At 36.4% G+C, this 72,089-nt stretch overlaps 2 protein-coding genes and 1 long non-coding RNA gene across 12 annotated transcripts; 1 reads left to right on the top strand and 2 right to left on the bottom strand.

The window, feature by feature from the left end:
- Positions 1-28,201: 28,201 nt before the first annotated feature.
- On the bottom strand, positions 28,202-33,525 carry LOC113712477 (uncharacterized). Of its 5 annotated transcripts, none has more exons than XM_072066813.1 (10): positions 33,158-33,525; positions 30,422-30,648; positions 30,111-30,317; positions 29,917-30,006; positions 29,720-29,815; positions 29,337-29,642; positions 29,169-29,252; positions 28,932-29,063; positions 28,723-28,777; positions 28,202-28,458 (listed from the first exon to the last, which is right to left on the bottom strand). In XM_072066813.1, the coding sequence occupies exons 2-9, from the start codon at positions 30,461-30,463 to the stop codon at positions 28,724-28,726; spliced, it is 1,011 nt and encodes a 336-aa protein (XP_071922914.1). In that variant the 5' UTR covers positions 30,464-30,648; positions 33,158-33,525; the 3' UTR covers positions 28,202-28,458; position 28,723. The 5 variants fall into 5 exon arrangements, with proteins under 5 accessions (XP_071922914.1, XP_071922912.1, XP_071922911.1 ...); XM_072066811.1 differs by having other exon boundaries at positions 30,422-31,319; XM_072066810.1 differs by having other exon boundaries at positions 30,422-33,525.
- A 1,299-nt stretch (positions 33,526-34,824) lies between these two features.
- LOC113712476 (origin of replication complex subunit 3) lies at positions 34,825-50,880 on the bottom strand. Of its 6 annotated transcripts, none has more exons than XM_027235923.2 (18): positions 48,796-50,876; positions 48,576-48,652; positions 47,970-48,158; positions 47,685-47,871; positions 47,043-47,212; positions 46,811-46,941; positions 45,343-45,616; positions 45,162-45,239; positions 44,814-44,890; positions 44,618-44,705; positions 43,902-44,113; positions 42,860-42,929; positions 39,435-39,520; positions 38,367-38,456; positions 37,573-37,648; positions 36,212-36,339; positions 35,821-36,003; positions 34,825-35,194 (listed from the first exon to the last, which is right to left on the bottom strand). In XM_027235923.2, the coding sequence occupies exons 2-18, from the start codon at positions 48,618-48,620 to the stop codon at positions 35,089-35,091; spliced, it is 2,190 nt and encodes a 729-aa protein (XP_027091724.2). In that variant the 5' UTR covers positions 48,621-48,652; positions 48,796-50,876; the 3' UTR covers positions 34,825-35,088. The 6 variants fall into 6 exon arrangements, with proteins under 6 accessions (XP_027091724.2, XP_027091723.2, XP_027091725.2 ...); XM_027235922.2 differs by having other exon boundaries at positions 48,576-48,656; XM_027235924.2 differs by having other exon boundaries at positions 48,576-48,656; positions 48,763-50,876.
- Positions 50,881-52,880: 2,000 nt separating this feature from the next.
- Positions 52,881-55,908, top strand: LOC140015427 (uncharacterized). Its single transcript, XR_011822086.1, has 3 exons — positions 52,881-53,309; positions 54,873-54,928; positions 55,703-55,908. It is a non-coding gene; the product is annotated as an uncharacterized lncRNA (long non-coding RNA).
- The last annotated feature ends 16,181 nt before the right edge of the window (positions 55,909-72,089 follow it).

The raw sequence follows: 72,089 nt of genomic DNA on the forward strand, positions 1-72,089 counted from the left end.
CTCTTGAAATCATTCTAGCCAGACCAAGCCTGTTCATTTCCCAAAATGCGAATCTCAAATACTGAGCATCACCTCAACGCTAGAGTACTCGGGCACCAGAATCCGAAATAAGACAATTCACATCTCGAGCTGGCCAGTCCCAAGAGTAAACCATCTAAAATCGAAATTCCTACCAGACGTACCTATCTATGGTCCTCAGATACCATGAGAGAGGTTTAAGGCCTATAACATTCACAATTCATAACTAATGCTCAAATGAGCACTTAGTCCTTTATACTCATTCACCACTTAGTCCAAGCTCACTCCGCGCAGAGACCACGCGAAACAGGTTCTGATACCAACTGTGACAGCCCCACTCTCCCCTTAGGCGAACCAGAGGGTTCAGCGGACCGCCTGCCCAGCTCTCGCCGGGACTCAGTCGTTCACTCATACAAATCAGAAATAGAGCCACAAGAAAGAGCAAAACGAGGATCCAAAACTTAAAACAAAACTTATATACATTGCTATCTCAGAAAGAAGTACAACCGTCGAGAACACAAAAGTTCTCAAGTCACCATACAACCAACCCGTGCCAAGCACTAGGGCGAGAATTAAAACAAAACCAAAACTAGACCTAGCCAGTCGATACAGAGCTCTCGCCCCTGCTCGCCTTCCCCTGTTAAGGAAAACAAAACTAAAGGGATGAGCTAAAAGCTCAGTGAGGTTCCGAACATGGGATCAAGCCATATATCAAACAATAAGTCAAGAAACATTTACAACATGTACAATAAACCATACATGAAAAGGATACGTTCGTTCGTTCATTCGTTCGTTCGTTCGTTCTCTTGTCATTCCCCTTTCCTTCATTCATTTGAAAATGCATTTTTCGTTTATACATAAAACCCTCGTTCGTTCGTTCGTTTCATTCACCCTCTCCTGGACATTGGCCAGGCTCCACCAACCTACAAGGTAATACTCGAGTATACCAAACGTTCACCCAGGTCACCAAATCGCCCGATCGAGTCCGCTTCTGGCTCGAGTCGATTGGTAATAAGGGGCAGGGCCCAGTTCAGCCAAAAGGCTTATATTCATGCACAAGTAACGTTCCAATCATTGAATCTTTGAAAATTTCACATTTATTTAGGTCGGGTGCGATAAAGTACACACCCGCCCAGAAAACTCGTTTTGTAAATCATTGAAAGTACTTAACACGTTATCAAACAATAATACGAGTCATGAAGTCAAGAAAATATAGCAAACAAGGAACACTCACCGAATTATGCAAAATAACGTCCAAAATGTCCTATCGGATCTTACCCTCGATCACCGAGAAAACCTATGATTCGACGAGAAAGAATATTACAATTCATCTAGCAAAACATGTAAGTGGAATCAAGGAACTCGACTAGTTAGGAGTAAAACGGATAAAGGTGACTTTAAAGTGAAAATAAAGCCATTTGGATCTGTGGACGGAAACAACTAGGGTGTCATAAACCAAACTCAAAGGGTTATAACAGTTCCATGGAAAACACTTGAATCAAAGTCAAGTCGGAATCCAACTAGATAGGCTCAGAAATATTATTTTTCGGAATCGTGTATGTGGTTCAAAATCGATATACATTCAAGTAGGTATTATGGCCTACATGTCTTGACTGAGAAAACCTTAGGTCATACCTCGATATTTTGGTATGAAGTAGTAAATAAACATTTGAAGGTTCAAATGGAAAAGGTATCATGTTTTAAGAGGGAAAACGGGCATAGTATTTGCCAAACGAAAATATACAAGTTCAAATAGAAGCTTAGCCCTTGAGCGAAAATTTGGGCAGCACGCCCTTTGTATTTTCCTATTTCCAGCCATTTATGGCTTCATTATTTTTCACATCCAGTCCCAAAGTCCCAAAGTCACACACAAAATAAGTTCATTCAATAGCCGTTCAGTAAGCTCCAAGTAGTACAAGTACAATTCAAGCTAGGGAAAAGTACGGAAATGAAAGTTAAGCTATAAACCATAAAAATAGTTTTGACATCATTTTGCGGTTTTGGCACCATTGGCACTACAATTATCGGATGGAGGTGCAAGATACACCGTTTCGAAGGTAAGAGATAGTACTACAATGTTGAAGAAGGCTACTCAGTCCAGTTTCTAGTGCAATCAGGTCAAAATTGAAATATACGAAACCAGAATCTCACAAACAGGTTGGTTAACCGCACAATTATTAAACAGCAACAACTCAGGCTACCGAAGTCCGATTGAAGTGTATCTTATGGTGTTTCAAAGCTAAAACACAACCCTACATTTATTATAAAGTCCGCCAAGTCCAAATCATGCATTTTCATGATCAAAAATGGAAAACTACACAAAAACAGAATTCTGGGCGCGAAACAGGTTTCATGGACAGTCAAGGGTATTTCGGTCATTTCACATGTTACAGTGGTCGGATCAAGTTGAAATTTTGTAGGAAACTAATTTATACTATTGGCTACAACTTTCATGTTTTGGTCTAAATCTAATTTAATAAGGATCATGGTGAAAAGTCACGGTCAGATTGGGTGAAATGACAACCCTGTTCGCTGAACTCCTACCTAGACCAGTCTGGGTATTTCCGTCTTATCTCCGGCTACCGAGCTCGGATTGGGCTGAAAATTTACAGGCAACTAGAAAACATCATGTCTACAACTTTCATGTTTTGTACTAAGACCAATTCGGCCTCTAACCTGGTCGAACAGAAACGGACAGAACAGGGGTTAGTGAAACCCTAATCTGGAATTCATGCATTCAAGTGCTAATCTTCCACAAAACAACATCTAAAACAACTAAAAACCACTAATAAGCAATTAATTGAAATAAAGAGGATGTTCTTGGCAAAATACCTTAAAATCACAAGAAAGGTAGGAGCTTAGGCTTTGTCCTTCAAAAATCCTTCCATTCAAGTTCCTAATCTTCCTTAACTAGCACTTTGTATGGAGTAATTTGAGTTTCCAATGGTTGGAACTTAAGATTTGGCTTGGATTTGAAGTTGAAGATGAAACTTTTCCTCTCTTTCTTTCTCTCGAGTGTTCAACCAAGAAGGAAGAAGAAATGGGATATTTTCGGTCAAATTTTGGTATTTAGTAAAGGTAAGGAAGTTAAGTCAAAGTCCAACTCCAATCAGGTCGCGACACCTAGCACCTTTTAATTGTAACACTTATCCTTTTGTCTCTCCATCATTAACCATCTAAGCAATCTCTAATTATCTCTTAACATCTAGCAAATTAATCCCAGTACACAAAACTTAACCTAATTGGCTCAATTTTACCGAACTTACTGCACTAGCGGGTCCCACGCCCGGTATACGCTCCAAAAATCTCATGAACTAAATTATACTAGACAAATAATTTAAAAACCCTATTTGTTCATAAAAATTATCTAGAAAATTTTCCAAATAAAGAAAAGGTATAAGAAGCGTGCAAATAAATAAAATAAAGCCTAGAAAATAAGAACTTTGACGGGTTCTCACACTCTCTCCCCCTTAAGAAATTTCGCCCTCGAAATTTTTACCTTCATTTGCCTCAGACGAGTCCGGAACTGTTCGGGTGCCTAACGCATAAGCTTTTGCTGGCCCACTAGTTCGGTTCCCTCTTTCATTTGCTTGTTTTGTTTTAGCTCCCTCCAGTTACGGAATACTACCTCCGCGTGACTGTTTCCTCGGACAGTTGCTAACGTGGTGCTCACCACTCCCACAAATCAAGTACTTCCGCCCCTTCTGCCAACAATCGTTCTCGGTATGATTGGCATTTCCACAATAACCACAAGTCAAGTAGGAAGCCCACTTTCGGCTTTCTGGAAAAGTCTCCCCATATCCGGTTTGGCTTCCTTTAGTAGACCTTTCATTTCCCGCCCCTACTGTCCATGACGGGTAGGACAAAAAGTTCACTTTCTGCATTTTAGAAGGTGCTATTGATTCACTAGGAGGTTCTTCAATCACACTACCAACTGCACCTCTTTTCAGAGTTTGGGAGGCTTTTACTTGTGTCTTTGCATTCTCGATTCGTTGAGCCTTCTCAAGGGCCTCCGTAAAAGTATTCACTTGCGCCGCGGCTAACGTCTCTTGGATGTCCAAATTCAGTCCCTGTATAAACCGTCTTACTCTTCGCCATTCAGTGGCTACCAGTTCAGAAGTAAACTTGGATAATCTTGTAAATTTTGTTTCATATTCAGCCACACTTAACGTTCCCTGGCGTAACCCAATAAACCCCTACTCCCTCCTTTTTTGGACTAAAGGTGGGAGGTACTTCTCGTTAAATTCTTTTATGAAGTTCGCCCATGTCCAGATAGTCTGTTCTCTTTCCCACTTTGCTCTAATTACGTTCCACCATGATCGGGCCGGTCCCTCAAATTCAAATACTGCAAAGTTCACTTGCTTTTGCTCAGTGTAATTTAGGGCTGTGAAGATATTAACCATGGTTTCTATCCATTGTTCAGCCACGTCCGGATCGGGCCCTCCAAGGAATTTTGGCGGAGCAAACTTCAGGAACCTTTCAAGAGCCTTGTCCTCGCCCATCACAGGGTTCCGATTTTAGATTACGGGTATTTGGCCTTGTTGATCCACCAGTCTTGCCAAGATATCCGTCATCTGTTGCATTGCCGTTGCCATTTGGTCTCCAGTCGCAGCTCTTGATCCCTGCCCTTGCTCGGCTGACGTTTCCCTTTCTCCTCTTGATTCCGGGGTCCGCTCAGTTCTCCGGCCTCGACCACGTCCACGACTACGTCTCCCGTCCATAGATATGTTTTTCCCTCTCTCTTTTCTTTTCTTTTCCCCCAAAAGGTATTTTAGTGAATAAACACAGTAAATTAACTAAGCACCAATTCCAGCATACCAAATACACAAGTAAACATATACGCACATAACACGCCATATCAAGGAGGCAGATAATCAAATACACAAATACATATCACAAATACATATCAAATTTGACAGATAATCATATCAAGTTTGACAGATAATCATATACACGAATTCACATGCTAACGTCATGTAGTAGCCATATATGGGTGCATCCAAAGAAAAGGGATACGTTGTCCCACACCCTGTTAACCCTGTCCGTCTCTCACGTCACTTTCTATCCAACTAGATGTCCATTGGCCTCTTGAAATCATTCTAGCCAGACCAAGCCTGTTCATTTCCCAAAATGCGAATCTCAAATACTGAGCATCACCTCAACGCTAGAGTACTCGGGCACCAGAATCCGAAATAAGACAATTCACATCTCGACCTGGCCAGTCCCAAGAGTAAACCATCTAAAATCGAAATTCCTACCAGACGTACCTATCTATGGTCCTCAGATACCATGAGAGAGGTTTAAGGCCTATAACATTCACAATTCATAACTAATGCTCAAATGAGCACTTAGTCCTTTATACTCATTCACCACTTAGTCCAAGCTCACTCCGCGCAGAGACCACGCGAAACAGGTTCTGATACCAACTGTGACAGCCCCACTTTCCCCTTAGGCGAACCAGAGGGTTCAGCGGACCGCCTGCCCAGCTCTCGCCGGGACTCAGTCGTTCACTCACACAAATCAGAAATAGAACCACAAGAAAGAGCAAAACGAGGATCCAAAACTTAAAACAAAACTTATATACATTGCTATCTCAGAAAGAAGTACAACCGTCGAGAATACAAAAGTTCTCAAGTCACCATACAACCAGCCCGTGCCAAGCACTAGGGCGAGAACCAAAACAAAACCAAAACTAGACCTAGCCAGTCGATACAGAGCTCTCGCCCCTGCTCGCCTTCCCCTATTAAGGAAAACAAACTAAAGGGATGAGCTAAAAGGTCAGTGAGGTTCCGAACATGGGATCAAGCCATAAATCAAATAATAAGTCAAGAAACATTTACAACATGTACAATAAACCATACATGAAAAGGATAGGTTCGTTCGTTCATTCGTTCGTTCGTTCGTTCTCCTGTCATTCCCCTTTCCTTCATTCATTTGAAAATGCATTTTTCGTTTATACATAAAACCCTTGTTCGTTCGTTCGTTCGTTCATTTCATTCACCCTCTCCTAGACATTGGCCAGGCTCCACCAACCTCCACCAACCTACAAGGTAATACTCGAGTATACCAAACGTTCACCCAGGTCACCAAATCGCCCGATCGAGTCCGCTTCTGGCTCGAGTCGATCGATAACAAGGGGCAGGACCCAGTTCAGCCAAAAGGCTTACATTCATGCACAAGTAACGTTCCAATCATTGAATCTTTGAAAATTTCACATTTATTTAGGTCAGGTACGATAAAGTACACACCCACCCAGAAAACTCGATTTGGAAATCATTGAAAGCACTTAACACGTTATCAAACAATAATACGAGTCATGAAGTCAAGAAAATATAGCAAACAAGGAACACTCACCGAATTATGCAAAATAACGTCCAAAATGTCCTATCAGATCTTACCCTCGATCACCGAGAAAACCTATGATTCGACGAGAAAGAATATTACAATTCATCTAGCAAAACAAGTAAGTGGAATCAAGGAACTCGACTAGTTAGGAGTAAAACGGATAAAGGTGACTTTAAAGTGAAAATAAAGCCATTTGGATCTGTGGACGGAAACAACTAGGGTGTCATAAACCAAACTCAAAGGGTTATAACAGTTCCAATGGAAAACACTTGAATCAAAGTCAAGTCGGAATCCAACTAGATAGGCTCAGAAATATTATTTTTCGGAATCGTGTATGTGGTTCAAAATCGATATACATTCAAGTAGGTATTATGGCCTACATGTCTTGACTGAGAAAACCTTAGGTCATACCTCGATATTTTGGTATGAAGTAGTAAATAAACATTTGAAGGTTCAAATGGAAAAGGTATCATGTTTTAAGAGGGAAAACGGGCATAGTATTTGCCAAACGAAAATATACAAGTTCAAATAAAAGCTTAGCCCTTGAGCGAAAATTTGGGCAGCACACCCTTTGTATTTTCCTATTTCCAGCCATTTATGGCTTCATTATTTTTCTCATCCAGTCCCAAAGTCCCAAAGTCACACACAAAATAAGTTCATTCAATAGCCGTTCAGTAAGCTCCAAGTAGTACAAGTACAATTCAAGCTAGGGAAAAGTACGGAAATGAAAGTTAAGCTATAAACCATAAAAATAGTTTTGACATCATTTTGCGGTTTTGGCACCATTGGCACTACAATTATCGGATGGAGGTGCAAGATACACCGTTTCGAAGGTAAGAGATAGTACTACAATGTTGAAGAAGGCTACTCAGTCCAGTTTCTAGTGCAATCAGGTCAAAATTGAAATATACGAAACCAGAATCTCACAAACAGGTTGGTTAACCGCACAATTATTAAACAGCAACAACTCAGGCTACCGAAGTCCGATTGAAGTGTATCTTATGGTGTTTCAAAGCTAAAACACAACCCTACATTTATTATAAAGACCTCCAAGTCCAAATCATGCATTTTCATGATCAAAAATGGAAAACTACACAAAAACAGAATTCTGGGCGCGAAACAGGTTTCATGGACAGTCAAGGGTATTTCGGTCATTTCACATGTTACAGTGGTCGGATCAAGTTGAAATTTTGTAGGAAACTAATTTATACTATTGGCTACAACTTTCATGTTTTGGTCTAAATCTAATTTAATAAGGATCATGGTGAAAAGTCACGGTCAGATTGGGTGAAATGACAACCCTGTTCGCTGAACTCCTACCTAGACCAGTCTGGGTATTTCCGTCTTATCTCCGGCTACCGAGCTCGGATTGGGCTGAAAATTTACAGGCAACTAGAAAACATCATGTCTACAACTTTCATGTTTTGTACTAAGACCAATTCGGCCTCTAACCTGGTCGAACAGAAACGGACAGAACAGGGGTTAGTGAAACCCTAATCTGGAATTCATGCATTCAAGTGCTAATCTTCCACAAAACAACATCTAAAACAACTAAAAACCACTAATAAGCAATTAATTGAAATAAAGAGGATGTTCTTGGCAAAATACCTTAAAATCACAAGAAAGGTAGGAGCTTAGGCTTTGTCCTTCAAAAATCCTTCCATTCAAGTTCCTAATCTTCCTTAACTAGCACTTTGTATGGAGTAATTTGAGTTTCCAATGGTTGGAACTTAAAATTTGGCTTGGATTTGAAGTTGAAGATGAAACTTTTCCTCTCTTTCTTTCTCTCAAGTGTTCAGCCAAGAAGGAAGAAGAAATGGGATATTTTTGGTCAAATTTTGGTATTTAGTAAAGGTAAGAAAGTTAAGTCAAAGTCCAACTCCAATCAGGTCGCGACACCTAGCACCTTTTAATTGTACACTTATCCTTTTGTCTCTCCATCATTAACCATCTAAGCAACCACTAATTATCTCTTAACATCTAGCAAATTAATCCCAGTACACAAAACTTAACCTAATTGGCCCAATTTTACCGAACTTACTGCACTAGTGGGTCCCACGCCCGGTATACGCTCCAAAAATCTCATGAACTAAATTATACTAGACAAATAATTTAAAAACCCTATTTGTTCATAAAAATTATCTAGAAAATTTTCCAAATAAAGAAAAGGCATAAGAAGCGTGCAAATAAATAAAATAAAGCCTAGAAAATAAGAACTTTGACGGGTTCTCACAATGGCCACATCATTACTAGCAGCATTGTAGACTCAAATAGTATGGATTTTCTACTCAATTCCCCACTCCTTCGTACATTTGAAGAGGGCAGCAGAAATCTCAACTCTGCATCGAGGTGGTGGGGTATGAATGGAACTTAACACCCTTGTTTGAAGTTTCCAACTAGCATCAATCCAATGCCCGGTCACGACCATGTACTCAATCTTTCGATTCTTTGATTTCCATAAATCAGTTGTCAAGCTAACTTTTCGTACATCTCAACATGTTCTTTAGCTTCTTTTTTTTCCAATTCATACACTTGTGCACAATCCTTTTTTGCTGTCATTCGAGAGATTTTTGCCACTTCGAAAATCCAGACTTCATCATAAGGTTGAAACCCTTTTACTCCAAAATGGTGAAAGGATACTCTTGCATCAAGATCCAATGTGCAGCTGCCTCCCTCATTTTTTTCCGTGTTGAATTTCCCTGAATGCAATGGTGGTACAATTGGAAAAACTTCATCCGTTGGCTGGAAATTTAATTTTGTTTGCTGCTCGGCATTTTTCAATTTAGCTTTTCTAGCTGCACAGCTACCTAGATGCCTCCACATACTAGTTGTTTGCTTTGTTTTGCCCTGAGATATTTTTTTCGGCAATGTTTGCAAATGGCATAACAAATTGCTCTTTCTTGAAATTCGTCAAAGTCCTCCCATGTCTCTGATATTTTATTTCTTTTAGGCAAGTGAAATTGACCATCACCTTCACTTGCCGCTCCTTCTTGAGCATTCTTGTCCCCGGTAGTCGATTGTCCTGTATTGGTATTCATAGTACCACTTTCATTTCTAGGAGCAATAACTTCATTTCCTGCGTTGCCATTACTCACAAAGACAAATATTGGGCTTTCCAACATCAATGGAGTGGATGAATCGGCAATAGATACACATGGTTGTGGCATTGAGGAAACCTTGGGGAGGGGGAGCTAATCGACATGCCTTTAAAATAAAAAAATAAGTTAAATTGATGAATAATTGTAGACCTAAAAACCATATAGAAAAGCTGTTTGTTAACACTATTGACCTTTGCTAATTCTTATGAGTTATGACAAAATACTACTATACTAAGCAAAGAAACAAACTCCTGGTAAATTAAAGACGAATTGAAAAACTTTACTAGCTAAAGTTTGACTTTAACTAAGACTTATAAATTAAAGTGTGACTTTATCGCTTCAACAAAGATGCACAAAATAAATCTAAGAACTACAAGTTTGAATATATACATAATGAAAAAACGAATAGCCCAAAATGACATGAATTCCACCTTTCATCAAATTCTAGTGTTTGGTAGTGAATATTGATTAACATTAGCTAGTATTAATCTCAAATTCATCGGAGTTGTAAATCTCTCATAAAACAAAGAAAACAAATGCCTAAATTTACCAACTAAAACTGTATTTTGACCTTTTAAGGACAACAAGTAAAGATTCTTAAGCATTGTGGTGTAGCAGATTGGTTTGTATAGCGATTATGCTCAAGAATAATGACAATAGTCCTGCAATGTAAGCTTTTATTCAACCATGACTCAAATTCTCAAAAGTTGTCACTGTTTAAATTTCTTTTTCTTCGTCTTCCAAACAAGAAAGCAAGAGGGCAGCATGAATTATGTGACATTCTCAAGAAAGAAAAGTAGTAAAGCAGCTTCATTTGTTGACTTACCTACTCCAGTGGCCCTTGCTGCTACTGCGCCAACATGGGCGTCCAATGTCCGATGAATTGAGCTATATCCTCCTGCATTTTCCTAGCTCCTTATTGTGAGAGCCCGAAAATTATGTTTGTCATCTATGATTTCATCTAGAATTTGAATGTGTTGTACTTTGCATTATATTATTTAATTTCCATGTTTGCTTGTTTCATGTGATCAGATGACTTGAATGCACCCTCAATTAGTGTAGGATAAAAACCAACAGGACTTAACACCAACTAGAATGAGAAATTAGTTGGGTCATAACATGATAATAGAGAGATGTGGGGTAATTGTTAGATTAAATTCTTGATTCATGTATGAGTGACAAGTGGGTGAGTGTGTGTCAAGTATAAGATATCTTGCTCAACCACAAAACATTTTGACCAGAAATTTTCTTTAGTCTTGCTCCTTGCCACGATTTTTGACTAAGAGAAAATTTATCCATAATGGCATGCAAAAATTGACCAAATCAAAATTCATTCTTTCTTGTTTCTTTCCTTTATCTTAACCGAGAGAAAGAGAGAAAAGAGATGGAGAAGTTTCCTTGCCCTTGTCCTGTCCATGTCCAACCGAGAGAGAGAGAGAGAGAGAGTTAGGAAGAAACAAATTCCTTCTCCTCCTTTGTTTGCTAAAAATCGAGGAAAAACCACAAGATTAAACCAGGGGCCTTCTTCATTTTTCATCCATGAACATCAACCAAGAAACAAGAAAAAATTTCAACTCTTTTAGCTAAGAAAATCGAGAGAAAGAAAGCTTGAAATTTTTGCTCCATCCTTCTTGTTGCAGCCGAGAGAGAGAGAAAAAGAGTGGAGAGTTGCTAGCCTTGATTCTTCAATTTCTTGAGGAAAATAAGGTAAAAAGGGTTGTAAATCCTTCCTTCTTCCATGCCTTTTTAAGTTTAAAGGATGTAAGTTGAGTTTGGGCAGAAAAGAATGAGTTTTGGTGAAGAAAAGTTTCAATTTTCTTGCTAGAAATTCTGCTTAGCTGATGACAGCTTTATTATGGTAATTGATGACAGATTTTGTGAACTTTTTGGTGAAATGCTTGGCTGAAACAAGTACACACTAGAAACAGATTTTGTTAATTGCTTCATTTTATGTTGGATATACCATATGTGGTGTATTTGGTATTTTCAAACAAGTTAAAGCTTGGAACTTCAGGTGACAGTCACCTCTGGGCAGTTTTAGTAAAATGATCATAACTTAGTGTAAAAAAATTGAATTTGAGTACCGTCAATTGCATTTGAAACTAGACTTAGAGAGCTTTCTAACGGTATAAAATTTGAACTGTGGTTCATTTTATATACACACCAGAAAATCGGCAAAGTTGATTGAAAATTCTACCCTGCACAAGTAAAAACTGGAATATTGTAGTAGCTTTCGACTCAATTTGGACCAATTTATGAACTGAATCTCTTTGAGGTGTCTTCTAAAGATTGTTAGTACTTCGAGTCTAGTTTTTAACGGGGTAAGTTGTATGATTTTTTGACATTTATAACTCAAATTATGATTTTTCAAAGGATGATGCTTGCCGAAAACTTTCAGTTTCAAAGGTACTCGAAGGCTACGAATTTCAACTTTCCTTGATGAAAATTCATGATTTTAAACTCATGATAAATAGCTTTGATTATGATTGTATATTTGTGAGATTGATGGATTTCATTGCTAACAACTTATGCTATATGTTTCTTTCTATGTCGAATGTGAAAGATATTATGAGTTTGGTATTTTGAACAAGTGAAAAGCTGGATCTCGACAAAAATTTTAAAAGTGTTTGCTAGAAATTGTGTTTGGCTGAGGAAGAGAAAGAAAGGATTTTCGTGTCTATTTTCAAAATTTCATGGTGATCTTGGACAAATTTGTTCTATATATTGTATAAGACTTTACTCTCACATATATGTGTGATTTGTTAAGTAGAAACCAAGTGTTTTAAGTGGAAAGTAACTCACCTTTTGAACTCCTTTTCTTGATGGTACACTTCTAGTTTTGGAACTGAGAGAAGGGATGAAATTTTATCCAATTTTCTTTAAATCCCTTGGCCATAATCAATCTCTTTTGCTTCGTATACCACTGACAACTATTGATCTAACTTGCACGTGGTTTTTCCCTTGTTTCAAACACAAAAATCTTATGATCTTTTGAACAAGTTTTGAAAATTGACATGTCTCAAATGTGGTAGTTTGAAATTGTGAACTTTGGATATATTCTTTTGGTCTCAGGACTTGAAAGCAGGCAAGAACGTGAGCCCGGTACTGAAATGTGAAGTTTTCATTATATGGGTGAGTGCTCCAACTGCATGATTAAGATTATGTGATGCTTCAAGTGACTTGTTGTTGAGATTGCTAGATATCTTGACTTGATATTGAAAAAGCGAGTGTGTACTTTATCACACTCGACCTAACTTGCTTGAACTCTTGTCAACCTATTTACAAGTGAACTGATATATCTGTGCATGACTTGAAAGTCGGTTAGAGATGTTATCTCATCGACTATACTTGTGATTGGGGTCCCAAACCCCATCAGCTGGTTGGTCAAATTAAGCCAACAAGGGCTTGGTCGAGATGACCGACGAACCATGGGTCTTGTATCTTGTTACTGGCCTTGGTATACTCGAGTAGTATTTGGTGGTTGTACCTAATATTTAATCTTTTGAATGTATGTGAGTTGAATTGTGGGTTGGAAGTATTTTGTATTTGAAGGACATTAATACATTATGGAACTAGTTGTTACTCGCTTTTCCTTGGTTTGTAAGCAATGTATTTTGGAGGACCTCAAGGTTATTATTTTTGAAACCCTTGAAGTACTTCTTGTTATTGGCTTGTGGATTATAGTGAGTCCTGATGAGAGTTGGGCAGGCGGTCCACTAAACCCTTTGGTTCACCTTAAGGAGAGGGGGGGTCGTCACACTTATTACTTCCCCAATCACAAGACAACAACCCAGCTCTCCTCTGTGCTCCGAAATACCTTCACAATTGTCACCCTCAATTTTGGTGTTAGGGTTTTAGGTTTAACAAATTCTCCCTAAATTAGCAAAAATGGACTAATAATTAACATGTTTCATACATAAGTACAACACAAATACCTCAAATAATAGCAATGCAATTAATGGAACTTCACATTATCGGCTGCAAACTCCACTCCTCCACCTTTTTAATTTCGGCCCTTGCTATATTCACCCCCTTCAAGTTATAGTCAACGCCGTTCGCCGTTACTGTCTAGTGAAGCCCAAGCTGGTGGCCGTGGAAGCTATCGAGTTCGGGTGGAGCACCAGGTGATTAGCTTCTTCCAAGCTCGAAGTCGAAGCAAGACTACTATGGGAGGAAGAAAGAAGTTTCTTGAAGAACTTCTTATTTTGTGACAATTCTTTTCTTTAATCCTCAATTCCATTATTTTTTATAGTGAAATGACTCATTTACCCTTTACAAATTTTATAACAATTCAGGTTATGATCATAATTATTTCAAATAAGCAACCCAAAGAAGTCATTTGATTATTTCTAAAGTATTAATTAATAATTAGCGCAAGTAGTCATTAGAGCTCGTCGAGCTCACAAGTACAGATTATTTGATCTTGTGCAAGCTCGACTCGCAGATCCAAACGAGTAGATCGACCTCTACTTAAGCAGCTGACCGAGTGTCACGACCAAAGTCTGAGGATTGGCCCAAATAATTTTTGGATTGAAATCCACTGGCTGGCCTAAAATGGTTAACCCAAATTACTCAATAGCACCCCAAGTACTTAAACGCATTCCTTTCCTCTTACAATTCTGATATGGGATTCTACATTTTCCCCACCTTGAGGACTTTGCATCCTTGCAAAACTCGTTAGAATCCAGACTATCCACTCGGTCATATTTGGACTCTAGATGTGGCTCGTACGGACTCTAGAGATGACTCCCACCTGATGTCATATTTAGTCTCGTAGGTTCTAGAGATGGGCCCTCTTGAATGTGGCACTTAGCCCCACAAAACACTTAGCTCCTTGTACCCCCTTGCGTAGTTAGAACCGTAAACCGCTGGCCCAGGCTCACCGTACATAGAGACCATGCGAGGTTCGCTTTGATACCAACTGTCATGACCTGAGTTTGAGGGTTGGCCCAAGTAAATTTTGTACCGAAATCCACTGTTCTAAAATGGATAACCCAAATTACTCAATAGTCCAAGCATCCCACGTACTTAAACCAATTCCTTTCCTCTTACAATTCCAACATGGGATGCTACACCGAATTACTCGAGAGGTCAAGCCAAGCTACTCGAATATGTTGCAGCCCTATGCTACTTACAAGATTTCCATGTGTAATTTTTAAAAAATTAGGATATGTCTACCCCAAGAAAACTTCACTAGAAATAAACTTAATTCTTTCACCAATAGAAATGTCATATAAGCATATCGTGATCCTTTTTTCCCCCCGCTTTTTGTTGCAATACTTAAAAAGTTCAAATAATTAGAGAATACATTAAAGGAAATGTAGCCTCGGATTAGGAGTGAAACAACTTGAGTTAAAATCTTGAGAATAGAGTACCTAAGTTAAATCTGTTGTTAGATTAATCCAACTTTAAGTTGCATTAATCTCACCATTTGTAGGTGAGCTTATGATCTTAATGAGCTGTAATGCGTTAGTACTAATCCCTTCTCTATTTTACAGAGAAACTGTAAAACAGAAGTGACAGTGGAAAAAGGCTAATTAGAGAATCAATATGATCCCTGGATAATAGCAGGTGGAGGGAAGAGCTCACCCTAGAAAGAGCAATCTCAAAGTAAATACATAGGTGACAAAATTCACTAAGGCATAAGAAATAATGAACTGGTTTCCAAAATGCCAACGTGGAGAGAATAGAACCAACAAAACAAGCAGATAAGTGAGGGAAGACAAGGCAACACAAATATCAGAGGGGGAGTCTGCAACATCTGCTGAGACTAGAGATGGAATATCTGAACAACAAACCAAGGAAGAAAGGGGGATATGTGGACAATAGTCACAAATGGGGACACACTAGGGTAGAAAAGCTTGCAGCCCAGTCACCAGGCAAAACCAAGTGATGGCAACCAAAAGTGCACACGCAAATAAAAAGTCAAAAATAACAACAACAACCTAGGAGAAGGTGAAGCCAATGAAGCAAAGGACCTGCAAAATGACACTCTAACTCTTTCAGAGCAGATGAAGAGGAAGAAGAGAGAGGATAACAGTAAAGAAAAGGAAAATCAAGAAAAGGAGAAGCAATGCAAGTTGATGAAATTCTTTCTGACAGGATCAAGGTGGCATCATTGAAGAAAGGGAGAAGAATGAGCAAACAAATTAGATCTCCAACTAAGGACCTTATCGCACCATTGGTTGAGAAGGATACCATTGTTTTGCATCCAAGCTTTGATCATGAACCAGTTGTATCTGAATTTTCATCTAAATTAGTTACTAATCAAGAGCTAGTTGGAGAGACATTGTGTGAGATGCAAAATGAGATTGTGAGATATGCGGTAAGATTCAAGGGGAGCATGAAAGAAAAAGAGAGTGAACTAGAGCTAGAATTGAGTGAGAATGAGTCAATCATTGCAAAATTAGAGAGCTCACTTGAGATTGAGAGATTTGTTGTGCAAGATGAGGAAAAACAAGAGTGGTTAGGAATAGTCAAAAGTGAGGAGAAAGACTTGTTTTCTACTAACACTCTTCATGTCTCTTAACTAGTGTTTTTGTTGAGTTAATGCAAGTTCAAAAGGTGATGACAAGTCGCACATGTAAGCCTCAACAAGTGGTGATTGAGGCTGCCCAAGCTATAACTAGTTTGAGGTTCTAGCGAAGGAAATGTGAGTTGGAACGTGCATATTGATTCATGATCAAGTTGAGTAGAAGGCATGTTTCTTGGCTCGCATTCATCAAGACATTCTCTAATGTGCTCTATTGTAAGCAATTCTTCAATTCGAGGACAAATCCCCTTCGAGAGAAGAGGCTTGATGTGAGCACCGAGTCTCAAGTGTCAAATTACTTGCTCATTAAAGGGGCTGCTCGAAGTTGTTTGGTAGAAAGAGATTAAGGACTGAATTTTCCGGTTCAAGTTTCACTAATTTTGTTTCTAGTTATGGCCAAATGTAGCTTAGTCCATAGTTAATCATTATTTGGGCCGCATTAGTAGTTAATAAAATGGACCAACTCTTAAGCTTGGAATTATTCCTTTAGTTAGGGTTATGGTCCAAGTTTCAAGGTCCATTAGTTGTGTTAGGGAATTATAGTGTAAAACACATAAAACATCGTTTTCCACTTTCAAGGGGAGAATACGAATTTTGGTGAAGTCGTTCTTGGGAGAATTCCTCTCTTTGGCTCTACGAGCTTTCTTTGAACATCTAGAGTCATCTAGTGTTCAATTTCGGCTTATCAATCAAGAATAACATTCTTGATTGTGGCGTCTTCTAACAAATTCCTAGGGTTCACCAGTTCGTTTGATTGTGGGTCAATTAGGTTCGCAATCACCGGGATTAGAGGGGTCCGGAGTAGGAACATCCAACAAATTCAAGCTTGGAAACATCACCATCGATCTAGGGTTCATTGTCGCGATTCTTGTCATCAACAAGATTTGTATCACACGCTCAAAACCCTAAATCACACTGTGATCTCACAAATTTCTAAGTAGATAACCCCACTACCCTAAAGTATTACAAACCTTTACGCCTTTGAAAGGTCCAGCACAAAATTTGTAAGGCCCAAAGACAACCTAAGAGGGGGGGTGAATTAGGTTGATTAAAATCTTAATCAAATTTATGTAATTTTTGGTTAATAAAAATTTACCTTCTTTTCTAGTAATAATCAATCAAGTAGATTAGAAGAAGAGAGCAATATTGATTCGAAAAACAAGTATAGATAAGCAATGAGAATTTTATTAAACAAAAAGAATAAGATAGAATATCAAACCGATTGTCTACCACGCTTTCCTCAAACTTGAAGACCAATCACTAGGTTGAGCAACTTCTCTTTGATGAAAGATGATCAACTAGATGTACAATGGAGGGAGCACTTCCTCCTTGCCCTAAGCCTCACTTAGTCAAGCTAAGAAGTTTTACAATCACTCAGATAACCCTCAACAAAGCTACACTAATGAAACTTTCAACCACAAGAGAAAAGCTCACAAGAAATTCACACCACTTGGAGAACAAATCTAGCTTTGGAGACTATTTTCTAGCTAAAATAACTCTTGAGATCTTGTAAACAAAGTGTGCAAAAGTCCTCTTCTGAATCAGAATCGTTTGTATTTAAAGGGAGCCAAAATGAGCTTCATTAATACTTCCAACGGATAGAAGGCAGATGAAGAGTCAGCTAGCCGTTGGATCTGTCGGACGTCCGACGTCTTAGTCATCGTCCGATCCCATCGTCCGAAACTCAGTCAAGTTGTTGTTCGGACGTCCGATGGTATTTTATCGTCCGAGCTTCTGTGTCCGAACGTCGTCCAGAGAGTTATCAAATCTTCGTGGAATTTTTAGGACGTCCGATGAGATTGATGTGCGTCCGAAGCATGCGTCCGATCCTTCAGGACGTCCGATGCTTCCTTACGAGCGTCCGACAGAGTCTTGGCAGAGAGTCATCAACATTTTGTGGAATTTTTAGGACGTCCGACACGTTCGATGTGCGTCCGAGGAGTACGTCCGATGCTTCCTCACGAGCGTCCGACAGAATCTTCTTCTTAATGATCTTCATCCTTTCGGACGTCCGACCAATTCCTTAGGACGTCCGACATGAGTGTCCTGTTTTTGCTTCTTCTTTTGGTTGATTTTCAATTCTTGACATATTCGTACCTGATTCTTTGATAGGCAGAAAACACTTATATTTGAAGAGAGTTAAACAAACATTTCAAAGACCTTTGTGATCATCAAAATCAAGAATAACATTCTCCCCCTTTTTGATGATGACAAAACAAAGATTTGAAATGAGATTTGATGATTGCAATAAAAAACTCCCCCTTTCTCAATAGACTAGAACTCCCCCTTACTTAGTGAATCATAAAAAAAATTTTGAAAAACTCCCCCTCACTTGGCTGCCCAACCGAATTAAACAATTATCCAAAATATGACAATTAAGCAGCCAACATCCAGCATTTTACCAATTCAATCCATCAGCCAATCCAAATTTGATCAAATCATCAATCATGATCAAATCATCAATCATCAATCAATCCAGTCCTCTCCCCCTTTTTGTCATCACAAAAGGGCAATCACATCCATCTCATCCACAAATATCATTCAAAAATACTTAAACATTCACACAATCATCCACAAAATTCATTACATCCACACAATCATCATTCAAAATACTTAAACATTCACACAATCATCCACAAAATTCATTACATCCACGCAATCATCAAACAGTACCAAAAGAAACATAAACATAATCATAACCAAATGTTGAATTCATCTACATATCCATTGTTGAACACCACAAACACATGAAATAACCAAAATGCAAATGTCCTAAATGGTGAACTATGTGGATCCAGGTGTTCTTCGAGAGAGCTGATATTGGGAGAGGTCCTCCTCTTCAGTTTCTTCATCATCTGCAGCAGCCTCTTCAACTGGTGCCTTGCCTTTATCTGTTGTGGAAGGGCCATGAGGAGTCACAGGAGTTGATGAACCAGGGTCTGGAATTGATGAGCTTGGATCAGTGGGGTGTGGTTCTTTGTCATGGGAAACTTCCTCAACCACAGGTGGGGGAAAAAGAAGGTTCTTTTTGTCTAGGAAGGCTGTTTGTTGCTCAGAGGACATGGTGAGCATTAGACCTTGTTCTAGAAGAAGAACATGCTGTTTGAGTTCACGAAGGAACTCAATCACTTCATCATTGGAGGAGGAAGCTGCTTTAGTGGCAGACTTCCTGAGATGAATGGGAGTGAGTGAAACAAATGAAGGATCATGTGCAGTCTTAGACCTCTGTTCACTAGATGATGCCCCCTTATAAGCCCACAGATTATCTTTAAAAACAAGATTTTTCCTTTCAAAATATCCTTTGGTAAAGGCATAAGAAGATGCTTCTTTGGGACAAACACCTAGAATTGAAACTTTGTAAAACTCAAAAATCTTTTGAAGAAACTTTCCATAAGATAATTTTCTGCGAGAATCAGTGGCATCGCGAAGTAAAAACTTGCACATGACAAAACCAAAATCAATACGAATTTTTTCTCGAAAACAGTAAAAAAGATACAACTCCATTTTGTTTGCATCAGTTCTATGACCATCAGTGGGTACAAGCAGATTTGAAATGATTGAAAAGGCAATTAGATTCACAGGAGCAAGATCATTCAGTTTAGCATCAGCAGGGGAGGTAAAACTTCTTTTAAAATAAGTTAACATTTTAGCCCCATCAAAATGATTATCAGCAGTAGGGTGCTCTTCATAGGAAAAGAAATTTGCAATTTTGTCCTTGCATCCAGGTTCAATGGTAGTTTTTAAAATATCATTCACAATTTCAGAATCAAAGACTAAGTCTACCCCATTAACCCTGGACATAATCTCAGTCTGATCAGTGCCTTTCCTAAGATTAGCAAAGAATTGATACAGCATTTCAGGGTAATAAACATTGGGCATAGAAACGAGATGTGACCATTTCTGGAAAGCAAATAGACTCAGAATGGATTCTAAACCTATGTGGCGAAATTCAGAAGAGTTTACAATTCGTTGAGGGATGACACCTTTCTGGGATATCCAGGAGTGTTTGTCTTTTGCCGCATCATCAAAGAATGTAGGGAGTGTGGCTGATTTTGGAGGCAGTTGAGAAGAGGTTCCCTGTCCAGATTCAGGTTGAGAGGTGGGTTGTGGAGTAGGCCGTGACATTTGACCTTTTACGGCTCCTCTCTTGAAGCGTTTGGATGAACGTTTGACCGTAGGAAGATCCTCCTCCTCATCCCTGAGTGGATGCTTGCGTCCGGCAGTAACCTTTCCTCCTCTTAGATTCACCATTGTGCGAAATGCGTGGAATGAAGGATGCAAATGATGCACACAGTAGTAGCGAAGTGAATCGCACAGAAATTTTGGGACAAACAGGCCTTGAACAAGATTTGACAGAGCGGTTATGAGAAAGTAGGGTTTTAAGGGAAATTTGGGACTTTACGAAATGTTATGCGATTCGGTGAAATGATCAGGAGAAACGAGTCGCAATCGATCAGGAAAAGTTTTGGTTGAGTCAATTTGGGAATGAGAGCTTCAGAATGGTATGAATTTGAGAGTGAGAGATGAGAGAGTTCTCGTCCGAGAGGAAATAGAAGAAGAAGAGTTTGAAGCAAATGAGGAAGAAAGTTACTTTAAAAAGTGTACCGTTGCACTGTCGGACGGCCGAACGAAGTCGTGCGTCCGACATATTCGTCCGAACAGGTGTTTTCTGGAAAAAATAGCTGAAGAACATTATCGGACGTCCGTTCATCTTCTTTCGGACGTCCGAAGACTTTGAGAAATTTTAAGATGATTTTTCGATTAGTCCCAATTCTGATCTTAGATGAGTGAACTGATCTAATGGCAAAGCTTTGGTAAAAATATCAGCAAATTGATCTTTAGAACAAACATAATTTACACAAATTTCACCTTTTTGAACAAGATCTCGAATAAAGTGGTGCTTTATATCTATATGCTTTGTCCTAGAATGTTGAATTGGATTTTTGGTCAAATTAATAGCACTAGTGTTATCACAGAATATAGGCATGCAGTCATATAACAATCCAAAATCATTCAAGGTATGCTTCATCCATAAAAGTTGAGCACAACATGCACTAGCGGCAATATATTCCGCTTCGGTTGTAGACAAAGATATTGCATTTTGCTTTTTGCTAAACCAAGAAACTAAGCAATTACCAAGAAAGTGACAAGTTCCACTAGTACTTTTTCTGTCCACACGACAACCACCAAAATCCGCATCCGAATATCCATATAAAGCAAATTCACAAGATCTAGCATACCAAAGACCATAGTCTAATGTACCTTTCAAATACCTAAAAATTCTTTTAACAGCATTTAAATGTGATTCTTTTGGACAAGATTGAAATCTAGCACACAAGCAAACAGCAAACATAATATCAGGTCTACTTGCGGTTAAATAGAGTAAGCTTCCGATCATACCTCTATAGTGCTTTTCATCCACATGATTACCTTCTTCATCTTTGTCAAGTTTTGTAGAAGTGCACATTGGAGTTCCAACTTGCTTTGAGTCTTCCATGCCAAACTTTTTCAGCAATTCCTTGGTATATTTTGCTTGATTTATAAAAATTCCCTCAAGGGCTTGATGTATTTGAAGTCCAAGGAAGAAATTTAATTTTCCCATCATACTCATTTCAAATTCACTTTGCATAGTGGTGGAAAAATCCTTGCATAGATACTCATTAGTAGCACCAAAAATAATATCATCAACATATATTTGCACAATAAGAAGGTCATTTAACACTTGCTTAGTAAACAGTGTGGTGTCCACAAAACCTCTTTTGAAACCATTTTCAATCAAGAAACCACTTAATCTTTCATACCAAGCTCTTGGAGCCTGTTTTAAACCATATAATGCTTTAGATAGTTTAAACACATGACTTGGAAATTTTGTATTTTCAAAACCGGGAGGTTGATCCACATATACTTCTTGATCAATAAAACCATTTAAAAAGGCACTTTTAACATCCATTTGAAACAATTTGAAACCTTTGAAACAAGCAAAAGCAAGAAGCATTCTAATAGATTCTAATCTTGCTACGGGAGCAAATGTTTCATCAAAATCAATTCCTTCTTCTTGTGCATATCCTTTAGCAACTAATCTGGCTTTATTCCTTATAACAACACCTTTATCATCCAATTTATTTCTAAATATCCACTTTGTGCCAATGATAGGTTGATTTTGAGGTCTATCAACAAGTGTCCAAACCTTATTTCTCTCAAATTGGTTAAGTTCCTCTTGCATAGCCAAAATCCAGTTATCATCCTTTAAAGCATCATTGATGTTTTTGGGTTCAAAAAGAGAAACTAAAGCAAAGTTGTCTATCAATATTCTAGATGAATAACGAGTCTTTACCTTTTCGGATGGATCACCAATTATAAGCTCTCTTGGATGATTTTGGCTGAATTTCCAAGCATTGGGAAGGTCTTTGACTGAATCATCATTCTCATCTTCATCACCCTTTTCTTGATCATTTTGAGCTTCATCCATCATTTCCATTGCTGCTGGTTTAGATATTCCTTCATCACCAATTTTCAGCTTTTCCATTCCCTCACGAACACCTACATCATCATCCTCACACGAACTTTTGGAATTATCATCATTAGTTTCATCAAATGTTATGTGAATGGCTTCTTCTATCACAAGAGTCCTTCTATTAAAGACTCTATATCCTCTTTTGTTCTCACAATAACCCAAAAATATTCCTTCATCAGATTTTTTCTCAAACTTACCAAGATGATCCTTTAAATTTAAAATAAAACATTTACAACCAAAGACTTTGAAATATCCAACCGTAGGTTTTTTATCAAAAATCAGTTCATAAGAAGTCTTATTCAAGATGGGTCTCAAAAGGATTCTGTTCATCACATAACATGCAGTGTTTACCGCTTCAGCCCAAAGGTATTTTGGCAAACTACATTCACTTAACATAGTTCTAGCAGCCTCTTGTAGTGTCCTATTTTTCCTTTCTACAACACCATTTTGTTGTGGAGTTCTAGCAATTGAAAACTCATGTGTTATGCTATTATGATCACAGAAATCTGGAAAACCACAATACTTGAACTCCGTTCCATTATCACTTCTAATCCTAACAATTTTTAAGCCAAGCAGATTTTGCACTTTAGCAAACAATGAAGTGAAATTCTTGAAGGCATCATCCTTATGAGCAAGAAATATCACCCAAGTATATCTAGAATAATCATCCACAATCACAAAGCAGTATTTCTTACCTCCCAAGCTAGTGATCTGAGTAGGACCAAATAAGTCAAGATGCAAGAGTTCTAAAGGTTTAGAAGTTGAAACACACTTCTTTGGTTTAAAAGAAACTTTTGTTTGCTTTCCAAATTGACATGCATCACAAATTTTATCCTTTTCAAAACATATTTTTGGCAAACCTCTAACCAGCTCCTTTTTCGAAATTTCCTTTAGTAAATCCATGTTAACATGACAAAGTCTCCTATGCCACAACCAAGGATCTTCATTTGAAGCTTTAAGACATTTGAGGCTAGAAGAATCAATTTTATCAAGAACCACAATATATATGTCGTTAAACCTCTTACCTTTGAACACAGCATTATATTTGGAATCAAGCACAATGCATTCATGTTTTTTAAACAACACATTCAAGTCTTTGTCACACAATTGACTAACACTAAGCAAGTTATAACCTAAATTATCAACTAAGAGCACATTATAAACAAAAGTTTCACCATCCTTACCAACATCACCTATTCCAATTGTCTTAGCTTTCACATCATCACCGAATGTCACCTTACCACTTGATTTTGATTTTAGCTTTATGAACAAAGAGGGATCACCGGTCATATGCCTTGAGCAGCCGCTATCAATAAACCATTTGGACTTGTTTGAGCCTTTTTCCTGAAAAGAGAAAATGTTTGGTACCCTTTTTAATTTTTGGGTCCACAATAGTTAGCATTGTATCTTACTAACCACATGCATTTTATCCCTCTGTTCAGATTTCTTTTCACATAGCAATCTCCTTTCAAATGCCCTTTTTGACAACAAAAATCACACATAATGGAAGAGTCCTTAACATGTACTGGTTTGACATATCTCAATCCATTTCTTCTATATGTAGTGAAACCATGTGCATTTTTGTTGCGTGCTAATGTTCTTTGATGAGCAGTAAGAAAGGTAGATGACATGTTCTTTTTGAGAAAATCTTGTTTTCTAGCTTTCAAAGTGTCATCCAAGTTGTCCATCCTTTTTTTCAAATCACAATGTCTTTCCTTCAGCATTCTACAAATATTTGTCTTTCTATCAAGCTCATTTTGAACATTAAATCCGGCTCTTACAAGACAATCATTGTCAGTCTTTAGTTGCTTATTTTGTTGAAGAAGACTTGTATTTTCATGAATGAGAAAAGTAATTTTCTGTTTTAGCTGCTTGTTTTTATCATAAGATTCCTTCAAGACATTATGCAGGTTTTCAACAAAGGATTCAAGATCATCATCTTCTTCATCATCACTTTCAGATTGAGAGTGTATGGAAGTTACCTCATTATCTCCAATAGCCATGAAGGCCATTTGAGCTGATTCTTCCTCTTCTTCAACTTCCCCTTCAGAGTTGCATTCATTCCAAGTAATCTGGAAGTTGTTGAATCTTGGCTTTCGATCAGCTTTCCCATCTTTCATTTTCTTCATGGGGCATTCGTTTGCATAGTGTCCAGGCTGTCCACAATCATAGCATTTATCCACTAGCTTCTTGTTGAATTCTTGTTTTCTTTTGTTCCTTGCATTTGATGAATAATTTTGAAATTGATTGCTAGGACCTCCCTTTCTAAACTTCCTTTTATTCAAGATTCTCTTGAAACCTCTTGTGATGAGAGCAAGATCATTATCATTACCATCTGAGTCTTCATCATCCAAGTGAGCTGGATCATCTTCACTTTGAGTAGTCTTCAGAGCAATATTTCTCTTTGCTCTAGCATCCTCTTCCTCCTGCACTTTAGATTTCAGTTTCAACTCATAAGAGGTTAGTGAGTTAATGAGAGATTCAATAGGCACAGAATTTAAATCCTTAGCCTCCTCTATTGCAGTCACTTTATTTTCCCATTCTTTGCCCAATGTATTGAGAATTTTCCTGTTCTTCTCTCCCAAGGTGTACTCTTTGCCCAACACCTCGAGATCTTTGATCAAGTCATTGAACCTGCAATACATTTTGTCAATATCCTCAAGAGGTTCAATTTTAAATGATTCATACTTTGTGACCAAGATAGCCTTTTTCTGTTCTCTCACGTTGTCACCACCCTCATGGATTTCTCTTAGCTTATCCCACATTTCTTTGGCTGATTTACAACCTTTTACTCTAATTGATTCATTTGAATCTAAGGCACTATAAAGAACATTCATGGCTTTGGCATTCAATGTGAGATTAGTCCTATCTTGAGCATTCATTTCAGCTCTTCTTTTTGGCCGAAGCAACCCTGTATCTGCATCAAGAAAGTTAGCTTCATGCGGTCCTTCACTCACAATAAACCATAGCTCAATATCAATAGATTGCAAAAAGATAATCATCCTTTCTTTCCAGCTAACATAATTGGAGCCACTGAACATGGGAGGCCTAGTAACAGATTGCCCCTCAACAAACATAGCATGACTGGTTGTCATCTTTACTCCAAGCCGTTAGAGCTTAATCTCTAGGAGACCAAGCTCTGATACCAATTGTAAGGCCCAAAGACAACCTAAGAGGGGGGGTGAATTAGGTTGATTAAAATCTTAATCAAATTTATGCAATTTTTGGTTAATAAAAATTTACCTTCTTTTCTAGTAATAATCAATCAAGTAGATTAGAAGAAGAGAGCAATATTGATTCGAAAAACAAGTATAGATAAGCAATGAGAATTTTATTAAACAAAAAGAATAAGATAGAATATCAAACCGATTGTCTACCAAGCTTTCCTCAAACTTGAAGACCAATCACTAGGTTGAGCAACTTCTCTTTGATGAAAGATGATCAACTAGATGTACAATGGAGGGAGCACTTCCTCCTTGCCCTAAGCCTCACTTAGTCAAGCTAAGAAGTTTTTCAATCACTCAGATAACCCTCAACAAAGCTACACTAATGAAACTTTCAACCACAAGAGAAAAGCTCACAAGAAATTCACACCACTTGGAGAACAAATCTAGCTTTGGAGACTATTTTCTAGCTAAAATAACTCTTGAGATCTTGTAAACAAAGTGTGCAAAAGTCCTCTTTTGAATCAGAATCGTTTGTATTTAAAGGGAGCCAAAATGAGCTTCATTAATACTTCCAACGGATAGAAGGCAGATGAAGAGTCAGCTAGCCGTTGGATCTGTCGGACGTCCGACGTCTTAGTCATCGTCCGATCCCATCGTCCGAAACTCAGTCAAGTTGTTGTTCGGACGTCCGATGGTATTTTATCGTCCGAGCTTCTGTGTCCGAACGTCGTCCAGAGAGTTATCAAATCTTCGTGGAATTTTTAGGACGTCCGATGAGATTGATGTGCGTCCGAAGCATGCGTCCGATCCTTCAGGACGTCCGATGCTTCCTTACGAGCGTCCGACAGAGTCTTGGCAGAGAGTCATCAACATTTTGTGGAATTTTTAGGACGTCCGACACGTTCGATGTGATTCCGAGGAGTACGTCCGATCCATCCGGACGTCCGATGCTTCCTCATGAGCGTCCGACAGAATCTTCTTCTTAATGATCTTCATCCTTTCGGACGTCCGACCAATTCCTTAGGACGTCCGACATGAGTGTCCTGTTTTTGCTTCTTCTTTTGGTTGATTTTCAATTCTTGACATATTCGTACCTGATTCTTTGATAGGCAGAAAACACTTATATTTGAAGAGAGTTAAACAAACATTTCAAAGACCTTTGTGATCATCAAAATCAAGAATAACAAAATTATATCTAAAATCCTTGCAAATAGACTAAAGAAAGTGCTGGATGTGTGCATCAGTAGAAATCAAGCAACTTTTGTCCTTGGTAGGCAAATTTTAGATAATGTCGTTATTTCTCACAAATTTCTTCACTACTTAAAAAAAATGGCAAGGAAGAAATGGATTTTTTTGCTTTGCAATTAAACATGTCTAAAGCTTATGATAGATTAGAGTGGAAGTTCTTGGAGGAAATAATGAAACGAATGGGCTTCTGTGACAAGTGGATCAGCCGGATAATGAATTGCTTCAAAACAGTTATCTATTCTTTCAATGTTAATGGTGAGATAAAAGGCCATGTAACCCCCAATGAGAGGAATCAGACAAGAAGATCCCTTATCTCCTTATATGTTGTTATTATCCTCAGAAGGTTTCACCAACTTGCTCGAGAAGAAAGTAGAAAGGGAAAGAAAGATCACAGGGATGAAGATTTGCAGGCAAGGACCAACAATCACTCACTTATTTTTTTTTGCAGATGACTCCCTTATCTTTAGCAAAGCAGATCCCAAAGAAGCAGAAGAGTTTATGGAGATTTTGAGAAAGTACTAGAAGGGCTCAGGGCAAATGGTTAATCTAGAGAAATCCTGTCTTTTTTAGGACGAATGTATCTCAATCACAGCAAATGGAGGTGTGCAACAAGTTCAGCAACATACAAGTAGTGACTCTGGAAAGATACCGAGGTTTACATATAGTAATCTCTAGGCTCAAAAGGCAGGTGTTCAATTTCATCAAGGAAAACTGTGAAAAGAAGATGCTTCATTGGAAAAATAAGCTGCTGAGTAAAGCTAGTAAAGGAGTTCTACTCAAGGCAATAATTATGGCAATGCCCACCTATGCAATGTCTTGCTTCAAACTACCAGTTAGATTATGCAAAGAACTGAGTCAAATGATGTCTAACTACTGGTAGGGAAAGGAAAATGGGAAAAGGAAGATGCATTGGTGCTCGTGCCAAAAGTTAACCTTGGATAGAAAAAGTTGTGGTTCACTACAAGAAAACTGACTTTTCACGACGCCAGAAATGTGCTGCAAAAAGTCTAAAAACCGCCGCGAAAACCTTTTTGCGGCACAAATGCGACGGAATTAAATTGTATCACAAAAGTAGCCGTTACAAAAGAAAACGACACAATTTTTCAACATGTCGCATGCATTTGCATCACTCTTTGTGACGCCAATTTGAGTGTCACCACTCTACTTGCGGTACAAAAAATGCGCTATAAAATGTCCACAATGTCATGCAACAAAAACTTGCGTCGCAAAAAAGTCACCAATATAAAGACCAGAAATCAATTTTTTCATGGTACAATAATTATCATGCTCAAATATCCTAAAATCAAATATTATAACAAAATATAGTTCCACAATACACTAGAATAAAGTATCATACATTGTTTTAGTCAAATTCTACAAACTTTATCATTTAATATTGTTCGCTCCAATTACAAGATGTTTCATATATTCCAAAATGTGCTTGTCTTCAAAAGTACAACACTTCATCATACATCTCTCAAAAACATCTTCATATCTCCCAATCCGCGTGCTTCCTATGTACCATCAAGTCCAGGGCTGCAAAGTGTATTCTATTAGTCTCCTACTCATATAACCCCAGCCCATTAAGCATGAAGAAAACGTTAATATAACAATAGATACTGAAACGGAATTTGTAATTCAACCTTTTCACAGACACTGAAAATTAAGACCACTTCTACTACATTATGTCCCATAAATAGCTGGCTAAATCTTAACAAAAATAGCTCGTCTTCCCAATCATACAAATACTCAATGGAAAACTTGACAGAATAGAGTTATTTCCAGAAACTTTTCCAGTACCTCAAGCAAGTCGTTTGCAAGTAGTCCTGCTCCTTTTCTTCTTTGTATGGTGGTTCTGATATAACAAAAGACTAGTCAATTGAATATCAACAAGGAGCTCATGCACAAATAGTCATCAACAAGGAAGTCATGCACAATTCAATATCAACAAGGAACTCAGCAAAATTGGTCTTCTATAGAAGGACCAACTCAAAGTACGCATATTATACCTCAAGAATATCAGCAATTGAAGAAACTTTTTTATTCATTTCACACTTGTTTATTTCAGCATCATTTGTTCCAACTTCCTTGTACATTTCAACATCATTTGTTCCAACTTCCCTGTTCATTCTATCACCAACCTGTTACATTATCAACAAAGTGTGAAGAAAAGAAAATCAGGCCATAGTTGCTGATATTTCAGAGAGTTTGAACACAAAATCGAATTGTATGAATTAATATAAAACCTCTAATGAGTCTGAAATTTGAGATTGTTTTGCTGCATTCATTTTTCTTCTTTGGAGTGATGCCAAGTCACATGTGGATGCCCTCTGGAAGAACAAAGATAAATAGTAACTAAAGCAATAAAAAAAATTAGAAAAACTATAATATTTAACCAAATAGTTATTCCAAACCATTCTTGCTTCAAATTGAGCAATCAACTCCTCCTTAAAATCTGCCAATTTCGAATTCATTTCTTCTCGTAGTTCACCACGTATGATTTCCACTTTCTCATTCACTGCATCCTCAAATGCTTTCTTTTGTCCAACATTCATGTTATCTGACATCCTATACACGTCTTTTGGAGTCCCACCTACCCCATAAGTTCGAAGACGACCTGGTTTTTCAGGTCCAAGAATATTTTCATAGAGTATATCTTTCACAAAATTATCATCCCTGGATGTCTCTGGCAGTTTTTGTATTTCCTCATTCATAGTTGCCTAAATTGAAAAACAGACAGAAGAAAGAATTATTTATGAAGTAAAACCAATAAAAAGTGACTAAAAGCTATTCTTACAATTGTTTGTGAAGTCAACTCATCCATTTGTTTTCTTTGTCTTGAATGAATAAAAATGTCTAGTTTCGAAGGCTCTTTTCCAGTTTTAATCCGAAGCTGCCACATATTCAATGTACAAACTAAAGTGTTAATATTTCTAAATAAGACTATTTTCCAGAAAAAATTGCTAGAAACATAAGCATTAGAATTTAATATACCTCTTCCCTGAGGTTCACATGATCTTTTCGCCCTGTTCGATGTGGCATCTTTTGTTTTTTTCGATTCTTGCTATTAATCTTGCTTTGCTTCTAATTATGTACAAAACAGAAAAAGGTAGTTAACAACACATCAAAATCATAATAGCACTAGAATTTAATTCAAAAGCAAAAGAGATGTGACAATAAATACATGCCTTGACATCTTCTGAGCTCCAATAATCAACCAAAATAGGCCATTGATCCTCCTCAACTCTTGCAGGACAGTGTGCTAATAGCCATGACCTGTGCCTCCTATAAGGAGTGAAATACATGCTCTTGACTTTTGATTTCCAATTTCTCCACAATTTGCTAACCCTTATCATTTGTACTTTCTTGCATGTATCATCAATATTTGTATTTCTCTATCAAAAATTACAAAACAAAAGTTTAAACATTCACAAGCTACAAGATTGTATGAAATAAAAAGAAAAAAAATGTTGCTAACTTTGATAGTGAGTCAAAATACCTTAATATCTTCCCAAAATCTCTCCTTAGATCCTTCAGGCATGGCCCTCCAATCTGTGTACGTGAGTGGTAATTTATTACCATCCTTTACTAAGATTCCTACTTGACTTATATACTATGTAGCATTAGGACCAATTACTTGGCCCCGTGCATTCCAAACTAACTCCAATTTCTTTCCACCACCCCAACCAGCACTTCGTCTGGCTAGTCCTCTACCATTATTGTCTCCTGTGTACAAAAAACACATACACATACAAAAGAAGAAATTGTGATTCATATAATTTTTTTATGAATATTATACAAAGCTTATAATAAGGAATGCTAGACTCAAAACTATTTGTGGTAATCTTTTCTTTTCCAACCGACCTTCTTCACTAGAATCATCATCATCAAAAGTACCATCAAAGACATCCTCTATGTCTTCTGAATCATATGAAGAACCTGATCCAGCTTCAGAATCATTGTTATCAAAGGAATCTGGTTGCTCACGATGGTCTACTAGTGGTTGAGAATGAAAGCCTTGACCGATATGTGAATTAGGATGGGAATTTAGTTGAGAATCAGCCTTGGAGTTCAACTGATATGATTTGGCTTTAGAGTTGAACTGAGAAGCAGAAATAAAGCTAGAATTGGAGTCATGTGATTTCGCTTGACAATTAGGTCGAGAAACAGAGTTTGAGCTAGATGTAGGGTCTATGCATATTCCAGGCATTGCCCCAATGAATTTATGTGCTGGAGGCTTTGAATAATGATTTGGGTGAATCTGATAAGATTGAGAGCTTGACTGTGAAACAGGGTTCAAACTATTAGTGGACTCAATATGCGCTCCGGACATTGGCCCAACAACTTTGCGGGGCCCCTTCATACTTGGTGCCATGGAAAACCTATAAAAGCAGCTTCTGATTTTTGAAGGCAAAGTTAAGTAAGATGATTAATTTTACTGGCTTTTTTTAGAAACCAATCACATAATTCAGCAAGAGAGTGTTGTATCATCTTACTTTTGGAGTTTAAATTTCTAAAATCTACAAACACAAAGAATATATTCATATTAAGGAACTATAACCCAATGAAACCAGCATTACCAACTTGCTAATATGAACATAAGGAATCATAAATTGACATCCAAGGCAGTGAAAATGATCCCACAATTAATATTTTTCATACTAATCAGTAACTTCATCTAATATTGGCATTCTAAACTTCATATAACAAAATGTTAGGATTATATTCCAAAATTAGAGTCAATCATCAGCCTTGTCTCCTTGTTGGGCTTTATCAAAAAAATCATCATCATCACTTGTATCATCAATCGTATTGTCAATCCTAAGATTATCCTCATCAGAGAAGAATCCATCATCAACGTCAGCAACGTGTGCCTTGGATTTTGTAGTTTGTGCATCAAGTATAACTCCATCAACACCTTCCCTAACCCATGAAACATTACTATCCTCAGAATTATTGTTATTAACATGTTGCCAAGCAGAATGCTCATCCTAGATATCTTCACATATGTTAATTTCTGGATCAATAATGAAAAGATCTCGAGGGGTCATCTTGACAACTATATTCCATTCAGGTTCCAATGCATCCCGAACATACCAAGTTTGCTGTGCTTGAGAGGCAAGGATGAAAGGCTCATCATTCTTCGTGTTTTGCTTGTACAATATATGATCAAAGTTAACAAGTGTGAAGTTGTGTTCATCTTGTTTCATTCCAGTGACATTATCAACCCAATCACACTTGAACATCACAAATTTAATGTCATTTGAGTATCTCAACTCAACAATATCCACTAAGACCCCATAGTATTCTAAAATTCCAGATATAGGGTTCTTATCCTTTGTACTAGCGAAACTATTGGCACTAGCATTCACAAATACACCACTATTTTGATTGCTAGCAAGCTACAATTGCAAGGCAGATAAATATGATGGTTATGGGCAATTTAGATAGTTAGATTGCTGTTCAACTATGTACAAGAACTTGTATACTGTATTGAAAAAGACATAATCCGGACAAAAGTGGCAAAAAAAAAGGAGAAGTAACAAATGCATGACAACATAACAATCTACACAGAAGTCCAAATTTTCAAACTGAAACTCTAGAATTCCACCTTAAATCACATTAAGTCTCAAATAATTGAAAAAACCCATTAAAATCCACATTTAAAAATCATATAGTCGTTCTCCATCTTAACCCAAAAAAAAGCATAAATAACTCAAGTTGACCATTACTAATCACTAAATTCCTCTTCGTTTTTTGGGAGAACTGATAGTTCTTATTTAATATTAGGAATACTCCACATAGAATCAAGATAAGAAAGCTTTCAAAGTTTCCAAACGATAATCAAGCACTAGCATGTGCAGTACTATAACTCACAAGCAACAAGCAACATATTGGTCAAACAACCACTAAAGATGAAATCATAACCAGAATGACGCATAACGAAGGACAATGAAGATGTGATATTATGAGAACAACATCTTAGCTTGTAACAAAAAGCAAAAAGTAGTCACTGAAACGAAACGGCATATGCATACGATGTGGCATATCCAAATCAGGTAAGAGAAGAGGATAAAAAAAGCAAGCAAATTAAGTATGAGACCAGATAGCCCCAGAAATTTAGGAGGAGACAAACAAAGGAATGTCAGAGCAATTAATCAGCAATATTGATAGCAAATACCACAAGTTGAAATGAGTAAAGTGAAAATATCACAAAGAAATTGAGATTAATTACCTCGCTAGTACAGCTTCAAAAGTTTCGCTCAAATTAGATTGGTTTCATCAGTGGAGACTTGGATAAGAACAGAAGAAGAGAAAAAAGTGCACCGATTTTGATAGAACACGGCATCGTCTTTGATAAAACAATACTTCAGGTGCTATTGCTACTTCTCGTCATCGCTATTAATTGTAAAAACATCCTGTGTCAATCTGCTAAAGGATTAAGTAATTACCTGTTTCATGAAAAATAGAGAGATAGAATGAGAAATTAGGGATGAGCAGAGGCAAAATCGAAAGTTTTGGAAGAGAAATTTGAGGCATAGGTTCTCGGACTATAGAAGAAATTTAGAAAAATTGAGAGGGGAGAAGAAGTGGGAGGACTGAGAAAATGGAAAGATTACTTACCATGAATATGATTCAGCAATTATTCGTTTAATGCTTGGACAGCTCACAACAACGACATCGTTTAGTTGCGCAATTAGTGGTGGAATTTAATTGTGCCGTTAATTTGACACGAAAAGCCAAATACGGGGTCAATATTTCAGCATAATCAAAATAATACCACTTTATTGCAGCAAATTAGCTATGTGCCGCATTGAAAGTGCCGCAAATGGCCAATTCTGTTGTAGTGGTTTAGGCTTCAGAGACCTATAGAATTTCAACAAAGCTATGCTAGGTAAGCAAATCTGGAGTCTCATAACAATGCCCAACTTAAAGTGATGAAAACAAAATACTACCCAAAGGAGACAATCTTCGACTGTAAGGCCCAAAACAATGCATCATGGATTTGTCAAAGTCTAATGGTAGTGAGAGAGGATGTGCAGAAGGGCACCAGGAAGAAAATAGGGTATGGGAGAAGTACAAAAATTTGGAATGACATTTGGATACCAAAGAATCCCCAAGGGAAGTGATAGTGAGAGAGGATGTGCAGAAGGGCACCAGGAAGAAAATAGTGTATGAGAGAAGTACAAAAATTTGGAACGACATTTGGATACCAAAGAATCCCCAACGGAAGCTTGTGTCAACTAGACCTCAAAATTGTTAAGTACAGAAAGTGGAAGACCTGATCCAAGACTTCAAATGTTAGTGTTCAGGCTATTTAATGAAGAAGAGGCCAAGAGAATTCTGAGAATACCCACAAGTCTGGCTAACAGGGAGGATTGTCATTTCTGGATACATAATGCAAATGGCTAGTACACGATTGCATTAGGTTACAAGAAACTTAGCATGCAAGAAAGAAATCAATGCCAAAAAGGGCAGCCAGGAGAAGAATCCAGCTTGGAAGAAAAACACCTCTGGAAACACCTATGAAAATTCAATGCAATGCACAAGTTGAAGATCTTCATTTGGAAATGTTTGAATAAAGCTTTACCATTGAATAAAGTTATTTTCAATAGAACAAAGAAGGGATCTCCAATATGTGAAAGCTGTGGTGAAGACATAGAAACAATGGAACATCTGCTCTTTCACAGCAGAATTGCTGAGGAAGTTTGGCACCTATCACCAGTGAAACGGGATGGAATTGAAGACCAAAGAGGGAACTTTAAAAGATGGTGGAATGCTCTAATTGAAGCCAGGAGTAGACCTGCAGGAATGGAACATATTCCACTAACCGTAAATATTCTTTGGCAAATCTTGAAGGCAAGAAATGAGAGAGTATTTAAAGAGAGCAGAAGACCGTCATTCAAGATTATTCAGAGAGCTCAGTAAGCACTCAAAGAATATAGCGCAGGGAATAGTCTGTTGGACAATGTAGTGGCTCTTAAACTTGCAATGATCAAAGCAAGAGAACAACAATGGAGGAGAATTGAGCCTTTGCTCACTAATTGTATGGTTCATACACAAATATAATAAAATCGTCTATCGTTTCTAGAAAAAAAAAATAATGAGAATTTACAGATCCTATTCATCAAATGTATGATTCAGCACACAACAGTTGCGTCCTTGTCACAATCCAAATGCAACTCGCTGAACATAATCCTGGCGTCTCTTTGAAGGCATCCTTATCAATCCTGTAATTTGCAGCTCAGAGACTGCCCTGCAGAACCTGGCTCTATAGAAATAATTAAGGATATCAATACGAAGAATCACCAGATTTTGTGCCTAATCTTCAAGTAAACTTTCAATGCAACATCTATTGCTGAGAGATGCATAATTAGAAGTCTACACAGGACTGCAGGAACTCAAATAAATATATGTGCACTTTGTCCACATTCACTATGCGAGTTAAAAATGTTCATTTATGCAAAATAAGCGTTGGATGTTTTAGGGGGAGTGGGGCATTGCAAGCTTGTATGTAGCATTTAGGTTTGTGAAGATCATATTTCTCTTTCATGTGCAAAAAATAACTGTGGTCAATGACAATGCTAGAAATTAAGGAGACTCTGAGACCAGCTATGATTCTGAAAGACAACTTCTGGAACATTAAATGTGAGTCGTAGAGAGCCCTAACAAAGTACATACTTCCTAGAATAATGACAAACCACTGGGGAAACCTGTAGAATAGCATGAATTGACGACTTCTGGATGCAATATAAACACATAACCAATGCTTTCACTGACGCGATATCCTTAATAGTCCGTGAAAAAAAAAGGTTAAAGAAAACAAATAAGCAGACAATGTCTACGATAATTTGAAAGATGACAATAAACATGCACAAAGGAAAAGTGAAAGGATACTGAATAGATGCTTCGCTTATCTTTTGTGGTTCATTCGAAGGTTTTCTCTTCTTTGGTGAGGGTGACTGTGACTGCTTCAATCTACTTTTAGTTCTCGTGCCTGACTTAGAGATTGTCACTTTAAAAGATTGAAACCAGTCATGGATATTGATAAGGTCACCATGTTCTTGAGCTAAGCTATATCTGAGAAAATATGTGAAAATAACCCTGTCAAACTGGTGACTCAGGACAGCATGTACGGAAATTTTGTCAATATAATTTACATATCCTTGACATAAGAAAAGGTAATGAGCTTTTGTTGCAATAGATTATTACACAGGCAGATAACTCTTAAATCTATCTGAATTAAACTATGAACAAAATCTAATTGAGAAACTTAGATAAGACTTACATTATTGAGGTATCATGTATGGATGGCAATGACATGCAGGCATTTTCTCTGCAGCAACTACACTTGAGGAATTTCTGAGACTCCAACAGATCAATTTGAATTCTTGTCCTAGGATCTCCAATCAAGGCCTAACACGAAGCAGAAAAAGACAAGTAAGCCAATGGATATTACTTGTTTCACTTTTTATTATCAAAATACCAAATAAGAAATTTTACATGGTAACCCCATAATGAAATTACAATAGCAGGTACCCAGCACAAGATCTATGAAATTTGTCTGAGTTCTACATGGAGAATTAAGGAAGCTTTAGTGGTGCTATAGGCTGTTTGGATTATTAGAAACTGGCTTACTCTAACTAAGAAATTGCAGGAGTCACTGCTAGGGAAGATAGTCCACTGAGATTGTGGTGCTAAATAAGGAACCCTTTTATTATTGCATAACTGTTAGTTTTTGAATCTGATGCAAGCAAAGAAGCAAGAACACCAACTGTTCTATTGTGGAATACTGGAACTTCAACTTCAGCATGAACAAAAACAGACGTGCTCTCAGAATAAAATCTTAATTAGTACAAAGAGAAGTAGAATTTTGGGTGCAAAAGGATAACAATAAAGTACTACATATATCCATTTTTTTGTGGTGCCCTATACTAGTTTTGGTACATAATCCTCACTGGTCAAACCTATTATTAATACTTAGGAAGCTTCCCTACTAAATAACCACCCTGTATACTCGCAGTCAATTTAAGTGTATACAATTTAAAGCCAGTGGACTACAGTAAAGACATTCTTAGAAGCAAGATTGAGCTTCTCACATGATTTGTCTTCTTCAGTCTTATTTTTTACAAGGGACACTCCTCTCTTATCATTCTCTGTACTCTGATAAGGTGTTTTCTATCTGTAAAAGCTCTCTCATACAAGATAATACCAGCTAGATTGAGCTTCTTCACTTTCATCAGACACACACATAGTTTTTGGAATTCCACACCCAAGTACGCTGTATAACAATAACTACATGTATTCCATATAGTTACAACTACAGGCTTATAAATTACTAGCCTAGATTGTACTCTTGTTCACTCTGTTAGAAGTAGACTATCTAACTGGATTCACTAGACAATTTCCAGAGAATCAAAAGAGAGAGATATTGGGTAATGAAGTTAACCTCCAAGCTAAATTTACTAATTAATTGGATCAAATCTGGTGCCCTGCAATGCTACATATAATATGATTTTAAACCACTTAAGAGTTTGAAGAGAACTCCAAAATGTCTAAAACAGTCTTTGAAAAGAATGGGAAGATTGGATAAGTGGAAACCTGTAAGCTAAAACAAATACATGATCAAAGTAATCCTCGAAACTTAACTGATTGAAGTTTGTCAACATTCTTGAAGCAGATAACTTCATGCAAAGGAATACACTCAATTGGCTGCATGTATTCCCTGGAAAACATCAAAAGTTGGTAAAACTTCAACAAGGAGAGCGCACAAATAAAAGTAAAACCACGAATATCAGTTAATAATTTTTAACATAAGCTGCAGCAGTCTACACAAAAAGTTACATAAACTCTCTCTACATGGGCCTGCAAATCTGTGTGTGGCTAAAAATAGGTATAACGATACAGCAGAATAAACATAAATCATCAGCAAAATAGGCTTTTGCTCCAGTTTCAAGAATTGTTTAATTTGCAGCATATTTGGTAACTCTCTTTTAAGCACTTACAGATTTTAAATGTTCCATTGTGTAGAGTTATCATAGATATGTTTACAAGACCTTTAGACAGGAGTTGAATTTTGAAATTAATAGGATCAAGATAGGAAGAACATAGAAGTTCTAAAATGATGTCCATACTGTGCATTGTGCAGTCTCAAGTACACTTTTCTTGATTGTACTTTTGGTCAGCAAATCGAACAATCACAAGTAGTTTCAGTGACCTTTTAGGTAATTAGAGAGTACCCAAGGTTTTACCTTGCTGCAGCTTTCCAAAGCACCTTTTTCAGGGTTTCCCATTACAGTTTCATCGTCCTCACCATCCCACCAGATATATATTCCCTCTCCTCCCAGTCCCCCAGTTACAGTCTAAATATACATTTCTCTTGACAATTCATCACTCAACAACAAAGGCACCAAATGCATAAAGTAGGAATATGACCTACTTACCGCACCATACAACCGGCCAATCTTGCAGCTTGTTCACTCAGTTTGGCCATATCCTTTCCTGAAATTAAGTTGCCACGAGTTGTATGTATACTATGACAAGAAGAGAAAATGTCCATCAATGTGCTGATGAATGACAAAGTCAACTGTAAGCGATATGTGACATACAACTTGTATATTTGCTATTGATAGAAGAACTGGATAAATATAGGAGCTAAAAGAAACAGTACATGATGGAATTCTGGGCATTCTGAGGAGAGAAGAATAAAAAGGAATAAATATGAATCAAAGCTTAAAAAATCCATGTGCCAAGTATTAAAGTTAATACTTTTAAACAGAAAAGCCCTATCTCCATTTATGTAACAACAGAGTAAATGGAAGTAGAGGAGATCAAATTGGCATCATTCTTCTGATCCGACTTTTCTCACCTCACTTGTGAAACTAAAGACCACTGGTTCCTTGGGGATCAATACTTCTACAGCAGTAGCTGAAGATGTTTCCACTTGAAAAATGCAAAAAATATTCGCTAATCATGGAAAGTTTGAATAGGCCCTGGTTCTCTCGTGTGATGGTGTTTAGGCCATCAAATTCAATTTGAAGAACCATTTTCGGACAATATCTGATCCTTACTATTGATACCCTGTTGATTATCTAGTCTTCAATAAAGCATTATGCAAAATTAACTATAGATGCCAATATCAGTGACATGGAAGACAAGAACTGCCTAGTGGACCATGACCAAGAGATTGAAACAATATGCACCCTCATAAAATATACATACCTAGAAACCTCATTTCTGCAATATTCTTAGTATAGGAACCATATGGAAAAGGAAAGGAAATGAGATATCCCAAGCGAATTTTAAAATAACTCTAGTTTTCAAATATTGACTTTGCACCAGAAGCTTCCACAACTAGACTGGCATACACTTTTGAGGAAGAGCTTTCTGATAATATGAAGCACCATCATTCCATCTCCCACTAAAATTATGTAATTATGGTTAAAGGAAAATGGAACTATCACTAGAAAATACCACTATTCATATCAAAGAAAAAATAAGTAGAAACATACTTGGACATGTCCATTGGCTGCATAGACAAATGCATCCTGTCCTCAGACCTTGCCAAAGATTGCAACTCCTTTATTTTCTCATGGACCTGTATGATGGTTTACATAATTAAGGCTACATCAAGCATCAATTGATGTACAGGCCAAGTAGAAGAAAGATTGATTTAAGTCTGCTATCAAGTAGCACTGCAGACTTCCCCGGCCACAAGAATGCAAGTCATAGTTGAAAGGTAAAGACATGCTGAAAAATGCAAAATAGAAAAGGAAGAATCCAAGTACACAGAAAGGGTAAAATTTCCACAAGAATCTGCTGTAAAAGTAAGTGTGAGAACATGACCAGGGCATTTTAAGACATTAAAGCATGTATATGGCTAATTGTTAGATGCCAAGTATACAGAGACTGCAAGATGCTACTGTACAAGCACCCAACTTTTCTTGCAAATACAAAGATCATAAGGGCAAATATCTCAAATAAAATAGAACAAAACTTCGTTGTTAAGACAAATTGATGAGTGGTGGAGCCTAAATCTGTTGATTACTAAGCTATATGTGATATCAAGAAGAACATGCATTAGCATAAACTCAAAGCTTTTGGACAATTGACATGCATGAGTTTGAAAGATACTGCACTAAGATTGAAAAAAAAATAATAACCAACATCCCAATTCAAATAGGAGGATCAGATGTGATCTGAAAAGAAATATACATGACAACAGGAGCAAAAGTATTTTACATGGTTTGCAACATGATTACCTCAAGTATTACACAATAAAGAAATTTACAAAAGGAATTTCTAGTTATAAACTTTTAAAAGTTTAAGGCAGTAACAATTCAACGCTGTAAAAATCATCTTCTCCTCTTTTGACACCAAGGACAGTATTCATTGCTAATAACCAGAAATATAGTTTTGAATGTCATTGACACTGACTATTTTGGTAGAGAACTCAGAACCATAAGAAATTTAAAGTAAAACTTAGAACATCCCAATTTGCTTCCAAAGTCAACTGGGATTCCCAGATCTTAAGAAAACAAATTGGCCGTGCAAACCTAATTCCTTCAGGAAAGAAAATCTCTATGTTTGCATTTCATCTTTGGACAACTGGTCTTTCTATGAACAGTCAATAATCGATTAGCAATGATGAAGTATTTGTTTTCTCTTCTAAACAAGTTTGCTAAGTGAAAAATTTGCCAAGTAAAAATCTCTATGTTTGCATTTCATCTTTGGACAACTGGTCTTTCTATGAACAGTCAATAATCCATTAGCAATGATGAAGTATTTATTCTCTTCTAAACAAGTTTGCTAAGTAAAAGTTTGGTTTCTAACATTATCATTTGTAAGTATTAACACCTTATGCATATAAAATCTTTAACTCGTAATACCGACAAACATTACAGGAAAATCTAAACCCCTAGTCAAGTGGGGTCCCGAAATTAACATAGCTAGAATCAACCCTGACAGAACTGGTTTTAATTTCCTAACTACTCAAAATCCTACAACAGTAATAACTACTATAATGTTCCTCACAAGATATGTAAACCTTCTCATGAGAGGAAAAGGACATGGCCAGAACACAAAAGGATCAGTGCAATCCCTCATGATATATCTATCCAATAGATAATAGATTTGCATGCATGATCTTACCACAAAATGGAATAAACCTCGCAGAAATTGAATCTAGAAAAAGATTCCAAAAAAATTAACAAACTAAATACATTTTAGTAAGATAATTCTTCTTTTATCTTAATATCTTCATTCCAAGTTCCAATTAACAACAGTATTAGACCATCAAAGAAAAGCAAGATAATTCTTGCCAACCATTTCACCTTTTATTGTAACTCTAAATACATTTTAAAATCACCAGAATAGATTAAAGCTTGCAGAAAAAATTATATAAGCACAAATTAAAAAAATGACAGATTGAAAATGGACTTGACAAATTCAATAATATCAAGGTCCAACAAGTAGATAGTATAATCAGTCACTATCTGTCGTTTAGAAGTTTATTGAACAATAAGGCTATCTAACAAGGACAGATTACTTGCCAGGGGAATTGATGTGGATCTGATGTGCGTTTTATGTTCACAAGCTGCTAAAACACTAGATCCTTTATTCTTCTTGTGTTTCTCTTACCTTGTTCAGAAAGCTATTTGAGAAGTGTCTATTGTTTAAGCCCATTGCAGGATGGACCGGTAAGTTGCAACATATATCCCACATTGCTCTCAGGACAATTTTATAAGTTGTATAGAAGGATAGCTCTTGCTACTGCTGTATATGAGTTGCGGAGGCAGAGGATAATAACATGATTTTGTTAGAAAATTCAAGCAATTAAATGTCACCATTATGAAACTGGATTTTTTTATCTTTCTTGCCTTTACTAAGATTAAAATCAAAATAGTTGGCCCTCCTTTTTCACTTGGATTTCTTCTGTTTCATTCATTTAGATCAAACCCTCTTCTTCTGACCAGGCCTATCAACCACTCAGCCATCTCTCCTAGCAGAATTACTTGGAATAGTTCTACAAATTTCTACTAGCATTGCTAGCTGAATGAGGAAATGCAATCTGCCCAAAAAAAGTAAGATATTCCACACGTTTTGACAAAACTGAATCCTGCTTCCTAGATTCACCGATATTGGATCAATTGAACGCACTTCTAATGTTGCTTAGACATGTTTCAGGACTCAGCAAAAGGTCATTGATGGGTATCAGAAGCATTTTGCTTGGTTGGAGACCAGCGACTAGGCAGCAGGCTAAATAGAATTTCTGTTTGGAACTAGGAATCTCTCTTGCTGTTTTTTTATCCTGTTTTGACTGTTTTTGTACGTAGTGTAGCAGTTTTGGTTTTCCTACTGTACACAATGACTTTTTCAATTGCAATGGCCTAAAAATCCCTGACTTTTGGTACTGGGGGTATCAATAAAAGATATGGAACTTAAAAAAAAAAAAAAAAGAAGATAATTCTCCACTCTTAACAGCTCAAAGCAGTTAAGCAGTTAATCTTATAGCTGAAACTATTGAAAATGCACATTACTTCATCTATGTGACAGAACACATGAATAAAATGATCACAACCATGATTCGCTCAATCATCAAGTGGGACTCAGACTACTGTTTATAACCATTGTCAACCAAGTTGCTTAAATAGTTTGATCTATTACTTTGGTCCAAGAAGTTTGCTAGGCGTGACCCTTTCTAATAAAATATGGTTATAAATTGCAAATAAGATGCTTAGTTCTGTGACCAAATGACATCTTTAGAAGCAATCATGATGTTCATATTCAAAGAAAACTTCTAATCTTGGTTTCAGATGACTAAACAAATAAATGATATGGACATCCCAAAATAAGAGCTACAAGAGCTCTATCAACAACAAGAAGTTACTACCACAAGAAGGCCTCAACTTAAAGTAAAGAAGAACAATAAGCTCACCTCACTTGTGCCATTGGTCAGTTCACTCCATTTCATCAGCAACTGCCACAACTCCTTAGCTGGTAAATCCCTAAGAATACAACAAATCAATTGGTTGATGACGCTATGATTCAATGGCATGACATAAATATTTTTGTGACAAGTTTGTCCCACATACAGTGTATGTGATTGGTTAATAGCAATTTTGTGCAGTACTCCAATCTTAGCATGTTTAAGAGCACGATATCAACACATCAATTTTTTGGGCAGTTAGGTTTAAAGTATACAGTTCATTGGTCAATTCATTAATGAGAAAGACACCTCAGACATTTGCCATCAAGAGGGAATATCACAGAAAACTGAATACCCTAAGCTTTAATAGTGCACAATGTAAAACAAGAATTTCACTTGAAAAATTGAGAGCAGTACATGGAGATGAGAAGTTGTATTAGTTGATTTGACAAAATAAAAAAATATCATGTAGCTGAAGGTTACATTTAATCCACTTGGGCAGAAAAGATGTCAACACCCTATCCACATCATGCTAATGTCCAAATATATATATATATATATATATATACCTTCAATATTCAGAACTAAACTCTATCAAGAGTAACTATCCGGATTGCTGGAATACATAAAAGAAACATGGACTATGAAGCTTCTTTTAGGCATCCTAAAATGATTTCCAGGCAAAAAACAGACAATGAACAATTGCTTTAAATTCTACTGCCTGGAGTCATATTCAATTACTAGGTTTCTACAAACCTTCATTTCTTTGATCTACTTGACATACAAAATATCTTATGGATTAAAATGCTTAAAAATGAGGCTGCATTTGTCTATTTAAGTCTTTGTGAACAAGATTAAGAGCTCGAACATCTGTACTTCATCTAGGTCAAGCTGCAGCTGAGTGAACTAGAGCACATGTTTAAAGAAAAGCACGGAGATTTAGTTGCCTAGAACACTGACAAGACAGAACAGAATTCTGGATGTACTTCTTAGCTCAATGAAATGAAATAATTTAATGTGTTCCTAACCAAAAGAAACTGCAACCACATACCTTAGTCCACGGGCTGCCTGACAAATGGAACCGCACATTTCCAAGGAAGGATGCTTTCCCAATAAACAGTGACTTTTTGAACACAGGCTACCACTGTATCTGGATGCAACCTGATCACCAGAAGCCTCAGCCTTGTACAGCTGAGGATCAAGAACCTCACAGTATAAATCCAACAATTTAGTTTTCTGATACTTTGCAGCTTCATAAATGCACTGCAACAAAGTTTATCTGTCAAAAATTGGTGAAATGATTGCTAGACCTAACTTCCTTAAAATAAGTATTCACCAAAAAAAACATCTCTCAATATATAAAACCGGAGAAGGATACAGGGCAAGAAGAAAAAACTATAACATAATTCTCAAAAAAAATTTTAAGTTTAAACAAGAGTGAAGGGTGTTAAAAAAACTATTTGGATGCAAAATAATGAGATGCCACTAAGGCTACAAGTGTAACCAAAATATCTCCAAGACTGATATAGATAAATGAGATGCCAATAAGCCTGCAAGGGCAAATGTTGTGCTTTATATTCTTAATAATAACTGCACAGAAATTCATTTCAAACCGCAGAATATTAAGCGAAAATACTAGAAGGATAACCATGTAGCTAACCCATATTAAATCAATTAGTAACACTAAAATGTTCCAGCTGTCTGCCAATAACCAAGAAGCTACAGTAAAGATGCTAGCAATAGCCGAGAATGGAGAATAAAATGTACCATAACCAAAGAGCTCCATAGATGCCAATGCCTCTGTATTTCTGTCAGATCATGGAATATATCTCCATCTGGTTCAACTTGATTATTCCTACCAAAATATGTAAACCAAACTTAGAAAGCCATACTCTCTTTCTGTGATATCATGTATTCATTGTTCATCAGAAGACTAAAGTTCAGAAACAGCTTCCTTAGGTACCTAAGCTGAGATGGAAGACCAAAGGCCTGCTTGACTATACTTCCTTGGAGTGAAGCAATAGTACCATAGCTCAGGTCCTAGGACAATCAATAGCATGACATATGAGACATATTTTTCTTCTGATTCAAAGCTTACTAGCCATCAAAGCCCAAATGGCTAAAGAATTTGTTTATGCCTAATTACTTTCTCAACACCATCAACCAAAGCTCAACTGCCTAAGAAACCAGAGTACAACATGACAAAATAGATACCAAAGTGGAAATACAATCCTACGAGCAGTCCCACGTTAATGAGGTTGAAGTACCCCAAAAAAAAAAGAACTAAGAAAAGTCGACACATAGATCTTACATGAGAGTATTTATTCTCTAGTAACCCAGAAATTGCAAGGCCTGATGGATATAAGATGAAATGCTGGGCACAGGCCATCTGCAATGGACAGGTTATTGGAAGAAGAAAACAGTTAAAAAGACACATAAGCATTGTGTTTGGCTTCAGTAAGCTATCTTCAAGACATACACTGCATACCAACCTTGAAGGCTCTAATAAATGATGTAAGTGTTCCGTCTTCCCTTAAGAAGTAGTTTCTGAGGAAAGTTGCTACCTCATGGCCCAAGCAGAAACAAGTACCATATTTAACAAGGACAGACTCGATGACTGCATCCATCCTCTCAGTTGGTGATTCCAACACAAATTTAGAAGGTGACAGATACTGAAGTGTGCTTGAAGGCAATATATCTCTCAGTGCATCAACAATGGTTGTGACTCCCATTATCAGGATTATAGGAAGTTTAACAGTCCATTCACTGATAAGAGCATATCAGTAAGCATGTTAATACACCGCAGAAAACAAAATGTTGCCAAAACCAAAGCACATTGAGGAGTTCACAGACAAACATGCATGTTGCAAAAATCTGTGTAACAGAACTTCCTATTTCTGTTTATAGAGGGCTATTTGACAGCTCAGCATCTGGCTAGTGCAAGTCTTTAATTTTTGTAATATGCAATAAGAAGCTTCACCAGTTAAACTTATGTTCAAGATAGTGAAAAGGAATAATCACAATACGCATGCAGAGATACATACTTTGTATGAAAAACCTTATTTGTCGAAACGGCATCTAGTTTTCGGTCAATTGAATGGGGAAAGGATGATTAACCTAGTAATGCTAAATTTCTTAGTTGAGAAAAGGAAGGTTGCCTCTGCAAGAAAGAACTATATGATGTCTGATCATCCAGAATGGACAACAGAGGTTCAAGGTTTAAATTGCGCTACTTCATGTTGTCTACAAACGATTCAGAAAAATTAGGCAACTGGATTAATCAAGCCCAAGAAGTTCGTCTTTGTGTTTTTAACAAATTTATGTGATTACCTCACCACTATAGTTAGCTTCATCAGCTATTACTAGCCATCACCTATTTGATACACACAACGAGTTTTGCAATTCATATTGGGTAACTAACACAAATCAACACAACTATTTACTTTTCATGAGGAAGCAATATAACAATTAGTGTAGTAGAATTTGCTTTTCAACCTAAGACGGTTGTACATGCAAACTTGGCAATGGGGTTTTTCAACATCGTGTAAGCCTATCTAATGCAGAATCCATATGCAAAATTTACGTTAGCTCACAGTCAGTCCATGGATAACATTCAGTTGTGATTAAAACTGCAGATTGTAAGTAGTAATCCTATAATTCATCAAAATTTTAGCATCCAAAAAACCTGAAAGGAAAGTCAGCAATCAAAATTGATTGCAGGAATGATAAGTGAAAGACAGCACAATGACAAATTATTAATGGTAGTTATAAAAAACTGCTATTTCAATTCCAAGATGAACTAAGAATGAAAAGATGGAAGTAAAGGCAGGAAATTTTACCACAAGTTTCAGCCAACCTATCAACTGAGGAGAGCATGTTTTCTAAGAAAGATAATTAAGAAACTAATGTCAACTGAGAAAAGGATGTCTTCTAAGAAAGATCATTAAGAAACTAACGTACCTTAATAGAGTGATGAAATCAGACAGGACAGACTCACAGCACCTCTCTATACCCTCAATAATCACAATAATAGGGTTTTCGTATCTATCTTGTTCATGATACCATGAAGCTAAGCTAGAAATATCAGCAGCCTAGGGAACCCAAAAATGACAACATGAATATGTATCACAAAGCATTTTAACTGACACAATTAATTCAGGCCAAAACACACAGGGATAGCTTTGTCACTTACATCGGTGCTACCCGTTAGAAACTGCCGCAACAAATTTCTGAGACAATTACTTATTCCATTCTTCTCATAAAAGTCCAAGGATGAAAGATTAGCTACATGGCATCCGCAAGACTTCAGATGTTGCGCGAGCTCCGTAAATGTGGGAATATCATCAACAAACTCCATATTTTCTGCAGATGGTCAACCACATCCTCAATTACAGAACATGAAATGAACAGAAAAAAATGCTTTTGAAATTACAGATTTTATTGGGGCAGCATAAATACGCATGAGGTTCAAAACCTGAACCAGTCGACTGCACTCAAATACCAGAGCCCTAAACTTGAATCCAAACTAAATGACTTTTTATTCAAAAAGAAAATAAGTCCTTTTCACATTTTCACAGATTCCAAAGTATCCCTTTTCATGAGATATTCAAAGAAGAGCTTTGTCACTTTTCATTAAGATAATTAAGATTTTAACAGCAAGAATGAAGACCATAGAGAAACAGGATATACAGTAATGATTAGCACAAAATCATCAGTAGTCAAATTTTGACGGGACATGTGAAACAGAAGACATGATATTCAATTGAGAGAAATACAAAGCAGGGCACCAAAATATTGCACATTCTATTATGTGATTCTAGAAAGTGCAACTTACTAGTACAAACAAGACCAGTAAAGAGTTGCTTAGACAAAGTAAGATGACTGGCTGGAAGTAGAAGAGGATATGAATTTGTTGCCTGCGAGAGATCAGATACTTTGCATGATGAAATAGCATCAAACGACTCGCGTATCCAGCAACCTATCTTATCAAAAACATCGCCATTGATCTCTCTCAACACATCCTGGAATCAATTACTACTTATCAGCAAATTTGACACATCATCATTCTAATTTTTCTACCTTAAGCATAGAGATATTAAGTAGAAAAAGGAGGGCCAACCTTAGTAACAACTTCGATTTTGGACCAAAAGAAATGGAAAGTCTGCAAGCGCATTCCAAAACAATCCAAATCTTCCACAGAGCCATTGTTGGATTTGTGGGGATCTAGAGGTGATAAGTCAATCCTTCTTTTGGTTTTTCCAGAAGTCTTGCGTGGTGGCTGTGATGCCTTGTGCAGAACAAAAAAGGGCTGCAGAAAAGCAAAGAAAAATGTTCAATCAACAGTAGCACTCTAATAAGTCAGACTTATTCAACCTTTAGCCGACATATTAACATTACACGACCACTAAGCAAATTCATTAAAGCGATACCCTCCTGCATGCCTTCAAGCTATAAAAACAGGCATCACTATTACACTGACTGTGATATTTAGACATACTAACCAAGCGTGGCAATCATATTAAACTTCCCCACTTTATTGCCCCCTTTGATTTTTATTCTTTCTTAATTTCAACTTGTTTAGCTAAATGCTCCATGAACTGAGATTAAAAAAACTCCTTAGTCTATTTTGCCTCAGAACTAAGAGTAAAGATACTACATTTGTTGTGATGTGCCACTTCGACCATATTGATAAGCAGTGGTAACTAAAGGTAGAGAATCAAAATACCTGGAGGCTATTTTCATCCACAACTACTGGATTGCTTGTCGCCATGTGAGCTTCAACTCAGGACCAAATCAAGAAACCTGTCTGCATAACAACAGTTACAGAAAAGACAAAGACAATCCCCCAAGAACATCACAAAAACATTGTTAAACTAAAACCCATTGGACAAAATCAATGCAAGGAAAAATACAAGCAAAAACCAGTAAGCAACAGATCTCCGAACCAGTCTTTAGGCAAAACTTGTCTTTTGAAAACCCTTCTAAAGAACAGCGAGTGGGTCCGAGAGAAAAGAAGGAGCAGAAGAGGAATGAAATGGGGAGTGAGAAGGGCGACTGAGGCATCCATATGCAAGGAGCAGGTGAAGGGCGCTTCTTTAGGCCTTGTTTCCAGGAAACCACTGGGGAAAGGAAAGTTACCACCAGGCCTTCTTTAGGCCTTGTTTCCAGGCATCCATTAGGACGATGTCTATTTCAGTCGACAAGAATGGAGGGAAAAGGTGGAGACCGGAGAGGAGAGCGGAAGTGGCTGCTGGGTTGGAGTGGGTATTGGCAATGGGCTACAATGACATAAGTTGTTTCGTTAAAAATGCCATTTGGGTGGATTTTGATAATTGGGTGGGCTGAGTGCTATTCAGTTTTAGAAATTATTATACAGCATCATTCTTCAATTTTTTTTGACTAGATATTCATCTGTGTATTTATACGAGCATTTTTATCTTCTAGATTTTTTTTATCTTTTCCTTTGTAACAAATACTGATATCAAAGAATTTAAAATACTAAGTAAAAATATTGAAGTTAAATACAATAAAAAATTGTTAATTCATGAATGGGATATTCAATTTTGCTTACTTGAATTACTGGTGGAAAACACAATAATTATGAAAATTGAAGTAAAAAAGTTGGTGAAAAAAAGTAGGATTAATTCTTGTTAGAAAAATAAAACACTAAAGACTGAGCAAATAAATTATGAAATATGTACATGTGGCAAAAAGATAGGGCTTCCACTTAGTATAATATTAGAGTAGTCAAGTCACCAACTTGCCATATAGAAAACTGAACAATTAATTATTCAATGACATATTCTATGATATGATAAATTTATTGAAAGTTATGATAGATGTACTAAATTTTAGAAAGACTAGAAAATATTCAAATTTTATTGATAGGACTATATAATCAAACCAAATAATTAACAAGGATAGAAAAAGTGATTGAAAAAGAATTAAAAAACAAAAACAACGAGGTGATTGACGAAAAAGTTTACAAAGGCATAATTAATACAAACTTATATAAAGTCAATAATTAAAGGTTGATTGAAAGTTGCCATAGTTAAGGAAGTGAAAAAAGAAAAAAATGAATAAGTAGGCGAAAAAATAAAGACAGAATTGATTATTACCAAGAACAAAATATTTAAATGCTTTAAAAGTTGCTATAGTTAAGGAAGTCAAAAAAGAAAAGAGAATATGAACAAATAAAGATAGAATTAATTATTACCAAAAATAAAATATGTAAAATCTACTAAATTAAAAAATTAAACTTAGCCATGTGGCAAAAAGATAGAATGTCCACTTGGCGAAAAGTCAGAGTAACCAACTCAACAACCTCTCAAAATAGGAACTAATACTGAATTTTAGAAAGAGTGAAAATTATTCAAATTTTAGTAATAGTAATATATAATAAAATCAAATAATAAGGATAGAAAATGTGATTACGGAAATAATTAAAAAATAGAAAATTTATGAGGTAATTGACAAAAAGGTTTAGAAAGGCATAATTAATACAAATGTATATAAAGCAAGAAATTAAATGATTGATTTAAAGGTGCTATGGTTAAGAAAGTGAAAAAGGAAAAAAAAAAGTGGGTGAAAAAAATAAAAATAAAAATAATTGTTACTAAAAATATACTACTTAAAAACTACTCAAATAAAAAGTTAAAATTGGCCAAATGGCAAAATAAAAACTCCTTCCCTCTCCCCCGCCATTTCCTTCCCCTTCCCTCACCTGGCCACCCTCTTCCCCCGCGCAACCCTGGTCGCACAGCCAGATTTGGTCACGCGACCAGATCTGGTCACTATGATCATTGACCCGCTCTAGTCCGACAACCAGCTTTGCGTTGGTGTAAAGGGAAGGGTGGCAGAGAGAGAGAGGGGCAAGGAGGTGGCTAGAGAGAGAGAGAGAGTGAGAAGAGGGAGACAGGAGAGAAAGGAAGCAAAGCAAAAAAAAGATAGGAGTTGTGCAACAGCGAGGTGGTGCATTGAGGTGGAGGAGGAAGAAAGAGAAAGGAAAGAAGGGAAATTTTGTGTGTGTTTTTGAGTATTTTGAGTGTGCATTTTAAAATTTTTGATAAATTTTTTTAGATTATATAACTAAATTGTTAAAAAAAACTTGGCAAAAATCTCGTTTGCCAACAAGCCCTATATTGTAGAAAGTACTTCCTCATTTTTAATTTTTGGAATTTGTATGAAATTTGCTCTTAATTTTTAGTTTTCACATGACACAATTACATTGAAATTTGTGTTATGAAATGAACATATGATTTGTGCTATTTTAATATTTTTTATTTAATATTGATATACATATTTTTTATGGAATACAATTATATTGAAATTTGCACTATGTAATAAATTATACATCACAAATATGCATAAAATATGTGTCGCTTTCATGTTATCTAATTTAATAAACACACTCTTATAAATGTATATATTAATAAATCTTTTATATATATATATATATTAACAGTGCATATACTATCACGATTTGATACATATATCATATACAAAATTCGAATTTTATCTCAAAGTTGGATTTTTTAATCTTTTTAAATTTTTTTTAGTTATCATGCACTCAATCCTAATAATATATATACCGTTAGTGTATATAAAATTAATCCATCTATATATACATACATACATACATATATACATATGTGTGTGTGTGTGTGCGCTATTCTACTTCTTAGTGATGTTATATATATGAATAATTTTTTCTTGCAACAACAGTTTATATACTAGCTGTCTAGTGCACATGTGGTATATATATCCAAATTTATTAGTATATACACTCTTAATATAAGAGTAATTAACCTGTATATTTTCTAAACTTTCAGATGATTGTTGTCACCCTTTATTTGATAAAATTATGGATGTCACCCTATGGATGATTTGCCACGACTAATGTAAAACAATGATGTGAAGATGTGACAACCCCACCTTCTCCTAAGGCAAACCAAAGGGTTCGGCGAGTAGCCTGCCCAACTCTCGTTAGGACTCAAATACTAACTTATTAATAAACCTTAGTTACAAGTGTAACTACCTTCAAAGCAAGAGTCATATATTCAATACGATAGTACAAAACGATCATTGGACAAACACATAAGATAGTGATCAATTCAATCTTAAGATACACTGTGAGAACCCTGAAAATATATATATAAATATTAGTGCATATTTCATTTGCATTTATAATTCTTTAATAGATTTTAGCATTAAATCTAATTGTTTTTAAATAAGTGCGTAGAAATAAATTTTATGTGCAAAATAAAAGAATTGTGCTAAACTATTAAATTTCCTAGTTTAGTTACATTAAATTCATATTTCGAAGGTAAATTATTTCATTGATTTAACAATTAATTTCTTTGAATTCCGATAGCTAGTTTTAATCGTTAATAATGTTAAGTGTTAATAGGAACCTTAGTAATAAGATGAATTTGGTAAATTCTAGATAAAATCGATACAAGTATACTAAGTTCGCCAAGAACGTAAAAACCTTGAAATTATAAATATACATATATGTACGTGTTGCATGTACATTTTAGATCTTTAATAAACGTTGTTATTATCTGGTCTTAAATAAGTGTGCAAAAATAATTTGTTTTAGATTACAAATAATTCAATTGTGCAAGATATTAGATTATTTGAATTTTTGCCAAGTAAAGGTAATTTTTCTTGATGTTGAGTGTGCCATTGTTTATATTTTAATTCTTTGGTTCCAATAACTAATTTTAAGTATTAACGACGATAGGTGCTAAGGAAAACTAGAATTAAGACGAAACGTTTAGGTTAAAGCTCTTTATAATTATTTTAGGGACGTTGTATCTCGATAATTGAATTTTTCAAGGTTGGTATATTAGTAGGCATTTGATTTATATTTAGGAAATCTTGGAGTTAGTTTAGGATTGAAGGGCTTAAGTGGAAATTTGGATGAAATGTAAAAAGACCAAATTAGCCTTTTCCAAGTTAAAATCACCATGCAGCCACGAAGAAAAAAAAATGCTAGAAGCAACTCATTTCCAAACAATTCCAATTTCTGTCGGTTCATTCCAGCATCTTCCATTTCTTTTGCCGACCAACCCCACTCACGATAACCTCAATATATACACCCCATTAACCATACACTCCACACTATACCATTTCCAATCCACTATAATAGTACACTTCCATTTGCTTTCTGCCGTGAGCTGTGAGGAAACAACTACCTTGGAAGTATCGACCGAGAGGGAGAGCTGAGTGTCTCGTTGTTTCCTTCCGGCCGTAAATTAAAAAGAAGAGGGAGGGAGACCTGCTGTTCACTCTTTAATCTAGCCGTGAGTTAGTGAAGAGGACTGAGAGCTAAACATTCTCCATTTCAGTCGCAAGCTTGGACAAGAGAGAGGAGGAGTGACGGGCTGCATTTCTGGGCTGACCGAGAGGGAAGAGTTTGCAGCAGCTAGTCGTGTGTTTTAGGCTTCAAGCTAAGGTAATTTCTGAACTTATAGGAGATGTTTATGGGTTGATGAAGCTGACTATAAGCGTGCATGTGAGATTGTGTGGCTAGATGATAACTTAAGTTATAGAAAAATCTGTTTGAGAAGAAAATGAAGCTGCCGAGAGCTTGAGCTGGAAATTTTGGTTTTAATTTGCTGGGTTGTGATGATTTGAGCTTAATCTTGGATCAACCTGATAGATAAGTTCCTTACTTAGTGTTGCATGTGAACTTTATGGCTAGGAGTTTCGGTCGCATGGCTGGAAAACTTATTAGAAAATTTCTGGGCTGCTGAACTAATTTTTCCAGATTAGCCGTTGAAGTTGTTTTGGAAATTGCTTGAGTATTTTAGCATGAAATTTGCTGGAACGTGTTTGATTTCCACTTGGTTAGGTGTTTGACTAATTAAAATTAAATGATTAAGCCTTGCATGAAGTGTTTTGGTCCGGCTAAGCTAGAAACAAAAATAAACAAGAAAATCTGCTGCATGCAAGATTATCCAAGAAGAGCCGAATGAATTTCTGGATTTTTGGGATGTTTGTAGTTGTTAATTGAATCTGATTTTGAACGAGAGATGTTAATTAGCTAGCTAAGTGTTTGCATGTTGAACTTGAGTATTTAAAACACTGATTTAGTCAAGGAAAAGTTGGATTGATGATCAATTAGTTGGCTGTAGTTTTTCTTCTTGTTTTGAATGGATTGGTGTTTGAAAGTGAGTATTGGTTGTCAAGAGCTAATGATTGATGAAGCTCTTGACCATTTGAGTAGTTTTGCAATAATTTAATTTTTGGTGAATTTGTTCAAGTGATTGGTTGAAATGCATTTGGAAGGTCCACGATTTGTGATTTGGAATTGTTTTAATACTTTGGACTTCCTTTGGTTGATTTTGATTAGAATTGAATCTGTTGAGACCTAGGGCTAATGATTGATGAAGCCCTAGTGAAATTGATGTTCGAATTGTGTTTTTGCTATATTGGCGACTTGGAATATAATGTGCAAATGAATTGGAATCGTGAAGTCCGTTCTAGTCTTTTGAATTCAAGTATCTTTAAATCAAATCTTGTGGGAATATTTTGCCCTAATATTAAGTTATATATATTAAGTTTAGTACGTTAATATTAAAACTTAGATATTGGGACTTTTAAAACCTTGCCGACTAGTTATGCTTTTCTTTGCTTAAACCAGTTTTATTACTTTTAGGGAGTAATTGCAATAACTACTAAACTTTAAGTTTTCGTAAAATTACCTTAACTAGTTGTTTAGAGAAAATTTGTTAAAAACACTAGATTCGAATAATTTCAAAATAAAAGACATAGAAAATTTGTTCGACAAGAAACCTTGTTTAAAACTAATTTGGCTCTAGTTTGCTTCTAGAAGGGAAATACCTTTAAAAAGAAACCACACGGACCATTTTATTCCTTTCCCAGTTTTAATTTTAAGAGAAGGTTATTGATTTGTTTCGAGGAATTAAGCTAGTTTCATACAAGATAATCTTTTATTTATAAACCAAGGGTTCGTTTAGTAAAACTTATAGTTTTTAAAACTTGAATCTTCTAGGGTTTAACGAAGACGTGGACTACGATTCCCAGCTTGACTTTTGAACTTCACTCGTGGTGAGTGTCCCTGCTTGTTCCACGCCTACTTGGTTAAAGCGCTTTCTTGACTTGATATGTGATAATCGGAAAATGGTTTTTCTGATCCATCGAAGTGGGCAGTGTGTACTTTATCGCACTAGTTCTTTCGAGTGGTGACTTGCTTGAAATATTCTCGTGAAATAGCTTGCTTGTACTTGCTAAGCATTGAGTAGGGGAATGTACCACACCTGAGGGTGGGAGGGCCTCTTATCCTATCTCAAGTGCTAAAACCTTGGAATACTTGCTAAGTACTGAGTAGGGGAATGTACCACACCTAAGGGTGGGAGGGTCTCTTATCCTATCTCAAGTACTAAGTCACCAGGCAGGGGAATGTACCACACCTTAAGGGTGGGAGGGCCTCTTATCCTGACCTGGTAACCACGTGTTGGACATAACGTCGCTGGGTGAATCCCTCGACCAATTTCCTAAGGGTATATCTCGAGTATACTGCTTCCTTTATTTTGTCATGCGGGCCCGGAGCTGGGGTATGTCTGGTGGCCGGAGTAAGAAAAATAAGAGAATCTACATGGACTGTAAGTAGTGAGAGTTGACGGAGGGTCAACTACGATAACTTTTGATCAAGCGAGGCAAATGGCTCCTGAGAGCCCCTGTATCCTACCTTGTGCTGTTATTCGCTTTCCTATTTGTTTACGTTAATTCGAATTCAATACTTGCTATCTGTTTATTTGATTGCATGTTTTGGGGCACCACTGAGCTTTAGCTCACCCCACGTTTATTTGTTTTCCTTGACAGGTCTTGAGGTTTGAGAAATCTGAGCTACTTATATCTTCTTAAGAATGTATCTACTTCGTTTTGTGGCTTGTAATGTATTTGAATTAAACGATATAGTTTTGTTTTGAGATTGCCACTTGAAGCTGGAAAAGTGTAAACCCTGATTATAATATTTGGCTTGTATGTGTATATATATTCGGGCTGTATGAAATTTTATGTTTTGGAAACTGTAAGACTTTACTTCTTGAATGTAACGCGTGAGGTGTTTAGGAGCCGCCGATTGGCTAACTTCGGATGCTGTTATCTTTGAAGTTAATGTGATGTTAACAATTGATTTATTTTGGAAGATTTGCTATTGTAATAGCTTAGGTTAATCTTCGGAAGGTTTTGGGTTAGTGTGCTTGCGTGAGTCCTGGCGAGAGTTAGGCAGACGGCCCGCCAACCCTCTGGTTCGCCTTAGGGGGAAGTGGGGTCGCCACATACACTACTAATTCAGCTTACAAAAGTCGAGTTCCCAACTCACAAAAACAAAATTTAGAGTCGGTACAACTATGCTAAAGCAAAAGATTTAGATAAAACTCGGTACTTCCTGGTCACTCGCCCAAGCGCTAGCGCCTTGTAAGGAAAACAAAATTAAAAGAGTGAGTTTTTGCTCATTGGGGTTCCAAGAAGATCATGGAAACAATAATATAATATTCAAGCCACAAAGAATGTAATTCACCACAAGATCGAGCAATTACACTTCAATTAAGAATTAACATATTCATTTAAAAGGATACGGGGCTCTCATGAGCTTGTTCAAGTAGCTTGATCAAGATCCAAAGATTTTGCTGACACTCCGTCAATGTTATTCCATAATACTATCAAGTATTTCACCACTTCACGTCATTCTCCAACCACCGTTCAACCCCTTTTTGGGCCCGCACATCAAAATGAAGAAGGATAATATTCGAGTATACCTGTTCAAGTTCAAATTCAAGAGCTCAAGTGCAAGTGCAAGTTCAAGTTCAATTTCCAGTGACAAGACCTATGGTTCATTGATCTCGTCAACCAAGCCCTTGCCGGCTCGACCAGACCAACTAGCTAACGGGGTTTGGGGCCCCAAACACGCAATGGAGTCGATGGAATCATCCCAAATGACTCTTAAGTCAAGCACAAGTAAAGCAATTCATTTGATACAAATATCAGGAATCTAGCCAAGAAGGGTCGAGTATGATAAGATACACAATCGCCCAAACAATATCAATTCAAGTACAGGTATCTTAACCAAGAAAATAGGTCATTCAAGCTAGTAAACATGGCACTTAAGTACTTTATAAGCACTTAGAACACTCACCACTTAAAGCAAAGCTTAAATGTCTGCCTCAGGTGCAACTTCGACTTCATTTCCAAGCCCTAGAATCAAGTATATAGAGTCCAATAAGAACCACTGCTCCAAGCCACAATATTTAAAGGAAACTACTTCCAAACCAACTAAGTAATCTCACCCTAAATCACATGATTCTAGTTCAATTCGAGGGGAACATCCATGTGTACGCTAGGTTAATGGTTTAAGTAAATGGTAGTACAAAAACTTCTCATTTCCTTCACAAATTTTGAGCTTAAAACTGCCCAAATAAATTTTGTTTATAGGCCGGAAAAGTGAGGTTTTTCACCTCTTAAAGCCTATCATTTTGCTCTCAAATCCATCACTTATACTAGGGTTAAAGTATAATCAAATGTCTAGGTATTAACAAGAAAATTTCACCACATAAAACCAAGAGTAAAGCTAACAAAAGCTCTCTCTCTATCGGCCAACTTTGAGCAGATTTCTAGCCATGAAAACAGTGAAAGAAATGGAGTTTAAACAACTTAAAGTTCATGATTTTGGTTCAAATCCAACACACATTTACAGTTTAAAGTTTTATAGAGTGTTTTGAGCAAGATTGAACTTAAAATCATCATGAAAATTTAGAAATCAAGGCTGAAATTCCAGCTAGCAAGCAGCAATTTTTCCACTTTTTTTTCAACATCCCTCCAACTAATTTCCCAAATTTTCAACCAAACATACCTAGCAAATCCATAAGATTTCACCACCAACATAATAATAGATATATATAAAGTCAAAATCTCAACAAGAAAACCACCATAATCATATATATATATATATATATATATCCAAACCCTAAAACTCAATGAAGTACAAAAATCATCAACTTAGGAAACTTCCAAGAATTACCACCAATCTTGTCTTTAATCCAACAATCAAACTTATTTTCAATATAAGGTAAAGAAAGAAGGATAATCTAGCATTTTACCTCTTTTGCTTTCCAACCAAGATGAACCCAACCCACAATCCACCAAATCTTCTTCCTCTCTAAGTTTAAGCCAAGGTTGATGGAAAAACCAAGATCTCTCCTTCATTTTTTCACAAAATCTAAGCATGATTAAAGCTTGATTGGATGAAGTTTTCTTCTCCTTTTTTTCCCTAAGATCTCGGCCCTCTCTCTTTCTTTCTTTTGTTGTTTGTTTTGTTTTGTTTTAAGACAAGAAATGGAAGAAAAATTATAAGAAAGGTTTGGTCAAAGAAGTCTTAAAGAAATAAAACTTGGTTCCTATTGTGCCAAGTGTTGACTTGTAGTTTCTTACTCCAAATATCTCAATTCTCTCTTATTGCAATAAACTCCCTCTTTTGTTCACTAAGGTTTTCTTTCACACCCTACTAAAAGTCGCAGTTACCCCATTCACTAACTCCTCGCATGTAAAATTTAATAAAATCATTAAAACTAAAATTATTATCAAATCTATAAACAAATAAATAAATAACTAAATGAATAAAATGCAATGGAGTTAAAATGGATATAATGACAAAATTTTCAGATCCTCACACTCTTTCCCCCTAAAAAGAATTTCGTCATCGAAATTCTCACCTTGTCTTGCAAATAGTTCAAAATATTTCTTTTGCATTTCTTCTTCTACTTCCCAAATTGCTTCTTCCAATTTGTGATTCTTCCAAAGAACTTTAACCAGGGAAATTTGCTTGTTTCTTAGTTATTTCACCTTTCAATCTAAAAGTTGTACGGGTCGTTCCTCGTAGGTTAGGGTCTCGTCAATTTCAATATTTTTTTGTTGGAGCACATGAGTTGGATCTGGATGGTACTTCTTTAGCAATGAGACATGAAAAACATCATGAATTCTGGACAAACTCATGGGTAACTCCAACCAATAAGCAACTTTTTCCACTCGTTGAAAATTTTTAAAGTGTCTCACATATTCCGATTTTAGCTTCTTGCCCTTTCCGGTCGTGACACTTTTTAGTGATGTGATTTTAAGGAACAGTCTATCTCCAACTTCAAATTCCAAATCTTTCCTCCAATTATCCGCATAACTTTTCTATCTATTTTAAGCCATTTGAATTCTTTGGCGCATTAATTTCACCTTCTCATAAGCTTCCTCAACCCATGGTACCATTACTTGAAGGATCTAAAATTTTTCTTTCTCCTACTTCATCTCAATAAATCGGTGATTTGCACTTCCTTCCATAGAGAGCTTCATATGGAGCTATTTGAATGGATGAATGATAATTATTGTTATATGCGAATTCAATCAAGATCAAGTACTGACCCCAACTTCACCAAAATTCATAATACATGCCCTTAGTGTGATGACCCCACCTCTCCCTAGGGTGAACCCAACGGTTTGACGGACCGCCTGCCCAACTCTCGCCATGATTCACTCACTAGCATTCTTGAAAATGGTAAGGTTCTCAAATCAACCATAATTCAACTTCATTTACAAGCCAAAAGTGAAACGTAGTTTTACATTGCCAAATATCCCAAATACATTCAATCCATAAAAGTACAAGTACAAGAAACTTATACACACTAGTTCACGCTTACTTGCTCCAGCCTCCACCCCTATAAGGAAAACAAGCAAATTGAATGAGCAAAAAATCTAGTGAGATTCCCAAACAAGCATTCAAGCAGGCAAAACACCGAAACATTTATATTTAGTACTTTGCACACTTGGCACAGTAATAAACAGTCATTCAAAAATCAATCATTCATTCATTGAAAGGATACGTGCTCACTTGGAGCCATGCATTCAAGTCATTCATTCATTCGCCAACCATTTTCCTTATCCCTCTGACATTAAAAAACATTTCCAAATGAAAACTTTTTCAGTGTTCTTGTCATTCATTTATTGATTGCATTGCATTGAATTCACTGGCCAGTTCTCCACTAGATTTCGTGGTAATACTTGAGTATACCAAACATTGTCCCATGGTCACCAACCGCCCGACCGAATCCGCTTCTGGTTCGAGTCGACTGGCAACAAAGGGCAATGACCCAATTCAGCCAAAAGACTTACATTCATGCAAAAGTTGCATTCGATTATTGAAAATTCACACTCGCTTATCGAAAATTCATTTGGCAATCATTGGAAAACATTTAACATTCTGGTAACATTCACAACATTTTACATAGTCATTTAAAACATACACATGCAAGGAACACTCACCGATATCAGTAGAGTAAATGTCAAAAATTCATCCCCGGGTTATGCTCATATTGTGACGCCCTCACTTCTTCTTAGGGCGAACCCTAAGGTATCCGCGGAACGCCTGCCCAGCTCTCATCGGGGCTCACTACAATCCATAATTTAAAAACTAGAAATACTTCAAATATTTTCAATATATATTTAAAGTACTCCAAAATATTAATACTTAAAATTTGCTAACCTTCAAGCTTAAATACAAACCAAAAGAATATGTACTACAGTCATTGCTATAATACAACTTGAAGTCTCCAAAAGAAAACAACTTAATATTATTCGTTAGCACTCTCGGTCTTGAACCCTGTTAAGGAAAACAAAAGCATGGAATGAGCTAAACAGCCCAGTAAGGTTCCAAAACACATAAGCAGTTCTAATAAATCAAGTAAATTAAGCATAACACATATGTGGTTCAAGATTTCACATTGGCACATTAAAATGAGACATTTATCATTGTATAGAAATAAACACACATTAAAAGGATACGGTGTTCACGTGGAACTGTTTTGGTCAGCTACACCTTATAACCCCAATAATTTCCCCGGTTGTCTGGCCATCGCCTTATTCCTCCAGTGGTAATACTCGAGTATACCGAAATGGTAGCCCAGGGTTCCAACCTACCCGACCGAACCCAGTCCTGGCTTGAGCAGGCTAGTAACCAAGGGCAGGACCCAGTTCAGCTAAGAGCTTACAACATGCGCAAGTAATCAAATAAACCGGTAAATCGTAGAAATTTGATATTTTAGTAGGTCAAGTGAGATAAAGTACATACTCGCCTTAAAACGGTGAAAAATTACATAGGAGCAATTATAGATAACACTTAACAGTTAAATACACAAGAAATTTGCGGTAAACATGTAGTAAAACTATTCAAGTCACAAACACCTACAAGGAACACTCACAGTTACGTGCGATATGTCTCGGTTCCTGGATAACACCCTTGATTACCCTCGAGTCCTGAGGTAAGAACCAATAAGTTTATATGGAAGTGAAAAACAAAATCTTAGTGATGAGAATATAAAGACCAAGGCCCATTCAAGCACATGGGGAATTGGAAGATTCAAGTGAAGACTAGTTGATTGCACGAATGCTTGAGTTAAGTAGGATTATTTGATTTTCCTCGTTGATTTTGGTTATTTCTCATTTTAAAAAGTCTAGGTAATTAAGATAGTTTAATTGCGACCCATTTGTTAGTAAGTAAGGCCCAAAATCTTTCTTAAGTATGTAGGGTAGTTTGGTCAACCTTTGGATTAGGGTTAATGCTTGTAAGGGCTATAAATAGCCCCACTTCCTCTTTGTTTGGGATCAGTTTCTGACTATTAAATACAATTAGTGAGTTTTCACTTTCTCTTTGGCAAGAGAGTTGCCTTTGAATACTTGAGAATCTTCTCAAGTTATTCACCCGAACTTATCAATCGAGTATCTCCTTGATTGTGGCGTTCTACTACCTCCAATTTGGTTCGTTAATTCGAGTAGTTACGGGTTGAGATAATATCAAAATTGTTCATGACTTCTAGGGATTAGTTGGGTCAAATTTCCGCTGCCTAAGCCATGGAGTTTTGGTTGTCTAGATCGGGGTTTCACATCACTTAGGGTTTTCGTACTTAAAAAGTGAAGAAACAAGAGGTTGGTATATAATTCTCAAATGTATACTAAAGGATAAAGCAAGTCGTTATAGTCTTGAATCAAGCCTTTTCAAACTTAAAGTTCAAAAGTATGAATAAAACCATGAGGAATCAAGTTCTAGGTCAAGAACTAAGCATAATTAAAGAACATTAAGGTTTCTCATTTAAATACAAGGAAACATCAAGTACAAAGGAAAACTTGTATCCTCCATGAAATCAAGTTTAAAATGAACCATCAATCTTAAAAGGAAGTTGAATGTTCTTAAAAGTTAGTTTCTTAAGAAATCAGAAAATTTCAGCTTTACGCGACAAAATTTGAAAAATTAGATCTTGAGTTTGGTAAGTCCAAAAACGGAAAACTTTATACCATTGGAAACTAGATTCAAGGTACTAAAAGTTCCTAGAAGACACTTTTCAAGGTTCCAAACAGAAAGCATTCATTTTTCCGTTCAAAGTTCCAGTTCCAAGAAGACAGGTTTGAACTAGTCTTGGTTTTCTTGTAATCTTTGGAAATTCGGAAAAATTCATAGAAAGTGAATCAGCCCTTGAAATTTGTAACACTATAAGAGTTCCAAAAAAGGTTTCAAACACGATAAATGGAACCAAATTTGGAGTTTTGAGCATCAAGATATAACAGCTTAAAGTCGGTTGATTTTCACTACTTGAACAGTGGATTTTCAGATTTGAAGAGCAATCTTTGGAGCATCATTTGGGTATCGAAATGGCATTGAAATCAAACCAAATTTGGTACACTTAAACTTCTATATATGAACTACTTCTCTACCAAAATTCAGGTAAAAATTCGTACGGGAAAGCAGTTAACGAAACGACCAAAGTTCATAAAATGTTTCAAAGCTAATCTGCCCTCTTGCTTTTCTTTCCTTTTTAAACGTTTTGTCCAACACAATCAGCCCCAATTCGCTCCAATTTTGAAACCAAAGTTCCAGAAATATTTAATAAACAATTTATGATTAAATGACACTAAAATTTTTGAAATATAATCTCCCAAAATAGATTCGACCATTCAGTCAACAAGGAAGGGAAATTCTTCCAATTTTCAGCTTTATCGCATTTTCGAAACCAAACCATATCTAGCTCTATACAACTCTAAATTGAGATTGGTTTATGGTGTTGGAAACTAAGTTCCAAATACTACAATTCATCAGAAGACATCATTTTGAAAATCATTTCACAAGTGGGACAAAATCAAGCCACAAAACGCAGCTTCCAGTTTCATTCATATGAACAGTCAAAACAGAATAGCCGACTTTGCCGACTCACTACGGTTCACTCAAAATGAACCAGCAAGAGATTTTTATACCGTTGGAAAGCTATGAATGTCTAGTTTTGAATGCCATCGATGACACTCAATTTTGACTTTTGTACATAGAGATACATTCGGACAAAGAAGCACTGTCCGAGTGCACTGTTATCAATTTCCAGATTTGAAACTCTTCCCAAAACTCACGTTTTGCACAACCAAATGATACGATTTTTGAAAGACACTTTATACACACAATATACAACATATATCCATCGATTTCACAGTCCACCAAGCATCAAAAATTTGAAATGAAAACAGAATAGTAAGACCAGAAATTTCGGCCAGCTTGAATCCCGCCAGTTTTTCTAACTTTCTCTCGTCCTTCTAACCGTAATCCGCTCATATAACACATAAACAACAATAATCAAGCATTTTAATCCTCAAGTCAGCTACCTACAAGCCTCCTCAAGACTACTAGCCTAGGATTAAAGCAAGATAAATGGTTTTCCTTAAGCCCGCTAACTTATACGCGATTAGGGTTTCAAACCCACGGAGATTAATCGCTAAAACTTGGAAGAAATGAAGAGTTTAAAGGGATGAGATGGTTACCCTTCAAACCCTAGGTGAAACCAGAATTTTCAACCGAAATTCCTCCAAGAAAAGTCCACAAGATCGCTCCTTGCTCCAAGATGGAAGGTTACTCCAAGTTATTTGCGATTTGGTGGAGGTTTGTTGAGTGATTTGAAGCTAAACAATGGAGTTTTTCTTCTTCCTTCTTCCTTGTCTTGCTTTGGCTGAAAATGGAGAGGTAAGAGAGAGAGTGTGTGATGGTTTTGGCTTGTCTTGGAAGCTTGGAGAGAAAAGTAAGGTTAAGCAATCCAAAAGTCAACTAGGAATAGTTGTCGCGTGAGGGTTTCGTACCACCGTTTTCTCTCGGGTTTGATATACTCGTGCACTAATCCTCTAAGGTACTTCCTTTAACTCTGTAATTACTCACTTTTACTAGTTTAATATTAATTCCTCAAATCTCCAATTAGTCGTACCAGCCCGACTTTCGAGAAACTATCGACGCGCGCGCGGTAAAAGCTTAAATTTTAACTCACTCACATCTAATCCCTTAATTAACTTTTCTTAGTCTACTATTGATCATTCTTAATTCTCCAAGACTAATGTACTCTTTGATCGAATTTACCTCAAAAAATGAGTATTCGCTATTTCTAGCTAAACGAGCTGTAGAAAAATTAAATTTGCTAACGAAACATTTTAAATTTATAAAATAGACATTTTTGCATACAAATGGACTTGAAACAGATGAAATAAATTATTTGGGGTAAACGGGTGAATAAATAATCAAATAAGCCAGTAAAATAAAATAAAAATAAGAAAAAATTCGAGTCCTCACACATACTCACCAACAAACCCTAAGAACAATCAAGATAAAGATATTATGGTTCAACCATCCAAAACTTAAGTGAACAAAGTTCACATATTAGGCTCAACTATGAGTCACAAAGCTATATAAGATGGCCTCTCAAACATGTAGAGTTCAAGGGCAAATTTGAAGGTGCAAATCAAGAAAAAATCTAAATGTATTCCAAAAGTGAGGAGAACAATTTAAGCATCCAAAATCTCACCAAAATAAGGTTTAAACCCCAGAAAATGTTTTCCAAAAATTTTCAAGTCCCACTCAATCCATTTGATAAAATTTTTAGTTTGGGCGACGTTCTTTGAAAAAACATAACTTGAGTTTCCTAGGTCAAAAAATCATAAATCTTATACCGTTAGAAAATAGACTCAAAGCATTAATAGGTTTTGGAAGACATCTTTATGAAATTCAACTCATAGGTTAGTCAAATTTTCAGTTCAAACTCATTGCTGTCTCATGTGTAAAAACAGAATTGTTATGATTTTAAAGAAATTTTGCAAATTTGCTGATATTTATAGGAGTTGAACGAAACCCTGAATTTTATACTGTTGAAAGCCTTGTGAGTCTAGTTTCAAATGCAACAAACTGAACTCAATTCCGCCTTTCCTATACGAAGTTATAGCCAATTTCCCAATGTTGCACAGAGCTTCTTGCGAAAATTTCCAGCAAAAGTAGAGTTTGAGGAAACAAAGTTTTCCCCCCTTAAAATTCTAAATTTTTCACTCAATTCCATCATACATCTTTAGATTAATGTATTATAAAGTATATTGAGTAACAAAGTAAGATTTACTAGTCACAAATCATGGTGAAAAGCTGGACAATTTCCTCTCTCCTAATCGGCCAACTCTAGTAGAAATTTCAGTAAAATTTTCCCAAGTCTTTCCAACAAAACTTCCAACTTTCAATCTTATTTCCATGACAATTACACAATATATCATATCCAACATGTCATGAGTTATATAGCATGTATTCGTACTAAAGAAATCCATTAATGTTCCAATTACAAGGCTGCAAATCAAAACTATCCATCCCATGCCCCTAACTCGAAATTTCAGCAACCCATAACTTCGAAAAGTGATTTTTCTTCCACAAAACTCCTACCTTTTGGCTTAAATTTAACATACAACTAGAATACCCAAAAGTAATGGAGAAATGAAAGGTATTATAGCAATTTTACCTCCCTTTTCCTCACAAAACAAAAGCTATAAATTTCTCAACATAACTTGAAAATCATGAAATCCACCGGACAAGTCCTTCCTTTAGTTTCTATAACATCATATATTAATTAAACTCAATAATAAGGAAAGATTTCTAACAAAGTTCACCTCTTTACCTTCAAACCCAAGGATAGCAAACAAATCAAGAAGGTTACAAGGCTTTCTTCCACCAAAACTTCTCCGATAGCTTCCTTCCAAGATTGATTCAAGGTTTTATGGAGTGGATTAGGGTTTTTCTTTAGTTTATTCATGATTCAAGCAAGAGATCAAGGCTGGATTTTTGTGTGTTTTCTCTCCCTTTCCTCTCTCAAAATTTCATCCATCATGTGTGCAAGAAGAAAAAAGTGATGAAGACAAAAAGGTTTGGTCAAGATAAGTAAGAAAAAGGCTTGGTCTTGGTCAAACTTGGTTGGTTAATTGACAAATATCAAGGAAAGATGTATTGTCTATCTTTTTGTCTCTCTATTTGTCTCTAATCACTAACATATCTAATGCTCCTCTAATTAACTCTTAACACCTCTTGTCATATAATTCCTTTTGCGTAAAACTCCCTCTAATCCTCCAAATTTATCGCACGCACCTCACTAGTCGATCACACTAGTATCATGCACTATGAGACTTAACATGCATCAAATGAAACATACACCAAGTAAAATAAGAAAATAGGTCAAAATCATGATTCAAGTAATAAAACTACCAAGAATTCGAGGCAAGTAAATGAAAATCAAAGAAAACATGTAACTAACTGTCGGGTTACAACACAACTTGCAAACATCTAAAAGTGAGCAAAAATGAACAAAACTTTTTTTTGCTTTTCTTGGTCAAAACTAGGGTTTGAAACTCGTGTTAAAATCTTTTTCTTTCCATAAATATGTCATGCCATAAAACGTTAGACAATCAATTAAAAGAAACAATAAGGTACAATAGTCCGTTATCATTCACTGTATATGCAAGCAAGTAATCTAAAATGAAAGGTATGAAAATTTTGGATCCTCATACTCTCTTCCCCTTAAAAGAATTTCATCCTCGAAATTCTAATCTATGCTCGCAAAAACTCAAGTCTGCAACCTCCAATTTACTCATGGTCATTGTCAAAGCCATACCCAAAAGATACTATGGCTATTTGCCTCCACAGTATCCTTTCTATTCTCAATTGGAGTGGTCATCCTACGTTCGCCAAAATAATATATACAAGATTAGAATCCAAACCCTTTTCTCCAAAACTTCCATACCTAATCCAAAACTCTCAATATGAGTAAGATAGGAATCAAAGTCAAATCCCTACTTTTTCATCAAGGGGTAGGTATCAAGGAAGTATAGGCAAGGGTAGTCAATTAAAAATCAAATTAAAAGGAGATGGGTCTGCAATACTGGCTTCTCTAACATGCATGACAATCTAACCACCAGTCATAGAAACCCTAACCAACCAGTTACTGGATTAGTCCATTATACTACTCATCGATCCATTCTCCTCAATCAATTCAATTCCTAAGTCACATATTAAAATCTTATATGCGTTAACCTTTTCCATTCATATTTACCTAAAAGGTAGTCGTAACATCGACTTTCATCCAAATGCCCTCAACTCTTGAGTACTCGGGTACAAGAATCTGAAATAAAATAATTTACAACTAGAATCGGCCGGTCTCAAGAGCAAATTAACCACATTTGAGATTTCTACCCGACATACATATCTAATTTTTCCCAAGAATCGAGATAAAGGGTTTATACCTATAATATTCATGATTCATAGCTTATGCTCAAGAAGAGAATCTAATCCTTTATATTTTTCACGTAATCGGGACCATAACACCACTTGGCTTAAACTCACCACCGTGCAGAGACAACATGAGGTGGCTCTGATATCACCTGTGATGACCCCACCTCTCCCTAGGGCGAAACCAAGGGTTTGGCGTATCGCCTGCCCAACTCTCGCCAGGACTTATTCACTAGCATTCTTGAAAATGGTAAGGTTATCAAATCAACCATAATTCAACTTCATTTACAAGCCAAAAGTGAAACGTAACTTTATATTACCAAATATCCCAAATACATTCAATCCATAAAAGTACAAGTACAAGAAACTTATACACACTAGTTCACGCTTACTTGCTCCAACCTCCACTCCTGTAAGGAAAACAAACTAATTGAATGAGCTAAAAATCCAGTGAGATTCCCAAACAAGCATTCAAACAGGCAAAACACGGAAATATTTATATTTTGCACTTTATACACTTGGCACAGTAATAAGCAGTCATTCAAGAATCAATCAATCATTCATTGAAAGGATACATGCTCACTTGAAACCATTCATTCTAGTCATTCATTCATTCATTCGCCAACCATTTTCCTTATCCCTCCGACATTAGAAAACATTTTCAAGTGAAAACTCTTTCAGTGTTCTTGTCATTCATTCATTGATTTCATTGCATTGAATTCACTGGCCAGTTCTCCACCAGACTTCGTGATAATATTCGAGTATACCAAACATTGTTCTAGGGTCATCAGCCGCTCGACCGAATCCGTTTCTGGCTCAAGTCGACTGGCAACGAAGGGCAAGGGCCCAGTTCAGCCAAAAGGTTTATATTCATGCACAAGTAGCATTCAATCATTGAAAATTCACTTTTGCTTTGGTTGAGTGTGATAAAGTACACACTCGCCCATCGAAAATCTATTTAGCAATCATTGAAAAGTATTTAACATTCCGACAACATGCACAACATTTCACATAGTCATTTAAAGCACACATATGCAAGGGACACTCACCGATATCAGTAGAGTAAATGTCAAAAGTTTGTCCCCGGGTTATGCTCATACCTACCAACAAACCCTAAGAACAATCAATATAAAGATATTATGGTCCAACCATTCAAAATTTAAGTGAACAAAGTTCACATATTAGGCTCAACTATGAGCCACAAGCCTATGCAAGATGGCCTCTCAAACACGCAAGGTTCAAGGGCAAATTTGAAGGTACAAATCAAGGAAAAATCTAAATGTATTCTAAAAGTGAGGAGAGCAATTTAAACATCCAAAATCTCACCAAAATAAGGTTTAAACCCCAGAAAATGTTTTCCAAAGTTTTTCAAGTCGCACTCAATCCATTTGATAAAATTATCATCTTGGGCAACATTCTTTGAAAAAGCATAACTTGAGTTCCGTAGGTCAAAAAATCATAAATATTATACCGTTAGAAAATAGACTCAAAGCATTAATAGCCTTTGGAAGACATCTTTATGAAATTTAGCTCATAGGTTCATCAAATTTTCATTTCAAACTCACTATTGTCTTATGTGCAAAAACAGAATTGTTATGATTTTTAAGAAAAATTTTGAAAATTTACTGGTATTTATAGGAGTTGAACAAAACCCTGAATTTTATACTGTTAAAAGCCCTGTAAGTCTAGTTTCAAACGCAACAAACGGAGCTCAATTCCAACTTTCCTATACGAAGTTATAGCTAATTTCCCAATGTTGCACAGAGCTTCCTGCGAAAATTTCCAGCAAAAGTAGAGTTTGAGGAAACAAAGTTCCCCCCCCTTAAAACTCTTAATTTTTCACTCAATTCCAACACACATCTTTAGATTAATGTATTATAAAGTATATTGAGTAACAAAGTAAGATTTACCAGTCATAAATCATGGTGAAAAGCTGGACAATTTCCTCTCTCCTAATCGGCCAACTCTAGTAGAAATTTCAGTAAATTTTCCCCAAGTCTTTCCAACAAAACTTCCAACTTTCAACCTTATTACCATGGCAATTACACAATATATCATATCCAACATGTCATTGTAGACACCAAAATTTCATTTAGCTTGATTTTAGCTTTATTTGTTATTTAATTCAATTCTATTTTTATTATTAATTAAATGATAGTTAGTGTTCATTTTGATTATTTTTATAAATTAGGCTCATTATTTTAAGGTATTTTTTGCATTATATTTCTAAAATAAAAGAAAAAAAGAAAGAAGGAAAAATCCTCACAAAATTTGTTTTTAGCCCTTTAGATTTAATTACTTTAAAATAAATAAATTTTCTATTAGGAATTAATTTTGTTGTTTAAAATTGATTTGGAAAACAGAAAAACAAAAACAAAAAAAAGAGGGAACTATTCATCATCTCCTTCGTACGAGCCACGAACCAGAATTTTGCAGCTGGCAAGGTGAACCCATTTCACTTCTTTTTGTTGTTTTCTTTTTCCCTAACCATTTTCCACCTCATGCCCCTAATCTATAAGTAACGAGCCCACCTCCCCCTAAGACGAACCAAAGGGTTTAGCGGACCGCCTGCCCAACTCTCGCCGGGACTCATTCACTTACTACATTCCTCAAGTAAATTACAAGGTACAACTCAAATAATACATCCAATTCTCCAAAATTACATATCATAAGCGAAGCGGAAACTAGTTCTAAGCGTAAAATGTAGATTTACATCCGATTCAATTCCAAATATTTATACAAGCCCAAAAGTACATAAACCAAAACCAAAACTAAACTATACAAGATGTACGCCATCCAGCCACACAAAGATTCAAAAACAAGTTCTTCCTTTACTTCGATCCCTGTGGGGAGAAGAAGATAGGAGGGGGTGAGCTAGAAGCTCAGCGAGTGACCAGTCAAATCAACAGCCAAGTATATTTCACAATAAAGCATTGATATGATGTCATGATGCAGTAATCAAATGTTCATTTATTGCTCATGTGAGCCAGTGAAGTTCTTGTACTTAAATATCCAATGCTCGTTTAGATCAGGTAACCGTGAAACAGAAGTAAGGAGCCATCGGGCTCCAAAGAATATGTAAACAATAGTGGAGACATTGGTTCTAAGCACAAGACTTTCCAGGAACTCATTGGAGCCAAATTATGTCATGGCACACACCCGAACCCAAATGATATGCAATGGAGTAATAAATGCAAGAATTAGTTCAAAAGTAACTTTGGGAACAGTCGAGGGATCACTCACTCCAATTATAGTGCTTCAAGTATTCACGTTCAACTATACTCCAGGTTTGAAATCCAGATCTGCGATAGAAATCCAATTTGAGAACTTTGAAACACGAGTAAGATTCGAAACTTAAACGTTCCGTTCATTAAGAATCAACCAATTGAAATTCATTTGAAAGACATTCGTGAAACACTTGCTCGCTTTTCAAATCGTAAGGTTTTTGTAGTATATATACTTGGAAAACAACACTTGAGTTGAAAGTACAAAGAAATACAAGTTTACATTGGCCATTATATCTTTTCCTCAAGGGTACAAGTTCGTTTAGGTTTTTAACGTATAACCCTCGATAACAAAGTAGTAAAGGTGCTCGCTAGTTTAAGTGATAATCACTTAACCTTCACAAAAGTTACAAGTATAGTTTTCTAGTCCTCGAGCGTAAATTCGGGCAGCATGCCCTTTGTGTTTACCTAATTTTCCAGCCATTTAGGCTTCATTATTTTTCCTCAGCCACAACCCAAAGTCACGCATATCATAATTCAGGTCAAAAGCCGCTCCATAGGCTCATAATAGCATAAGAATAAGAATCACAATAATAACAAGTGCAGAAATTCAATCTAGCAAAAGACAGATTTGACGTGTGAATGCGGAAATAACATATCCGAGGCTACGCTTATCGGATTAAGACGCAACCTATGTCGTTTCGAAGCTAAGATACAGGGCTACAATGTTCATGAAGGTCACCTAGTCCATTTTCTAATGCAACTTAGTCAAATTGTCAAATTACAGAACCAAAATCTAACTCGTCGGCTATTTAACCACATTGCACTGTAATGGCCATATCTCGGGTTATAAAAGTCCGATTCAGGTGTTCTTAAAGGCATTTAAAAGCTAAGTCAGAATACTACAACTTTCAGGTTTTGGAAAAAAGCTAAATCAGTACGGATCCTAGTGAAAAAACGTGATAAACTGGACAAACGGACTGCTGGGGAAAAACTTAAAATAGTAAGGGTATTTTGGACTTTTCACGACTTACGTTGCTCCGATTGAGCTAAACGTTTGTAGGCAGCTATAAAATACCATTCTATACAACTTTCATTCTTTAACCTAAGGCCAATTCGGCCTCTAACATAGGGCTACAAAACCGGACAGAATGATGGGGCAAATTTTCCAGATTCTGGAATTTTTGGTATTTAATGGAACTTTCTCAATTTTCTTGTTCTAATCACTACCAAAGCCCCTTTTATAACCTTATTTAAAACATGTGCAATCATACAGCAAGTTTAGGCAGAAAACTATGAAACCCTAACTTGCTTATTCATCCCATATTCATCACACCCACTTGCATAATCATGAAATCAAGCCAAAACTTAAGCTAAAAAAAACATCTTAAAGCAAGATTTA

Source organism: Coffea arabica, chromosome 10e (genome assembly GCF_036785885.1).
Source record: "Coffea arabica cultivar ET-39 chromosome 10e, Coffea Arabica ET-39 HiFi, whole genome shotgun sequence".
NCBI lineage: Eukaryota > Viridiplantae > Streptophyta > Magnoliopsida > Gentianales > Rubiaceae > Coffea > Coffea arabica.

What these genes read in the sequence shown, in the direction of transcription:
- LOC113712477 (XM_072066813.1), bottom strand. Translation starts at nt 30,463, where the DNA reads ATGCCTGAAGGATCTAAGGAGAGATTTTGGGAAGATATTAAG. An exon ending in GATTTTGGGAAGATATTAAG is followed by an intron (nt 30,318 to 30,421) that starts GTATTTTGACTC and finishes AATTTTTGATAG; the next exon opens with AGAAATACAAATATTGATGA. An exon ending in AGTTGACTTCACAAACAATT is followed by an intron (nt 29,643 to 29,719) that starts GTAAGAATAGCT and finishes TTTTCAATTTAG; the next exon opens with GCAACTATGAATGAGGAAAT.
- LOC113712476 (XM_027235923.2), bottom strand. Translation starts at nt 48,620, where the DNA reads ATGGCGACAAGCAATCCAGTAGTTGTGGATGAAAATAGCCTCCAG. An exon ending in ATGTTGACAAACTTCAATCA is followed by an intron (nt 36,340 to 37,572) that starts GTTAAGTTTCGA and finishes GCTTCGTGTTAG; the next exon opens with GCCTTGATTGGAGATCCTAG. An exon ending in ATACATGATACCTCAATAAT is followed by an intron (nt 36,004 to 36,211) that starts GTAAGTCTTATC and finishes ATATTTTCTCAG; the next exon opens with ATATAGCTTAGCTCAAGAAC.